Genomic DNA, 69952 nt, shown 5'->3' with positions numbered 1-69952 from the left:
AGCTCCTGCAAGGCGCATCCGGGAGGAGCAGTTGGCTGACACGTCGAGGCGTGGAGGAGGGAGTTCGCCGACGTCCAGGCGTCGAGGAGGAGGAGTTTGCCGACGTCCAGGCTTGGAGGAGGAGCGGTCGGCGGAGGCATGGAGAAGTGGGGGTCAGAGCGAGAGGAGCTGGTGGGGGAAAATGAGGAGAGAAAACGTGGGGGTGGAGGGTCTGTGGACGTGCGGGTGCCCGCTACAGTATTTTGCAGGTATGAGCTCAGCCTGGCTGAGTTGTGAAGCTTGATTTGAGCTTCTCAACTCAGCCTGGCTGAGAGCTCTTTTTTGTATCAGATCGGCAGTGCTGAGTTGGACCGAGTCAAGCTAACAAACAACAAATAGTTGGTTGATCTAGGTTGGGTTGAGAATATCTGGGTTGGACCGAGCTACCAAACACACCCTAACCCTGTGATGTCATCATGTTGGTTCTTGATCAATTTAACAAGCAACTTTATATCATTAGCCATCTCAAGAACAACCTTACTCAGGGTTTTGACTCTCCAATTGATGTCTTCGACCCTTTTCTCAAGGTCTTTACTCATCAGCCAATAAGATTCAACCCCCTCACTCATAGTTTCAACTACACCTGGGCATTCTTCGGGCCGGGTCGGGTTTCGGGCCAAGCCCGAAAAAGCCCGAACCTAATTTCCCAGGCCCGAGCCCGGCCCGGCCCGACATTCGAGCTTGCAAATCGGGCCCGAACCCGGCCCGAACTAACAAAATCCCGGCCCGACCCGACAAGCCCGGCCCGTACTAGGCTAAAATCATGTTTTCTTCAAGCCTGAACCCGGCCCGGCCCGACCTTCTGGCTCCAAATTCAGGCCCGAACCTGGCCCGACATGCAAGCCCGGCCCGGCCCGGCCCGGGATTTTCAGGCCGGGTCGGGTCGGGCCGTCCGGGCCGGGCTGCCCATGCCCAGCTGTAGTTCCAACACAAACCTTATAAACTTTTTCAAGGGAGGCTATCCTATCCTCAATTTCTTCACGCGGCACCCTCTCATATATAGGGGTAGCTGATACGTCTCAAACGTATCTATAATTTCTTATGTTCCATGCTAGTTTTATGATAATACTCACATGTTTTATATACACTTTATATCATTTATACGCATTTTCCGGCACTAACCTATTAACAAGATGCCGAAGCGCCAATTCCTGTTTTCTGCTGTTTTTGGTTTCAGAAATCTTACACGGGAAATATTCTCGGAATTGGACGAAACAAAAGCGCGGGGTCTTATTTTCCACGGAGCCTTCCAGAAGTCCGAAGAGGAAACGAAGAAGAGCCGAGGTGGCCCCACACCACCTGGCGGCGCGGCCAAGGAGGGGGGCGCGCCGCCCTAGCGTGTGGGCCCCTCGAGCCTCTCCTGACTCTGCCTATTCGCCTATTTATTCTCTCCGTCGTGAAAACCCTATTACCGAGAGCCATGATACGAGAAAAGTTCCAGAGACGCCACCGCCGCCAATCCCATCTCGGGGGATTCAGGAGATCGCCTCCGGCACCCTGCCGGAGAGGGGAATCATCACCCGGAGGACTCTACATCACCATGATCGCTTCCGGACTGATGTGTGAGTAGTTCATCCTTGGACTATGGGTCCATAGCAGTAGCTAGATGGTTATGTTCTCCTCTTGTGCTATCATGTTTAGATCTTGTGAGTTGCCTATCATGATCAAGATCATCTATTTGTAATGCTACATGTTGTGTTTGTTGGGATCTGATGAATATGGAATACTATGTCAAGTTGATTATTGATCTATCATATATGTGTTGTTTATGATCTTGCATGCTCTCCGTTGCTAGTAGAGGCTCTGGCCAAGTTGATACTTGTGACTCCAAGAGGGAGTATTTATGCTCGATAGTGGGTTCATGCCTCCATTGAATCTGGGACAGTGACAGAAAGTTCTAAGGTTATGGATGTGTTGTTGCCACTAGGGATAAAACAACAATGCTTTGTCTAAGGATATTTGTATTGTTTACATTACGCACCATACTTAATGCCTCTGTTGTTTGCAACTTAATACTGGAAGGGGTGCGGATGCTAACCCGTAGGTGGACTTTTTAGGCATAGATGCATGCTGGATAGCGGTCTATGTTATTTGTCGTAATGCCCTAAGTAAATCTCATATTAGTCATCATGATATGTATGTGCATTGTTATGCCCTCTCTATTTGTCAATTGCCCAACTGTAATTTGTTCACCCAACATGCTATTTCTTATTGGAGAGACACCACTAGTGAACTGTGGACCCCGGTCCATTCTGTTACATCTGAATACAATCTACTGCAATCATTGTTCTCTCCTGTTCTTTGCAAACAAACATCATTCTCCACACCATACGTTTAATCCTTTGTTTACAGAAAGCCGGTGAGATTGATAACCTCACTGTTAAGTTGGGGCAAAGTATTATGATTGTGTTGCGCAGGTTCCACGTTGGCGCCTGATGTCTACGGGAGCTTCTATTCTTGTAGACAGTGTTGGGCCTCCAAGAGCAGAGGTTTGTAGAACAGCAGCAAGTTTCCCTTAAGTGGATCACCCAAGGTTTATCGATCTCAGGGAGGAAGAGGTCAAAGATATCCCTCTCATGCAACCCTGCAACCACAAAGCAAGAAGTCTCTTGTGTCCCCAACACACCTAATAGGTGCACTAGTTCGGCGAAGAGATAGTGAAATACAGGTGGTATGAATATATATGAGCAGTAGCAACAACACCAGAAAAGTGCTTGCTGGCGTGTAGTTGATGGTGGTAATATTGCAGGCGATGAAACGCAAAGAAACAAGAAACAAGCACCGATAGCATTATATAGGAACAAGGCCTAGGGATCATACTTTCACTAGTGGACACTCTCAACATTGATCACATAACAGAATAAATAGATAGATGCTAGACTCTACACCCTCTTGTTGGATGATGAACACCACTAACTGTGTAGGATTACACGAACCCTCAATGCCGGAGTTAACAAGCTCCACAATATTCGATGTTCATATTTAAATAACCTTAGAGTGCATGACAGATCAACACAACCAAACCAAGTACTAACATAGCATGCACACTGTCACCTTCACGCTACGAAAGGAGGCATAGATCACATCAATACCATCATAGCAATAGTTAACTTCATAATCTACAAGAGATCACAATCATAGCCTACGCCAAGTACTAACACGATGCACACACTGTCACCATTACACCGTGCAGGAGGAATAAACTACTTTAATAACATCACTAGAGTAGCACATAGATGAATTGTGATACAAAACACATTGCAATCATAAAGAGATATAAATAAGCACTTCACTATGCCATCCATAACAGTGAATAAGTATTCTGTGAAATATAGCCTAAGAGACCCACACGGTGCACACACTGTCACCTTTACACACGTGGGACAAGGAGTCTCCGGAGATCACATAAGTAAAATCCACTTGACTAGCATAATGACATCTAGATTACAAGCATCATCATATGAATCTCAATCATGTAAGGCAGCTCATGAGATTATTGTATTGAAGTACATAGGAGAGAGATGAACCACATAGCTACCGGTACAGCCCCGAGCCTCGATGGAGAACTACTCCCTCCTCATGGGAGACAGCAGCGGTGATGAAGATGGCGGTGGTGTCGATGGAGGAGCCTTCCGGGGGCACTTCCCCGTCCCGGCGGCGTGCCGGAACAGAGACTCCTGTCCCCCAGATCTTGGCTTCGCGATGGCGGCGGCTCTGGAAGGTTTCTCGTACCGTGGCTTTTTCGTCTCGAGGTTTTAGGTCGAGGACCTTTATATAGGCGAAGAGGCGGAGTCGGAGGGTCAAAGAGGCGGTGAGAGGGTAAGGCGGCGCGGCCAGGGCCTGGGCCGCGCCGGCCTACCTCCTGGGCCCACCAGGGCTCCCCTCTGGCGTCTCTCGGGTGTTCTGGAAGCTTCGTGGAAAAATAGGATGCTGGGCGTTGATTTCGTCCGATTCCGAGAATATTTCCTTACTAGGATTTCTGAAACCAAAAACAGCAGAAAATAGGAACTGGCCCTTCGGCATCTCGTTAATAGGTTAGTTCCGGAAAACGCATAATAATGACATAAAGTATGCATAAAACATGTAGATATCATCAATAATGTGGCATGGAACATAAGAAATTATCGATACGTCGGAGACGTATCAGCATCCCCAAGCTTAGTTTCTGCTCGTCCCGAGCAGGTAAACGATAACAAAGATAATTTCTGGAGTGACATGCCATCATAAACTTGATCATACTATTGTAAGCATATGTAATGAATGCAGCGATCCAAACAATGTAAATAACATGAGTAAACAAATGAATCATAAAGCAAAGACTTTTCATGAATAGTACTTCAAGACAAGCATCAATAAGTCTTGCATAAGAGTTAACTCATAAAGCAATAATTTCATAGTAGAGGTATTGAAGCAACACAAAGGAAGATTAAGTTTCAGCAGTTGCTTTCAACTTGTAACATGTATATCTCATGGATAGTTGTCAATGCAAAGTAATATAACAAATGCAATATGCAAGTATGTAGGAATCAATGCACAGTTCACACAAGTGTTTGCTTCTTGAGATGGAGAGAAATAGGTGAACTGACTCAACAATAAAAGTAAAAGAAAGGCCCTTCGCAGAGGGAAGCATTGATTGCTATATTTGTGCTAGAGCTTTAGTTTTGAAAACATAGAGAGCATAAAAGTAAAATTTTGAGAGGTGTTTGTTGTTGTCAACGAATGGTAGCGGGTACTCTAACCCCCTTGCCAGACAAACCTTCAAAGAGCGGCTCCCATTTTATTTTATTTTTGAGTGGCACTCCTTCCAACCTTTCTTTCACAAACCATGGCTAACCGAATCCTCGGGTGCCTGCCAACAATCTCATACCATGAAGGAGTGCCTTTTTATTTTAGTTTTATTATGATGACACTCCTCCCCACCTTTGCTTTCTCAAGCCATGGCTAACCGAATCCTTCGGGTGCCGTCCAACAGTCACATACCATGGAGGAGTGTCTATTTTTGTTAACTAATTTGGGACTGGGAATCCCATTGCCAGCTCTTTTTGCAAAATTATTGGATAAGCGGATGAAGCCACTAGTCCATTGGTGAAAGTTGCCCAACAAGATTGAAAGATAAACACCACATACTTCCTCATGAGCTATAAAACATTGACACAAATCAGAGGTAATAAATTTTGAATTGTTTAAAGGTAGCACTCAAGCAATTTACTTTGGAATGGCGGAGAAATACCATGTAGTAGGTAGGTATGGTGGACACAAATGGCATAGTGGTTGGCTCAAGGATTTTGGATGCATGAGAAGTATTCCCTCTCGATACAAGGCTTAGGCTAGCAAGGTTATTTGAAACAAACACAAGGATGAACCGGTGCAGCAAAACTCACATAAAAGACATATTGTAAACATTATAAGACTCTACACCGTCTTCCTTGTTGTTCAAACTAAATACTAGAAATTATCTAGACCTTAGAGAGACCAAATATGCAAACCAAATTTTAGCATGCTCTATGTATTTCTTCATTAATAAGTGCAAAGTATATGATGCAAGAGCTTAAACATGAGCACAACAATTGCCAAGTATCACATTACCCAAGACATTATAGCAATTACTACATGTAGCATTTTCCAATTCCAACCATATAACATTTTAACGAAGAAGAAACTTCGCCATGAATATTATGAGTAGAGCCTAAGGACATATTTGTCCATATGCTACAGCGGAGCGTGTCTCTCTCCCACACAAAGAATGCTAGGATCCATTTTATTCAAACAAAACAAAAACAAAAACAAACCGACGCTCCAAGCAAAGCACATAATATGTGGCCGAATAAAAATATAGTTTCAAGAGAAGGAACCTGATAATTTGTCGATGAAGAAGGGGATGCCCATCCCCAAGCTTAGATGCTTGAGTCTTCTTGAAATATGCAGGGATGAACCACCGGGGCATCCCCAAGCTTAGAGCTTTCACTCTTCTTGATCATATTGTATCATCCTCCTCTCTTGACCCTTGAAAACTTCCTCCACACCAAACTCGAAACAACTCATTAGAGGGTTAGTGCATAATCAAAAACTCACATGTTCAGAGGTGACACAATCATTCTTAACACTTCTGGACATTGCCCAAAGCTACTGGAAGTTAATGGAACAAAGAAATCCATCCCACATAGCAAAAGAGGCAATGCGAAATGAAAGGCAGAATCTGTCAAAACAGAACAGTCCGTAAAGACGAATTTTATTGAGGCACCAGACTTGCTCAAATGAAAATTCTCAAATTGAATGCAAGTTGCGTACATATCTGAGGATCACTCACGTAAATTGGCATAATTTTCTGAGTTACCTACAGAGAATTTTGCTCAGATTCGTGATAGCAAAGAAATCTGTTTCAGCGCAGTAATCCAAATCTAGTATGAACCTTACTATCAAAGACTTTACTTAGCACAAAAATGCACAAAACTAAGATAAGGAGAGGTTGCTACAGTAGTAACAACTTCCAAGACACAAATATAAAATAAAATTACTGTAGCAAAATAATACATGGGTTATCTCCCAAGAAGTTCTTTCTTTATAGCCATTAAGATGGGCTCAGCAGTTTTAATGATGCACTCGCAAGAAATAGTATTTGAAGCAAAAGAGAGCATCAAGAGGCAAATTCAAAACACATTTAATTCTAACATGCTTCATATGAAAAGGAATCTTGTAAATAAACAAGTTCATGAAGAGCAAAGTGACAAGCATAGGAAGATAAAACAAGTATAGCTTCAAAAATTTCAGCACATAGAGAGGCATTTTAGTAACATGAAAATTTCTACAACCATATTTTCCTCTCTCATAATAATATCCAGTAGCATCATGAGCAAACTCAACAATATAACTATCACATAAAGCATTCTTATCATGAGTCTCATGCATAAAATTATTACTCTCCACATAAGCATAATCAATTTTATTAGTTGTAGTGGGAGCAAATTCAACAAAGTAGCTATCATCAAATATAGGAGGCATATTGTAATCATAATCAAATTCACTCTCCATAGTAGGTGGCACCAAAAGGCTACTATCATTATAATCATCATAAATAGGAGGCAAAGTATCATCAAAGTAAATTTTCTCCTCAATGCCCGGGGGACTAAAAAGATCATGCTCATCAAAACCAGCTTCCCCAAGCTTAGAATTTTCCATAGCATTAGCAACAATAGTGTTCAAAGCATTCATATTAATAACATTCCCATTAGCATGCATATAAAGTTCCATGGGTTTTTTAATTCTCTCTTCAAACACATCATGTCCTAATTCAAGATAAAGTTCATAAAGATCTCTCATATTTTTGTTGTTTTCCATTATGCCTAACTAGTGTAAACAAGAAACAAAAAGATGCAATTGCAGGATCTAAAGGAAATAGCTTCGAGCACACACACAATGGCGCCAGAAAAGTACTGTTACCTGGAATCGGAGTATGAGTGCCTTTTACCTTTCCTCCCCGGCAACGGCGCCAGAAAAGTGCTTAGTTGCCGGGGTCCGTTGTGTGTGTGCCGTTTACCTTTCCTCCCCGGCAACGGCGCCAGAAAAGTGCTTGATGTCTACGGGAGCTTCTATTCTTGTAGACAGTGTTGGGCCTCCAAGAGCAGAGGCTTGTAGAACAGCAGCAAGTTTCCCTTAAGTGGATCACCCAAGGTTTATCGATCTCAGGGAGGAAGAGGTCAAAGATATCCCTCTCATGCAACCCTGCAACCACAAAGCAAGAAGTCTCTTGTGTCCCCAACACACCTAATAGGTGCACTAGTTCGGCGAAGAGATAGTGAAATACAGGTGGTATGAATATATATGAGCAGTAGCAACAGCACCAGAAAAGTGCTTGCTGGCGTGTAGTTGATGGTGGTAATATTGCAGGCAGTAGAAACGCAGTAAAACAGTAAACAAGCAGCGATAGCAGTATTTAGGAACAAGGCCTAGGGATCATACTTTCACTAGTGGACACTCTCAACATTGATCACATAACAGAATAAATAGATAGATGCTAGACTCTACACCCTCTTGTTGGATGATGAACACCACTAACTGTGTAGGATTACACGAACCCTCAATGCCGGAGTTAACAAGCTCCACAATATTCGATGTTCATATTTAAATAACCTTAGAGTGCATGACAGATCAACACAACCAATCCAAGTACTAACATAGCATGCACACTGTCACCTTCACGCTACGAAAGGAGGCATAGATCACATCAATACCATCATAGCAATAGTTAACTTCATAATCTACAAGAGATTGAGATCACAATCATAGCCTACGCCAAGTACTAACACGATGCACACACTGTCACCATTACACCGTGCAGGAGGAATAAACTACTTTAATAACATCACTAGAGTAGCACATAGATGAATTGTGATACAAAACACATTGCAATCATAAAGAGATATAAATAAGAACTTCACTATGCCATCCATAATGCTGAATAAGTATTCATGAAATATAGCCTAAGAGACCCACACGGTGCACACACTGTCACCTTTACACACGTGGGACAAGGAGTCTCCGGAGATCACATAAGTAAAATCCACTTGACTAGCATAATGACATCTAGATTACAAGCATCATCATATGAATCTCAATCATGTAAGGCAGCTCATGAGATTATTGTATTGAAGTACATAGGAGAGAGATGAACCACATAGCTACCGGTACAGCCCCGAGCCTCGATGGAGAACTACTCCCTCCTCATGGGAGACAGCAGCGGTGATGAAGATGGCGGTGGTGTCGATGGAGGAGCCTTCCGGGGGCACTTCCCCGTCCCGGCGGCGTGCCGGAACAGAGACTCCTGTCCCCCAGATCTTGGCTTCGCGATGGCGGCGGCTCTGGAAGGTTTCTCGTACCGTGGCTTTTTCGTCTCGAGGTTTTAGGTCGAGGACCTTTATATAGGCGAAGAGGCGGAGTCGGAGGGTCGAAGAGGCGGTAAGAGGGTAAGGCGGCGTGGCCAGGGCCTGGGCCGCACCGGCCTACCTCCTGGGCCCACCAGGGCTCCCCTCTGGCGACTCTCGGGTGTTCTGGAAGCTTCGTCGAAAAATAGGATGCTGGGCGTTGATTTCGTCCGATTCCGAGAATATTTCCTTACTAGGATTTCTGAAACCAAAAACAGCAGAAAACAGGAACTGGCCCTTCGGCATCTCGTTAATAGGTTAGTTCTGGAAAACGCATAATAATGACATAAAGTATGCATAAAACATGTAGATATCATCAATAATGTGGCATGGAACATAAGAAATTATCGATACGTCGAAGATGTATCAGCGCCGGAATCCTTGGTGTTGCGCCGCACTACACTCCTTAACCAACAACCTTCGCGTGGCCTTCATCTCCTACTGGTTCGGTAACCTTGGTTTCTTACTGAGGGAAACTTGCTGTTGTACGCATCACACCTTCCACTTGGGGTTCCCAACGAACGTGTGCTTCACGCGTCATCAAGCTAAATTTCTGGCGCCGTTGCCGGGGAGATCAAGACACGCTACAAGGGGAGTCTCTCACATCCAATCTCTTTACTTTGTTATTGTCTTGCTTTACTTTATTTTATTTTCTGTTTTGTTTGCTTTCTTTATATCAAAAACACACAAAAATTAGTTAGTTGTTTTACTTTATTTTATTTTAGTTTGTTTTACTTATTTACTATTGTTAAAATGAATACTCCTGAGAACACTAAGGTGTGTGACTTCACTAGCACAAATAATAATGGTTTCATATGCACACCTATTGCTCCACCTGCTGCTACAGCAGAATTTTCTGAAATTAAACCTGCTTTACTAAATCTTGTTATGAGGGAGCAATTTTCTGGTGTTAGTTATGATGATGCTGCTGCCCATCTTAATAATTTTGTTGAACTTTGTGAAATGCAAAAGTATAAGGATGTAGATGGGGACATTATAAAACTGAAATTGTTTCCTTTCTCCTTAAGAGGAAGAGCTAAAGATTGGTTGCTATCTTTGCCTAAAAATAGTATTGATTCATGGACTAAATGTAAAGATGCTTTCATTGGTAGATATTATCCTCCTGCTAAAATTATATCTTTGAGAAGTAGCATAATGAATTTTTGGATAATGAACATGTTGCCCAAGCATGGGAAAGAATGAAATCTTTGGTAAAGAATTGCCCTACCCATGGACTAACTACTTGGATGATCATCCAAACCTTTTATGCATGATTGAATTTTTCTTCGAGGAACCTATTGGATTCAGCTGCTGGAGGTACTTTTATGTCCATCACTTTGGGCGCCGCAACAAAGCTTCTTGATAATATGATGATCAACTACTCTGAATGGCACACTGAAAGGACTCCACAAGGTAAGAAGGTAAATTCTGTTGAAGAAACCTCCTCCTTGAGTGATAAGATTGATGTTATTATGTCTATGCTTGGTAATGGTAGATCTAATGTTGATCCTAATATTGTTCCTTTAGCTTCATTGGTTGCTCAAGAAGAGCATGTTGATGTGAACTTCATTAAAAATAATAATTTCAACAACAATGCTTATAGGAATAATTCTGGTAACAACTATAGGCCATATCCTTCTAATAATAGTAATAGTTATGGTAATTCTTATGGTAATTCTTACAACAATAGTAGGAGTGTACCCTCTGGTCTTGAAGCCATGCTTAAAGAATTTATTAGTACACAAACTGCTTTTAACAAATCTGTTGAAGAAAAACTTGGTAAAATTGATGTTCTTTCTTGTAAGGTTGATAGTCTTGCTGCTGATGGTGATCTTTTAAAATTGAAAGTTATGCCTGATACGTCTCAAACGTATCTATAATTTATTATGTTCCATGCTAGTTTTATGATAATACTCACATGTTTTATACACACTTTACATCATTTATATGCATTTTCCGGCACTAACCTATTAACGAGATGCCGAACCGCCAGTTCCTGTTTTCTGCTGTTTTTGGTTTCAGAAATCCTACAGAGGAAATATTCTCGGAATTGGACGAAATCAACGCCCAGGGTCTTATTTTTCCACGGAGCTTCCAGAAGACCGAAGAGCATACGAAGTGGTGCCACGAGGTGGCCAGACCACAGGGCGGCGCGGCCAAGGAGGGGCCCGCGCCGGCCTATGGTGTGGGCCCCTCGTCAGCCCTCCGACTCTGCCCTTCCGCCTACTTATACTCTCCATCGCGAAAACCCTATCACCGAGAGCCACGATACGGAAAAAGTTCCAGAGACGCCGCCGCCAATCCCATCTCGGGGGATTCAGGAGATCGCCTCCGGCACACTGCCGGAGAGGGGAATCATCTCTCGGAGGACTCTACATCACCATGATCGCCTCCGGACTGATGTGTGAGTAGTTCATACTTGGACTATGGGTCCATAGCAGTAGTTAGATGGTTGTCTTCTCCTCATTGTGCTATCATGTTAGATCTTGTGAGCTGCCTATCATGATCAAGATCATCTATTTGTAATGCTACATGTTCTGTTTGTTAGGATCCGATGAATATGGAATACTATGTCAAGTTGATTATCAATCTATCATATGTGTTGTTTATGATCTTGCATGCTCTCCGTTGCTAGTAGAGGCTCTGGCCAAGTTGATACTTGTAACTCCAAGAGGGAGTATTTATGCTCGATAGTGGGTTCATGCCTCCATTGAATCTGGGACAGTGACAGAAAGTTCTAAAGTTGTGGATGTGTTGTTGCCACTAGGGATAAAACATCGATGCTTTGTCTAAGGATATTTGTGTTGATTACATTACACACCATACTTAATGCAATTGTCTGTTGTTTGCAACTTAATACTGGAAGGGGTGGGGATGCTAACCTGAAGGTGGATTTTTAGGCATAGATGCATGCTGGATAGCGGTCTATGTACTTTGTCGTAATTCCCTAAGTAAATCTCATATTACTCATCATGATATGTATGTCAACACCCGGATTTTTAAGTCCAGATGCCTATTATGCCGTACATCGCAATCCCAGGAATATTGTTTTTGCGAGACATAATAGTAAGTAGCATAGAGTCATCATTTATTACAACACATACTTGTCTTACAACCATAGATCACATGATCCAATATTACACAAATATATTGTTCAACAACACAAATAGTAGCGGAAGCGAAGTAGTAGTGGACTATCTATTCCACAGGCAACGCTTGACGTTAGAAGACGATCCTAGTTATCGTAGACGTCCTGCTGTCCGTCATCCTGATACTGTTGCTCTCCTTCAAAGTCTGGCATTTGAATAGCCAGGGCAAAGCCATGAGTACTTTAACGTACTCGCAAACTAATACTAAAGTAATTACTTATTGAGTGTAGTAAGGGGGTGCTAAGCTCTAGGTTTATTTGCATAAAGCCAAGTTTTAGTTTGATAAACATTTAGTAAAGCCTTATCATGTGCTAGACTAACTAAGTGGGAACATTAGTGTCATTCCCACAAATCATTGTGATTCAAGTCCACATCACCTTTCAATTCATCATTCCTTTTTAAGATAAAAATTCTGATAACGGAGACAGTAATGGCCTTTCCAATCGTCCGTAACCGTGGACACGGCTATTCGAATAGGTTAACACTTTGCAGAGGTTGTACTCTTGTGCCACAACTTTTGATTACATCCGTCGAGGATAACCCCGAATCATCGTAACTCAGTACGCGGATCATCAGCCATAACATTTCACTTATATATTCTAGTATAGGCACCTCTCCCCATGAGCTTGGCCTCCCGGTGAAAACCAACTGTTAACCCGGGAACTGCACAGGGCTTGGGTCATACATTCACCTCATATTCACATCATTTCACACTTAACGGAGGCAGCCTCGGCGTAACCCCTATGATGCTTGTTTAGAGGTAACCCATACTAAAATTCACAAGTTTCTAGTTAAGCCCTACCCATAATCAGGTATTGTGGGGGTACTTGTATAATTGGAAGGGTATCGCATTCAAACCCTATCATCAGTTTTTATTTAAATTCACCAAGTCAACCATGTCACCTTCACTTCACGTTCTTTCAAAGTCATTTCACTTCACCATGTTCCCATCTAGAGTAGTCAATTTTATTTGATTAGCACTAGCAACTATTTCATGAGGGGTGCTATCTAGCTTTGATTTGTTCTAAGCTAACTTCAAAAATTGTTCTACTCTAGACTAAGTGAATCATAAATCAAAAAGTACTTTGAAATAAATGAGCAAAAGAAAATGTAAGGTAAAAACATGGGATAGGTAAGACATAAAATAAAGTGTGATGGTGCCTTGCTCTTGTAGAGCTATGAACTTGGTCTTTAGCAAGGGTTAGCTTGCCTTGAGCAGGGTAGTTGTCAAAGTTCTCCTCCTCTTTCGGGGAGTAGGCTTCCTCCTCTTGATACTCCTCGTTACTAGCGTCTATATACGAATACGAGGTATAAATACTAAACCAAGCTTACATACTAAACTAAAACACACCAAAGATTCACACACTAATCCTAGCATCATATCAATCATGGCATGGTGGATTACTTGGTTGGTTCTTATTTAAGAGAAAAATAATTTTCTTTCATTATTCTTATTTCTTTAATTTGCTATTTAGATCTTTAGAGAAAATAATTTCCTCTCATTAAATCTTATTAAGATTTAATCTCCTCAAATAATAATCAGGTATGAAATATAAGTTGACCAAGGTCAACATTCCATATCTATTATATGGGAGTATAATTTAAATGAAGTGCTACACTTCACACAATTTAAGACAAACATTTAAATGATTTAAAATCTCTAAGTAATAAAATCAGAGGTTCATTAGCCTAAGGTCATTTCCTCTGGTTGTATTGCTTAGGATCAAAATTTAAAAGAGAGAGTAGCTCTCATACTATTTATAGAATTTGAATTCCAAGATTTAATTGCACTAGAGATGACTACATAGCCATTATTTTGATCCAGTCCATGATCATACAAACAACCTGTCTATATTATTGCATAATCAATTAGAGGACATCAATTGTGATTTATTAGAATTGGAAACAATTCAAAATCAATTATGGTTGAATTTTAAATAAAGTTTCAATTTGCAAAAGTCCCTGTCTTGTTATTTTTATCAGTTTAATTCTACTTTGAATTGGAGATGGGACCAGTGGCATTGGATAGATAATTGCATTAGCTTTCCAACGGTATAAAGTTTGCTAGTTTTGGAATTGTAGATTTCAAACTATTCAAAATTTACTAAAGCATCAGCAGGGTATTTGAATAATTATTAAATTCGGATTTGAATGTTTGGGCTAGGCGGGAAACGTAAACGGGCTGAAACAGATTTAAATAACACAGCGCAGCCCAACAAGCAACTGGTGCACTTGGGCCGCCCTGACGAGGTGGGGGCCACCCGTCAGTGGCTATTTAACCAGCGAAACGGTACGTGAGATGTGAACCGTAGGATTAGAAAGGGATCGAGCGGTCGGTGATCGTCGTCGTCTCCGACGAGATCCCGACGCGCTGGCGGCGTGACCAGGGGGTCGGAGGGAGTACCAGGCCGCCGGCGAGGGAGGACAAGCTGCTCGGTGAAGTGGAAGTAGATGAGGAAGTCCCTGGTACAGCGGCGGAGTTCGGCGAGGCTCCAGGCGATGTAGATGTTCCGTGCACTCCGGCGGCGACGAGCTTGCGATTGGAGCGGCTCCGGCGATGTGGTGTGGAATTGATGGGTGGAGAATAGGCAGAGATGAGAGGGGAGCAGATGGTGTGAAGAAATGGAGCTCAAAGCTCCTCTGTTTATAGCAGATGAAGGGTGCCGTGGGGTGTTGTGAAGGGGCGGCCATGGCGCGGCGTCTACGGTGGTCGAACGGGCAAGGCGAGGACGGCTAGGCGTAGGCGTCGTCCTGGCGATGCTCAACATGCAGCGGGCGCAGAGAAAAGACGACGGGATCGATCGAGAGCTTGAATGGAGTGCGGCAGTACGTGCGGGATGATTTCGGCGAGGACGACGGCGACGGTGCAGGGGCAAGCTATGGAGCTTGTCTAGCGCGTAGAGGGTGGCGTGTAGATGCTCGACGCAGTGCTAGCTGGTGCAGGGGAGGACGGGGGCGCTCGAGCGCGCGACGTACTGGCGCGGCCAGAGCGCGCTCACCGCGTGCCCAGGCGTGCACTGGCAACGTTTTGGACGCGCGCGTTCTGGCCAATGCCGTGCCTTGGCGAGGCTCGGCCGTGCATGGTGGGGTTCCTCGTGCAGCAGAGATGCTCCAGGACAAGGAGATGGGTTGAGAGGGAGGCCAGAGAGATGTTGGCCAAAGGTGGTCGGCATGGTACGGTGTGGTGCTTCTCTCCTCCATTTTCCACTTTAAACGACGATGGCAAAGGCTAGGCTCGATGCAGGGGATGCAGAGGAGGGTCATCATCAAGAAATATAGTTGGTTTAGGCAAGAATCCATCGTGTAATAGGGTGTAACCAGATTCTGGAATAATGCCTGCAATGTGTTCGGAGAAATGGCCGCAAGAATATTTTGGTGGAATTTTGGATTTCTTTTTGGTACAACTCAATCATATAATTAATGTGAAAGATTGGTGGTGGTGGTATTCATTTTGGAGTTGAATTGCAAAGTTTCAAATTTGGGGTCATCTTCACTTTGTTTCAACATCACCACTTGTCAAAATCATTCTGGTCAACCTGGTCAATGTTAGCCATGGTGGTCAACATGAAAGTTGTTCACCTTGACAAGGTCTTGGATGACATGGAAATGGTTGACCAAGTTTAGTTTAAGAAAAGATAAAACCAGAGGGGTAAAGTAAGGAACATTTTATAAAAGTCACTTTTGACCATTATCACATGTATGTAGGTTTTGAGATTTGCTTTGGTTTGATTCTTGTTTCTTTGATGAAATTGTGTTTGTTTATCATATATAAACATTCTACAAGCAAGAGATCAAGCAATGGTGGCCTTTGATGAAGATTTGCAAAGTTGGCCTAAGTTGTATGTGAGTGAGAATTGAGTTACTTTCCATTTCTTCTTTTCTTCTCAAATTAGGGTTGGGTGATCTTAGTTTAGGGTTTAATAGTAAGTGATCAACATACTAACACTCATCATGGAAATTGCACACAAAAAAACACTCATATGCATGAAACTATATGTGGCACTATATGCATAGAAAAAGTTTTTGTTTGTTGCAAATTTTGAGTTTGGGAAATTCTCTTTCTTGATTTATTATTGTTGAAACTTGGGATGTTACAATGTATGTGCATTGTTATGCCCTCTCTATTTGTCAAATGTCCAACTGTAATTTGTTCACCCAACATGCTATTTCTTATTGGAGAGACACCACTAGTGAATTGTGGACCCCGGACCATTCTTTTACATCTGAATACAATCTACTGCAATCATTGTTCTCTACTGTTCTTCACAAACAAACATCATTCTACACACCATACGTTTAATCCTTTGTTTACAGCAAGCCGGTGAGATTGGCAACCTCACTGTTAAGTTGGGGCAAAGTATTTTGATTGTGTTGTGCAGGTTCCACATTGGCGCCGGAATCCCTGGTGTTGCGCCGCACTACACTCCGTCACCAACAACCTTCACGTGGCCCTTGACTCCTACTGGTTCGATAAAACTTGGTTTCTTACTGAGGGAAACTTGCTGTTGTACGCATCACACCTTCCACTTGGGGTTCCCAACGGGCGTGTGCTTTACGCGTCAACAAGCTAAATTTCTGGCGCCGTTGCCGGGGAGATCAAGACACGCTGCAAGGGGAGTCTCCCACATCCAATCTCTTTACTTTGTTTTTGTCTTGCTTTACTTTACTTTATTTACTGCTTTGTTTGCTTTGTTATATCAAAATACAAAAAAATTAGTTACTTGCTTTACTTTATTTACTGTCTTGTTTGCGTTCTCTATATTAAAAACACAAAAAAAATAGTTGCTTGCATTTATTTTATCTAGTTTGCTTTATTTACTACTGCTAAAATGGGTACTCCCGAGAATACTAAGTTGTGTGACTTCACAAGCACAAATAATAATGATTTCCTATGCACACCTATTGTTCCACCTGCTGCTACAGCAGAATTTTATGAAATTAAACCTGCTTTACTAAATCTTGTTATGAGAGAGCAATTTTCTGATGTTAGTTCTGATGATGCTGCTGCCGATCTTAATAATTTTGTTGAACTTTGTGAAATGCAAAAGTATAAGGATGTAGATGGTGACATTATAAAATTGAAATTGTTTCCTTTCTCCTTAAGAGGAAGAGCTAAAGATTGGTTGCTATCTTTGCCTAAGAATAGTATTGATTCATGGACTAAATGTAAGGATGCTTTCATTGGTAGATATTATCCTCCCGCTAAAATTATATCTTTGAGAAGTAGCATAATGAATTTTAAGCAATTGGATAATGATCATGTTGCTCAAGCATGGGAAAGAATGAAATCTTTGGTCAAGAATTGCCCTACCCATGGACTGACTACTTGGATGATCATCCAAACCTTTTATGCAAGATTGAATTTTTCTTCGCGAAACCTATTGGATTCAGCTGCTGGAGGTACTTTTATGTCCATCACCCTAGGCGCCGCAACAAAGCTTCTTGATGATATGATGATCAACTACTCTGAATGGCACACTGAAAGGACTCCACAAGGTAAGAAGGTAAATTCTGTTGAAGAAACCTCTTCCTTGAGTGATAAGATTGATGTTATTATGTCTATGCTTGTGAATGGTAGATCTAATGTTGATCCTAATAATGTTCCTTTAGCTTCATTGGTTGCTCAAGAAGAGCATGTTGATGTGAACTTCATTAAAAATAATAATTTCAACAACAATGTTTATAGGAATAATTCTGGTAACAACTATAGGCCATATCCTTATAATAATGGTAATGGTTATGGTAATTCTTATGGTAATTCTTACAATAATAATAGGAGTGTACCCCTGGCCTTGAAGCCATGCTTAAAAAATTTATTAGTACACAAACTGCTTTTAACAAATCTGTTGAAGAAAAGCTTGGTAAAATTGATATTCTTGCTTCTAAAGTTCATAGTCTTGCTGCTGATGTTGATCTTTTAAAATTGAAAGCTATGCCTAATGAAACTAAAGATATTAAGTCATTTGCTACAGCAAACGCTATCCAAGTTCGAATTAATGAAAATATTAGATTGATGGCTGAATTGCATGCTAGGTGGGAAAGAGAAGAAAAATTTGATAAAGAGAATAATGTAGCTAAAGTTTGGACTATTACCACCATTAGTAATGTTGATGCTTCAAATGTTGCTAAACCTCCTACTATCAATGGTAAAATAATTGGTGTTAGCAATGTTTCTACTCCTAATGAAAAGCGTGCAAAACTGCCTAAAACTGCTAAAACTGCTGAAACTACTTGTGATAAAACTGCTGAAATTTTTCAAAACATTGGGGACAATGATCCCATTGATTTAGATCATAATGGTTTATATTTTGATAATTGTCATATCTCTGAAGTTATTAAGTTCTTGCAAAAACATGCTAGAAGTCCTAATGCTAGTGCTATAAATTTGGCCTTTACAAAACATATTACAAATGCTCTCATAAAAGCTAGAGAAGAGAAATTAAAACTTGAAACTTCTATTTCTAGGAAGTTGGAAGATGGTTGGGAGCCCATCATTAAAATGAAGGTCAATGATTTTGATTGTAATGCTTTATGTGATCTTGGTGCAAGTATTTCTGCTATGCCTAAGAAACTTTATGATATGCTTGACTTGCCACCATTGAAATATTGTTATTTGGATGTTAATCTTGCTGATAATTCTATAAAGAAACCTTTGGGGAGGATTGATAATGTTCACATTACGGTTAACAATAACCTTGTCCCCGTTGATTTTGTTGTTTTGGATATTGAATGCAATGCATCTTGTCCTATTATTTTGGGAAGACCCTTTCTTCGAACTGTTGGTGCTATTGTTCATATGAAGGAAGGGAATATTAAGTATCAATTTCCTCTCAAGAAAGGTATGGAACACTTCCCTAGAAAGAGAATGAAGTTACCTTTTGATTCTATTATTAGAACAAATTATGATGTTGATGCTTGCTTGTGACGGTAAAGCACACGTCCGTTGGGAACCCCAAGAGGAAGGTGTGATGCGTACAACGGCGAGTTTTCCCTCAGAAAGAAACCAAGGTTATCGAACCAGTAGGAGTCAAAAAGCACGTTGAAGGTTGATGGTGGCGGAGTGTAGTGCGGCGCAACACCAGGGATTCCGGCGCCAACGTGGAACCTGCACAACACAACCAAAATACTTTGCCCCAACTTAACAGTGAGGTTGTCAATCTCACCGGCTTGCTGTAACAAAGGATTAGATGTATAGTGTGGATGATGATGTCTGCAGAGAACAGTAAGAACGAGTATTGCAGTAGATTGTATTCGATATAAAGAATGGACCGGGGTCCACAGTTCACTAGTGGTGTCTCTCTGATAAGAAATAGCATGTTGGGTGAACAAATTACAGTTGGGCAATTGACAAATAAAGATGGCATGACAATGCACATACATATTATGATGAGTAGTGTGAGATTTAATTGGGCATTACGACAAAGTACATAGACCGCTATCCAGCATGCATCTATGCCTAAAAAGTCCACCTTCAGGTTAGCATCCGCACCCCTTCCAGTATTAAGTTGCAAACAACAAACAATTGCATTAAGTACGGTGCGTAATGTAATCAACACAAATATCCTTAGACAAAGCATTGATGTTTTATCCCTAGTGGCAACATCACATCCACAACCTTAGAACTTTCTGTCACTGTCCCAAATTTAATGGAGGCATGAACCCACTATCGAGCATAAATACTCCCTCTTGGAGTTACAAGTAACGACTTGGCCAGAGCCTCTACTAATAACGGAGAGCATGCAAGATCTTAAACAACACATATATGATAGATTGATAATCAACATAACATAGTATTCCATATTCATCGGATCCCAACAAACGCAACATGTAGCATTACAGATAGATGATCTTGATCATGTTAGGCAGCTCACAAGATCCAACAATGATAGCACAATGAGGAGAAGACGACCATCTAGCTACTGCTATGGACCCATAGTCCAGGGGTGAACTACTCACACATCACTCCGGAGGCGATCATGGCGATGAAGAATCCTCCGGGAGATGATTACCCTCTCCGGCAGGGTGCCGGAGGCGATCTCCTGAATCCCCCGAGATGGGATTGGCGGCGGCGGCGTCTCTGGAAGGTTTTCCGTATCGTGGCTCTCGGTACTGGGGTTTTCTCGACGAATGCTATATGTAGGCAGAAGGGTAGGTCAGGGGGCGTCACGAGGGACCCACACGCTAGGGCGGCGCGGCCCAGGCCCTGGCCGCGCGGCCCTGGCGTGTCATCGCCTCGTGGCCCCACTTCGTATCTCCTCCGGTCTTCTGGAAGCTTCGTGGAAAAATAAGACCCTGGGCGTTGATTCCGTCCGATTCCGAGAATATTTCCTTACTAGGATTTCTGAAACCAAAAAACAGCAGAAAACAGGAACTGGCTCTTCGGCATCTTGTTAATAGGTTAGTGCCGGAAAATGCATAAATATGACATAAAGTGTGTATAAAACATGTGTGTATCATCATAAAAGTAGCATGGAACATAAGAAATTATCGATACGTTGGAGACGTATCAGCATCCCCAAGTTTAGTTCCTACTCGTCCCCGAGTAGGTAAACGATAACAAAGATAATTTCTGAAGTGACATGCTATCATAATCTTGATCAATACTATTGTAAGCGTATGTAATGAATGCAGCGATTCGAAGCAATGGTAAAGACAATGAGTAAAGAACTGAACCATATAGCAAAGACTTTTCATGAATAGTACTTTTGAGACAAGCATCAATAAGTCTTGCATAAGAGTTAACTCATAAAGCAATAAATTCAAAGTAAAGGCATTGAAGCAACACAAAGGAAGATTAAGTTTCAGCAGTTGCTTTCAACTTGTAACATGTATATCTCATGGATAGTTGTCAATATAAAGTAATATGTTGAATGCAAATATGCAAGCATGTAAGAATCAATGCACAGTTAACACAAGTGTTTGCTTCTAAGATAGAAGGAAGTGGGTAAACTGACTCAACATAAAAGTAAAAGAATGGCCCTTCGCAGAGGGAAGCATGGATTGTTATTTTTGTGCTAGAGCTTTTATTTTGAAAACATAGAAAGAGAATAAAAGTAAAGTTTTGAGTGGTGTTTGTTGTTGTCAATGAATGGTAGTGGGCACTCTAACCCCCTTGCCAGACAGACTTTCAAAGAGCGGCTCCCATGAAATTTTTATTTTTGGGTGGCACTCCTTCCAACCTTTGCTTTCACAAACCATGGCTAACCGAATCCACGGGTGCCTGCCAACAATCTCATACCATGAAGGAGTGCCTTTTTATTTAGTTTTATTTAGATGACACTCCTCCCCACCTTTGCTTTCTCAAGCCATGGCTAACCGAATCCTCGGGTGCCGTCCAACCTTTCACATACCATGGAGGAGTGTCTATTTTTTTGTAAAATTATGAAGGTTAATTAGTTGGGGCTGGGAACCCCATTGCCAGCTCTTTTTGCAAAATTATTGGATAAGCGGATGAAGCCACTAGTCCATTGGTGAAAGTTGTCCAACAAGATTGAAAGATAAACACCACATACTTCCTCATGAGCTATAAAACATTGACACAAATAAGGGATGATAAATTTTGAATTGTTTAAAGGTAGCACTCAAGCAATTTACTTTGGAATGGCAGAAAATACCATGTAGTAGGTAGGTATGGTGGACACAAATGGCATAGTTTTTGGCTCAAGGATTTTGGATGCACGAGAAGTATTCCCTCTCAATACAAGGCTTAGGCTGGCAAGGTTGTTTGAAGCAAACACAAGTATGAACCGGTACAGCAAAAATCACATAAGAACATATTGCAAGCATTATAAGACTCTACACCGTCCTCCTTGTTGCTCAAACCCTTACCAGAAAATATCTAGACTTTAGAGAGACCAATCATGCAAACCAAATTTTAGCAAGCTATATGTATTTCTTCACTAATAGGTGCAAAGTATATGATGCAAGAGCTTAAACATGATCTATATGAGCACAACAATTGCCAAGTATCAAAATATTCAAGACTTTATACCAATTACCACATGTAGCATTTTCTGTTTCCAACCATATAACAATTAACGGAGCAGTTTCAACCTTCGCTGTGAACATTAAGAATAAAGCTAAGAACATATGTGTTCATATGCAACAGCGGAGCGTGTCTCTCTCCCACACAATGAATGATAGGATCCAATTTATTCAAACAAAACAAAAACAAAAACATACTGACGCTCCAAGTAAAGCACATAAGATGTGACGGAATAAAAATATAGTTTCACTAGAGGAACCTGATAATTTGTCGATGAAGAAGGGGATGCCTTGGGCATCCCCAAGCTTAGATGCTTGAGTCTTCTTGAAATATGCAGGGATGAACCACCGGGGTATCCCCAAGCTTAGACTTTTCACTCTTCTTGATCGTAGTATATTATCCTCCTCTCTTGACCCTTGAAAACTTCCTCCACACCAAACTCAAAACAAACTCATTAGAGGGTTAGTACATAATCAAAAATTCACATGTTCAGAGGTGAAATAATCATTCTTAACACTTCTGGACATTGCACAAAGCTACTGAAAGTTAATGGAATAAAGAAAATCCATCAAACATAGCAAAACAGGCAATGCAAAATAAAAGGCAGAATCTGTCAAAACAGAACAGTACGTAAAGACGAATTTTTTAGGTGCACCAGACTTGCTCAAATGAAAATTCTCAAATTTAATGAAAGTTGCGTACATATCTGAGGATTACTCACGTAAATTGGCAGATTTTTCAGAGTTACCAATAGAGAATACTACTCAAATTCGTGACAGCAAGAAATCTGTTTCTGCGCAGTAATCCAAATCTAGTATGAACCTTACTATCAAAGACTTTACTTGGCACAACAATGCAACAAAATAAAGATAAGGAGAGGTTGATACAGTAGTAACAACTTCCAAGACTCAAATATAAAACAAAAGTGCAGAAGTAAAATCATGGGTTGTCTCCCATAAGCGCTTTTTCTTTAACGCCTTTCAGCTAGGCGCAGAAAGTGTGTATCAAGTATTATCAAGAGATGAAGCATCAACATCAGGGGTTGGAGTTTTCTCAACTATACATTGTATCTTATCTATGTAAGTTTCAGAGGCTCCTTTTTTATTACGCTTAGGCTTGCTACTCTCATCAAACAAATTTTCAGTAACAATCTAGTCAAAATTCTTTTCTAGTGCTTCGCACATTCCTAAGAGTTTGCAAGGTGTTGCTGTTTTAATATCCCCCTCATAATTAACTTTATTAGTGTACTTTTTTCTATCTTTTTCCATCTTTTCAAGGGTGCTAGCAAAGTTGGTATAAGAGCCAAGCATATTATATTTAGTAAAGACTTTTCTAGCTTCTCTTGCTACATCACCAAATTCTTTAAGAAGGGTTTCTAAGATAAAATCTTTCTTTTCTCCTTCTTCCATATCACCTAGTGTAAGAAACATATGTTGTATTACGGGATTGAGATTAACAAATCTAGCTTCTAACATGTATACTAGAGAAGCAGTAGCAATTTCATAAGTAGGAGCAAGTTCTACCAAGTGTCTATCTTCAAAATCTTCAACCGTACTAATATGAGTGAAAAAAGCGTCTATATTATCTTTTCCAATGATAGACCCGCGTCCTACCGATACATCCTTAAGAGTAAACTTAGGAGGAAACATGATGAAATAAGTAAAGTAAACGCAAGTAACTAATTTTTGTGTGTTTTTAATATTGAGAACGCAAACAAGATAGTAAATAAAATAAAGCAAGACAATAAACAAAGTAAAGAGATTGGAAGTGGAGACTCCCCTTGCAGCGTGTCTTGATCTCCCCGGCAACGGCGCCAGAAAAAGCGCTGCTTGTGACGGTAAAGCACACGTCCATTGGGAACCCCAAGAGGAAGGTGTGATGCGTACGTGCGAGTTTTCCTCGAAAGAAACCAAGGTTATCGAACCAGTAGGAGTCAAGAAGCACGTTGAAGGTTGATGGTGGCGGAGTGTAGTGCGGCGCAACACCAGGGATTCCGGCGCCAACGTGGAACCTGCACAACACAACCAAAATACTTTGCCCCAACTTAACAGTGAGGTTGTCAATCTCACCGGCTTGCTGTAACAAAGGATTAGATGTATAGTGTGGATGTTGATGTTTGCAGAGAACAGTAAGAACGAGTATTGCAGTAGATTGTATTCGATGTAAAGAATGGACCGGGGTCCACAGTTCACTAGTGGTGTCTCACCGATAAGAAATAGCATGTTGGGTGAACAAATTACAGTTGGGCAATTGACAAATAATAAAGATGGCATGACAATGCACATACATATTATGATGAGTAGTGTGAGATTTAATTGGGCATTACGACAAAGTACATAGACCGCTATCCAGCATGCATCTATGCCTAAAAAGTCCACCTTCGGGTTAGCGTCTGCACCCCTTCCAGTATTAAGTTGCAAACAACAGACAATTGCATTAAGTATGGTGCGTAATGTAATCAACACAAATATCCTTAGACATAGCATTGATGTTTTATCCCTAGTGTCAACATCACATCCACAACCTTAGAACTTTCTGTCACTGTCCCAGATTTAATGGAGGCATGAACCCACTATCGAGCATAAATACTCCCTCTTGGATTTACAAGTAACGACTTGGCCAGAGCCTCTACTAATAACGGAGAGCATGCAAGATCTTAAACAACACATATATGATAGATTGATAATCAACATAACATAGTATTCCATATTCATCGGATCCCAACAAACGCAACATGTAGCATTACAAATAGATGATCTTGATCATGTTAGGCAGCTCACAAGATCCAACAATGATAGCACAATGAGGAGAAGACGACCATCTAGCTACTGCTATGGACCCATAGTCCAGGGGTGAACTACTCACACATCACTCCGGAGGCGATCATGGCGATGAAGAATCCTCCGGGAGATGTTTCCCCTCTCCGGCAGGGTGCCGGAGGTGATCTCCTGAATCCCCCGAGATGGGATTGGCGGCGGCGGCGTCTCTGGAAGGTTTTCCGTATCGTGGCTCTCGGTACTGGGGTATTCTCGACGAAGGCTATATGTAGGCGGAAGGGTAGGTCAGGGGGCGTCACGAGGGGCCCACACGCTAGGGCCGCGCGGCTAGGGCTTGGGCTGCGCCACCCTGTTGTGTGGCCGCCTCGTCGCCCCACTTCGTTTCCCTTTCGGACTTTGACACGCGTACAACACGCGACCGCTGGGAACCCCAAGTGGAAGGTGTGATGCGTACAGCAGTAAGTTTCCCTCAGTTAGAAACCAAGGTTTATCGAACCAGTAGGATTCAAGAAGCACGTTGAAGGTTGATGGCGGCGAGATGTAGTGCGGCGCAACACCAGGGATTCCGGCGCCAACGTGGAACCTGCACAACACAACCAAAGTACTTTGCCCCAACGAAACAGTGAGGTTGTCAATCTCACCGGCTTGCTGTAACAAAGGATTAGATGTATAGTGTGGATGATGATTGTTTGCAGAAAACAGTAGAACAAGTATTGCAGTATATTGTATTCGATGTAAAAGAATAGGACCGGGGTCCACAGTTCACTAGAGGTGTCTCTCCCATAAGATAAATAGCATGTTGGGTGAACAAATTACAGTTGGGCAATTGACAAATAGAGAGGGCATGACAATGCACATACATGATATGATGAGTATTGTGAGATTTAATTGGGCATTACGACAAAGTACATAGACCGCTATCCAGCATGCATCTATGCCTAAAAAGTCCACCTTTAGGTTATCATCCGAACCCCTTCCAGTATTAAGTTGAAAACAACAGACAATTGCATTAAGTATGTGCGTAATGTAATCAATAACTACATCCTCGGACATAGCATCAATGTTTTATCCCTAGTGGCAACAGCACATCCACAACCTTAGGGGTTTCTGTCACTCCTCCAGATTCAATAGAGGCATGAACCCACTATCGAGCATAAATACTCCCTCTTGGAGTTACAAGTATCAACTTGGCCAAAGCCTCTACTAGTAACGGAGAGCATGCAAGATCATAAACAACACATAGATAATAGATTGATAATCAACATAACATAGTATTCTCTATCCATCGGATCCCAACAAACATAACATATAGTATTACAGATAGATGATCTTGATCATGTTAGGCAGCTCACAAGACCCGACAATGAAGCATAATGAGGAGAAGACAACCATCTAGCTACTGCTATGGACCCATAGTCCAGGGGTGAACTACTCACTCATCACTCCGGAGGTGACCATGGCGGTGAAGAGTCCTCCGGGAGATGATTCCCCTCTCCGGCAGGGTGCCGGAGGCGATCTCCTGAATCCCCCGAGATGGGATTGGCGGCGGCGGTATCTCTGGAAGGTTTTCCGTATCGTGGCTCTCGGTACTGGGGGTTTTGCGACGAAGACTATATGTAGGCGGAAGGGCAGGTCATGGGGCCTGACAGGGGGCCCACACACTAGGCCGGCGCGGCCAAGGGCCAGGCCGCCCTAGCGTCTGGCCACCTCGTGGCCCCACTTCGTGACTCCTTCGGTCTTCTGGAAGCTTCGTGTGAAAATAGGCCCCTGGGCGTTGATTTCGTCCAATTCCGAGAATATTTCCTTACTAGGATTTCTGAAACCAAAAACAGCAGAAAACAAGAATCGGCTCTTCGGCATCTCGTTAATAGGTTAGTGCCGGAAAATGCATAAATATGACATAAAGTATGCATAAAACATGTAGATATCATCAATAATGTGGCATGGAACATAAGAAATTATCGATACGTCGGAGACGTATCAGCATCCCCAAGCTTAGTTTCTGCTCGTCCCGAGCAGGTAAACGATAACAAAGATAATTTCTGGAGTGACATGCCATCATAACCTTGATCATACTATTGTAAGCATATGTAATGAATGTAGCGATCAAAACAATGTAAATGACATGAGTAAACAAATGAATCATAAAGCAAAGACTTTTCACGAATAGTACTTCAAGACAAGCATCAATAAGTCTTGCATAAGAGTTAACTCATAAAGCAATAATTCAAAGTAAAGGCATTGAAGCAACACAAAGGAAGATTAAGTTTCAGCGGTTGTTTTCAACTTGTAACATGTATATCTCATGGATATTGTCAATGTAAAGTAATATAACAAGTGCAATATGCAAGTATGTAGGAATCAATGCACAGTTCACACAAGTGTTTGCTTCTTGAGGTGGAGAGAGATAGGTGAACTGACTCAACAATAAAAGTAAAAGAATGGTCCTTCAAAGAGGAAAGCATCGATTGCTATATTTGTGCTAGAGCTTTGATTTTGAAAACAAGAAACAATTTTGTCAACGGTAGTAATAAAGCATATGTGTTATGTAAATTATATCCTACCAGTTGCAAGCCTCATGCATAGTATACTAATAGTGCCCGCACCTTGTCCTAATTAGCTCGGATTACCTGGATTATCATCGCAATGCATATGTTTTAACCAAGTGTCACAAAGGGGTACCTCTATGCCGCCTGTACAAAGGTCTAAGGAGAAAGCTCGCATTGGATTTCTCGCTATTGATTATTCTCAACTTAGACATCCATACCGGGATAACATAGACAACAGATAATGGACTCCTCTTTTATGCATACGCATTCAACAATAAATAATTTTCTCAAATGAGATTGAGGATATTTGTCCAAAACTGAAACTTCCACCATGGATCATGGCTTTAGTTAGCGGCCCAATGTTCTTCTCTAACATTATGCATGCTCTAACCATTCTAGCGGTAAATCTCCCTTACTTCAGACAAGACGAACATGCATAGCAACTCACATGATATTCAACAAAGAGTAGTTGATGGCGTCCCCAGGAACATGGTTATCGCACAACAAGCAACTTAATAAGAGATAAAGTGCATAAGTACATATTCAATACCACAATAGTTTTTAGGCTATTTGTCCCATGAGCTATATATTGTAAAGGTAAAGAATAGAAATTTAAAGGTAGCACTCAAGCAATTTACTTTGGAATGGCGGAGAAATACCATGTAGTAGGTAGGTATGGTGGACACAAATGGCATAATGGTTGGCTCAAGGATTTTGGATGCATGAGAAGTATTCCCTCTCGATACAAGGTTTAGGCTAGCAAGGTTATTTGAAACAAACACAAGGATGAAGCGGTGCAGCAAAACTCACATAAAAGACATATTGTAAACATTATAAGACTCTACACCGTCTTCCTTGTTGTTCAAATTCAATACTAGAAATTATCTAGACCTTAGAGAGACCAATTATGCAAACCAAATTTTAGCAAGCTCTATGTATTTCTTCATTAATGGGTGCAAAGTATATGATGCAAGAGCTTAAACATGAGCACAACAATTGCCAAGTATCACATTATCCAAGACATTTTAGAAATTACTACATGTAGCATTTTCTGATTCCAACCATATAACAATTTAACGAAGAAGATTCAACCTTCGCCATGAATACTATGAGTAAAGCCTAAGGACATATTTGTCCATATGCAACAGCGGAGCGTGTCTCTCTCCCACACAATGAATGCTAGGATCCATTATATTCAAACAAAACAAAAACAAAAACAAGCCGACGCTCCAAGCAAAGTGCATAAGATGTGATGGAATAAAAATATAGTTTCACTAGAGGAACCTGATAATGTTGTCGATGAAGAAGGGGATGCCTTGGGCATCCCCAAGCTTAGACGCTTGAGTCTTCTTGAAATATGCAGGGGTGAACCACCGGGGCATCCCCAAGCTTAGAGCTTTCACTCTCCTTGATCATATTGTATCATCTCCCTCTCTTGATCCTTGAAAACTTCCTCCACACCAAACTCAAAACAACTCATTAGAGGGTTAGTGCACAATCAAAATTTACATGTTCAGAGGTGACATAATCATTCTTAACACTTCTGGACATTGCACAAAGCTACTGAAAGTTAATGGAATCGAAAAAACCATCAAGCATAGCAAAACAGGCAATGCGAAATAAAAGGCAGAATCTGTCAAAACAGAACAGTTCGTAAAGACGAATTTTATTTAGGCACCAGACTTGCTCAAATGAAAATGCTCAAATTTAATGAAAGTTGCGTACATATCTGAGGATCACTCACGTAAATTGGCATAATTTTCTGAGTTACCTACAGAGAATTAGGCCCAGATTCGTGACAGCAAAGAAATCTGTTTCTGCGCAGTAATCCAAATCTAGTATGAACCTTACTATCAACGACTTTACTTGGCACAACAATGCACAAAACTAAGATAAGGAGAGGTTTCTACAGTAGTAACAACTTCCAAGACTCAAATATAAAATAAAAGTACTGTAGTAAAAACATGGGTTGTCTCCCATAAGCGCTTTTCTTTAACGCCTTTCAGCTAGGCGCAGAAAGTGTGTATCAAGTGTTATCAAGAGACGAAGCATCAACATCATAATTTGTTCTAATGATAGAATCAAAAGGTAACTTCATTATCTTTCTAGGGAAGTGTTCCATACCTTTCTTGAGAGGAAATTGATATTTAATATTACCTTCCTTCATATCAATGATAGCACCAACAGTTCGAAGAAAAGGTCTTCCCAATATAATGGGACAAGATGCATTGCATTCAATATCCAAGACAACAAAATCAACGGGGACTAGGTTATTGTTAACGGTAATGCGAACATTATCAACTCTCCCCAAAGGTTTCTTTGTAGAGTTATCAGCAAGATTAACATCCAAATAACAATTTTTCAATGGTGGCAAGTCAAGCATATTATAGATCTTTCTAGGCATAACGGAAATACTTGCACCAAGATCACATAAAGCATTACAATCAAAGTCATTGACCTTCATCTTAATGATGGGCTCCCAACCATCCTCTAGCGTCCTAGGAATAGAAGTTTCACGTTCTAGTTTCTCTTCTCTAGCTTTTATGAGAGCATTTGTAATATGTTTCGTGAAAGCCAAATTTATAGCACTAGCATTAGGACTCTTAGCAAGTTTTTGTAAGAACTTTATAACTTCAGAGATGTGGCAATCATCAAAATCCAAACCATTATAATCTAAAGCAATGGGATCATTGTCCCCAATGTTAAAAAAAATTTCAGCAGTTTTATCACAAGCAGTTTCAGCAGTTTTAGCAGTTTCAGGCAGTTTTTCGCGCTTTGCATTAGAAGTGGAAACATTGCCAACACCAATTCTTTTACCATTATTAGTAGGAGGTGCAGCAACATGTGGAGCTTTAGCATTGCTAGTAGTGGTAATAGTCCAAACTTTAGCTATATTATCTTCTTTTTCATTTTCTTCTCTTTCCCACCTAGCACGCAATTCGGCCATCAATCTTATATTCTCATTAATTCTAACTTGGATGGAATTTGTTGTAGTAACAATCTTATTATTATGATTCTCATTAGGCATAACTTTCGATTTCAACAGATCAATATCATCAGCAAGACTATCGACTTTAGAAGCAAGTATATCAATTTTCCCAAGCTTTTCTTCAACAGTTTTGTTAAAAGCAGTTTGTGTACTAAAAAATTCTTTAAGCATAGCTTCAAGTCCAGGGGTGAATTCGTATTATTGTTGTAAGAATTCCCATAATAATTACCATAGCCGTTGCCATTATTATAAGGATATGGCCTATAGTTGTTACTAGAATTGTTCCGGTAAGCATTGTTGTTGAAATTGTTATTTTTGATGAAGTTCACATCAACATGTTCTTCTTGAGCAACCAATGAAGCTAACGGAACATTATTAGGATCAACATTAGTCCTATCATTCACAAACATAGACATAATAGCATCAATTTTATCACTCAAGGAAGAGGTTTCTTCGACAGAATTTACCTTCTTACCTCGTGGAGCTCTTTCCGTGTGCCATTCAGAGTAATTAATCATCATATTATCAAGGAGCTTTGTTGCTTCACCAAGAGTGATGGACATAAAGGTACCTCCAGCAGCTGAATCCAATAGGTTCCGCGAAGAAAAATTCAGTCCTGCATAAAAGGTTTGGATGATCATCCAAGTAGTCAGTCCATGGGTTGGGCAATTTTTAACCAAAGATTTCATTCTTTCCCATGCTTGTACAACATGCTCATTATCCAATTGTTTAAAATTCATTATGCTACTCCTCAAAGATATAATTTTAGCAGGGGGATAATATCTACCAATAAAAGCATCCTTGCATTTAGTCCATGAATCAATACTATTCTTAGGCAGAGATAGCAACCAATCTTTAGCTCTTCCTCTTAGTGAGAAAGGAAACAATTTTAATTTTATTATGTCACCATCTACATCCTTATACTTTTGCATTTCACATAGTTCAACAAAATTATTAAGATGGGCAGCAGCATCATCAAAACTAACACCAGAAAATTGCTCTCGCATAACAAGATTCAGTAAAGCAGGTTTAATTTCAAAGAATTCTGCTGTAGTAGCAGGTGGAGCAATAGGTGTGCATAAGAAATCATTATTATTTGTGGTTGTGAAGTCACACAACTTAGTATTTTCAGGAGTACCCATTTTAGCAATAGTAAATAAAGCAAACTAGATAAAGTAAATGCAAGTAACTAATTTTTTTTTGTGTTTTTAATATAGCAAACAAGATAGCAAGTAAAGTAAAACTAGCAACTAATTTTTTTGTGTTTTGTTTTAGTGAAGCAAACAAAGTAGTAAATAAAATAAAGCAAGACAAAAACAAAGTAAAGAGATTGGATTGTGGAGACTCCCCTTGCAGCGTGTCTTGATCTCCCCGGCAACGGCGCCAGAAATTTAGCTTGACACGCGTACAACACGCGACCGTTGGGAACCCCAAGTGGAAGGTGTGATGCGTACAGCAGTAAGTTTCCCTCAGTTAGAAACCAAGGTTTATCGAACCAGTAGGAGTCAAGAAGCACGTTGAAGGTTGATGGCGGCGAGATGTAGTGCGGCGCAACACCAGGGATTCCGGCGCCAACGTGGAACCTGCACAACACAACCAAAGTACTTTGCCCCAACGAAACAGTGAGGTTGTCAATCTCACCGGCTTGCTGTAACAAAGGATTAGATGTATAGTGTGGATGATGATTGTTTGCAGAAAACAGTAGAACAAGTATTGCAGTATATTGTATTCGATGTAAAAGAATAGGACCGGGGTCCACAGTTCACTAGAGGTGTCTCTCCCATAAGATAAATAGCATGTTGGGTGAACAAATTACAGTTGGACAATTGACAAATAGAGAGGGCATGACAATGCATATACATGATATGATGAGTATTGTGAGATTTAATTGGGCATTACGACAAAGTACATAGACCGCTATCCAGCATGCATCTATGCCTAAAAAGTCCACCTTCAGGTTATCATCCGAACCCCTTCCAGTATTAAGTTGAAAACAACAGACAATTGCATTAAGTATGGTGCGTAATATAATCAATAACTACATCCTCGGACATAGCATCAATGTTTTATCCCTAGTGGCAACATCACATCCACAACCTTAGGGGTTTCTGTCACTCCCCCAGATTCAATAGAGGCATGAACCCACTATCGAGCATAAATACTCCCTCTTGGAGTTACAAGTATCAACTTGGCCAAAGCCTCTACTAGTAACGGAGAGCATGCAAGATCATAAACAACACATAGATAATAGATTGATAATCAACATAACATAGTATTCTCTATCCATCGGATCCCAACAAACACAACATATAGTATTACAGATAGATGATCTTGATCATGTTAGGCAGCTCACAAGACCCGACAATGAAGCATAATGAGGAGAAGACAACCATCTAGCTACTGCTATGGACCCATAGTCCAGGGGTGAACTACTCACTCATCACTCCGGAGGTGACCATGGCGGTGAAGAGTCCTCCGGGAGATGATTCCCCTCTCCGGCAGGGTGCCGGAGGCGATCTCCTGAATCCCCCGAGATGGGATTGGCGGCGGTGGCGTCTCTGAAAGGTTTTCCGTATCGTGGCTCTCGGTACTGGGGGTTTCGCGACGAAGACTATATGTAGGCGGAAGGGCAGGTCAGGGGGACTGACAGGGGGCCCACACACTAGGCCGGCGCGACCAAGGGCCAGGCCGCGCCGCCCTAGCGTCTGGCCACCTCGTGGCCCCACTTAGTGACTCCTTCGGTCTTCTGGAAGCTTCGTGTGAAAATAGGCCCCTGGGCGTTGATTTCGTCCAATTCCGAGAATATTTCCTTACTAGGATTTCTGAAACCAAAAACAGCAGAAAACAGCAACTGGCTCTTCGGCATCTCGTTAATAGGTTAGTGCCGGAAAATGCATAAATATGACATAAAGTATGCATAAAACATGTAGATATCATCAATAATGTGGCATGGAACATAAGAAATTATCGATACGTCGGAGACGTATCAGACTTCTGGAAGCTTCGTGGAAAAATAAGACCCTGGGCGTTGATTTCGTCCAATTCCGAGAATATTTCCTTACTAGGATTTCTGAAACCAAAAACAGCAGAAAACAACAACTGGCTCTTCGGTATCTTGTTAATAGGTTAGTGCCGGAAAATGCATAAATATGACATAAAGTGTGTATAAAACATGTGTGTATCATCATAAAAGTAGCACGGAACATAAGAAATTATCGATACGTTGGAGACGTATCAAGCGGTAACCATGTTTCTGGGGACGCCATCAACTATTACACTTTTGTTGAATATCATGTGAGTTGCTATGCATGTTCGTCTTGTCTGAAGTAAGGGTGATTTATCATGATTAAATGGTTTGAGTATGCATATTGTTAGAGAAGAACATTGGGCCGCCAACCAAAGCCATGTATCATGGTGGAAGTTTTAGTTTGGACATTAATCCTCAATCTCTTATGAGAATATTATCTGTTGTTGAATGCTTAAAGCATTAAAGATGAGTCCATTATCTGTTTTCTATGTTGTCCAGGTATGGATGTCCTCGAGTTGAGATCTATCAAAAACGAGAAATCAAATGCGATCTATCTCCTTGGACCTTTGTACAGGCGGCATAGAGGTACCCCTTTGTGACACTTGGTTGAAACATATGTAATGCAATGATAATCCATGGAAATCCGAGCTAATTAGGACAAGGTGCGAGCACTATTGGTATTCAATACATGAGGCTTGCAACTTATAGGATGTTTTATGCATAACACATATGAATTATTACTACCGTTGACAAAATTGTTTCTATGTTTTCAAAATAAAAAGCTCTAGCACAAAGAGTAATCCCTGCTTCCCTCTGCGAAGGGCCTTTCTTTTACTTTATGTTGAGTCAGTTTACCTATTTCTTTCTATCTTAGAAGCAAACACTTGTGTCAACAGTGTGCATTGATTCCTACATACTTGCTTGTTTGCATTCATCATATTACTTTGTGTTGACAATTATCCATGAGATATACATGTTGAAGTTGAAAGCAACTGCTGAAACTTATATCTTCCTTTGTATTGCTTCAAAACCTTCTATTAAGAATTTATTTTTATGAGTTAACTCCTATGCAAGACTTATTGATGCTTGTCTTGAAAGTACTATTCATGAAAAGTCTTTGCTATATGATTCAGTTGTTTAGTCATTGTCTTTACCATTGCTTCGAATCACTTCATTCATCTCATATGCTTTACAATAGTATTGATCAAGATTATGATAGTAGCATGTCACTTCAGAAATTATCCTTGTTATCGTTTACCTACTCGAGGGCGAGTAGGAACTAAGCTTGGGGATGCTTGATACGTCTCAAACGTATCTGTAATTTCTTATGTTACATGCTAGTTTTATGACAATACTCAGATGTTTTATATACACTTTATATCATTTATACGCATTTTCCGGCACTAACCTATTAACAAGATGACGAAGCGCCAGTTCCTGTTTTCTGCTGTTTTTGGTTTGAGAAGTCTTACACAGGAAATATTCTCGGAATTGGACGAAACAAAAGCTCAGGGTCTTATTTTCCACGGAGCCTTCCAGAAGTCCGAAGAGGAAACGAAGAAGAGCCGAGGTGGCCCCACACCACCTGGCGGCACGGCCAAGGAGGGGGCGCGCCGCCCTAGGGTGTGGGCCCCTCGAGCCTCTCCCGACTCTGCCTCTTCGCCTATTTATTCTCTCCGTCGCGAAAACCCTATTACCGAGAGCCACGATACGAGAAAAGTTCCAGAGACGCCGCCGCCGCCAATCCCATCTCGGGGGATTCAGGAGATCGCCTCCGGCACCCTGCCGGAGAGGGGAATCATCACCCGGAGGACTCTACATCACCATGATCGCCTCCGGACTGATGTGTGAGTAGTTCATCCTTGGACTATGGGTCCATAGCAGTAGCTAGATGGTTGTCTTCTCCTCTTGTGCTATCATGTTTAGATCTTGTGAGCTGCCTATCATGATCAAGATCATCTATTTGTAATGCTACATGTTGTGTTTGTTGGGATCCGATGAATATGGAATACTATGTCAAGTTGATTATTGATCTATCATATATGTGTTGTTTATGATCTTGCATGCTCTCCGTTGCTAGTAGAGGCTCTGGCCAAGTTGATACTTGTGACTCCAAGAGGGAGTATTTATGCTCGATAGTGGGTTCATGCCTCCATTGAATGCAGGACGATGTGAGAAAGTTCTAAGGTTATGGATGTTCTGTTGCCACTAGGGATAAAACAACAATGCTTTGTCTAAGGATATTTGTATTGTTTACATTACGCACCGTACTTAATGCAATTTTCTGTTGTTTGCAACTTAATACTGGAAGGGGTGCGGATGCTAACCCGAAGGTGGACTTTTTAGGCATAGATGCATGCTGGATAGCGGTCTATGTTATTTGTCGTAATGCCCTAAGTAAATCTCATATTAGTCATCATGATATGTATGTGCATTATTATGCCCTCTCTATTTGTCAATTGCCCAACTGTAATTTGTTCACCCAACATGATATTTCTTATTAGAGAGACACCACTAGTAAACTGTGGACCCCAGTCCATTCTGTTACATCTGAATACAATCTACTGCAATCATTGTTCTCTGCTGTTCTTTGCAAACAAATATCATTCTCCACAACATACGTTTAATCCTTTGTTTACAGCAAGCCGGTGAGATTGACAACCTCACTTTTAAGTTGGGGCAAAGTATTTTGATTGTGTTGTGCAGGTTCCACGTTGGCGCCGGAATCCCTAGTGTTGCGCCGCACTACACTCCTTCACCAACAACCTTCACGTGGCCTTCATCTCCTACTGGTTCGATAACCTTGGTTTCTTACTGAGGGAAACTTGCTGCTGTACGCATCACACCTTCCACTTGGGGTTCCCAACGAACGTGTGCTTCACGCGTCATCAGTAGCCTAGAAGGAAATTGGAGAGAAGATCCATGAAGATCATACCTGTAAGGGTTCGGAGGAAAACCCTCCCTCTTCACCTATTTTTGAGACCCTTCCTCCTTTTTTCACCCAAATTTGCTTGATGTGAAAGGGTTGCATGTATTTTGTGGGAGTAGACTAAAAATTATCAAGAAATCCGAGTGGGAAGAATTGAATCTCAGCAGAACCCTATAATTATTGAAGAGAGAATAGATTGAAAAAGGGAAACTGAGAAAAGAAAAATCAAAAAGAAGGGTAAATAGAAAGCCCCTGCGTCGGCACCGACATCTGGTACTGGTGAGTTGGCCCCGTACCATCCGCCCGTACCGGTGCAGGCGGCAAAATTTTCCTTTTTTAGCATTGCTCAAACGAAAACTGCAAAGTACTGTAAGCTTAACAACCATCCGTACGGTTATATGCGCTCGTACCACCCGGTCGTACCAAAATGACGGAAAAACGAAGAAACGTTGAAAACTTACTTTAAATTTTATGACCATCGGTACGGTAACAATGACCGTACCACCCAGTCGTACCAGAAAGAAGCGAAAAACAAAGAGAACATGAAGGTTTCCAGTAAGTTTAACGACCATCGGTACGGGCCGGTACGACCATACCATCCGCCCGTACCGTTGTCGAAAACACCCCAACGAGTACGTTTGGAAAGAACAAGTAAGAAAAATCCAAATAGAATCCCAGACCTGAGTCTTTAAGATACACAATAATCAACGAAAGACTCTTCATCATAAGTACTAACATAAGTGTCTTCAATAAATTTCTCAGCTGAAACCATTCAAACTTCAACAACATTATTTACCTCATATGCTCTGTGATGCTTGAGGCACTGGCCGTTGACAATCCATGAACTGGAGGCAGACTGCCCTTTCAGTTTTATAGCACCTAAAGTGTAGGCTTCCTCCACATCATATGGTCTTAGCCTTCCCATTTCGATCTCAATTTTCCTGCAAAAAGCTTAAGACGGGAGTTGAATAGCAAAACTTTATCCTCTTGTTTGAACTCCTTATTTTGAAGCTTTTTATCATGCCACCTTTTGACTTTCTCTTTAAAAAGTTTAGCACTTTCATAAGCTTGACTTCTTAGTTCATCTAGAGCTTGTATATCTAATAATTTTTTTCTCCGGCGGCCTTAAAATCATAATTCAATTTCTTAATTGCCCAAAAAGCTCCATGTTCTAATTCTAAAGGTAAATGACAAGCCTTACCATAAACCATTTTATAAGGCGTATTTTCCATAGGATTTTTGAACGCAATACGATATGCCCAAAGAGAATCATTAAGCCTCATAGACAAATCCTTCCTAGTGGTGTTAACAGTTTTCTGCAGTATTTTTTTGATTTCCCTACTAGATAATTCAACTTGCCCACTAGTCTGTGGATGATAAGGTGTCACCAAATGATGATTAACTCCATATTTATAAAGGATTCTTCAAAAAGTTCCTTCCATAAAGTGAGCCACCATCCGTGATTAACACTCTAGGAACTCCAAATCTGGGGACAATTATATCTTTAATCATTTTGATAGAAGTTGATGCATTGCCTCTACCCATTTAGTAATATAATCAACATCAACTAAAGTATGAGTATAACCATTCAATGGAGGAAAAGGCCCCATGAAATCCATTCCCCAAACATCGAAAGGTTCAATTATGAGATTATAGTTCATGGTCATTTCGTGTCTCTTACTTATGTTACTCATACGTTGACAAGCATCACAGTTCTTAACAAGTTCATTAGCATCTTTGAATAAAGTTGGATAGTAGAAACCTGATTGTAAAACCTTTGCAGTGGTGCGAGGTCCAGCGTGATGCCCACCGTAAGGAGCTGCATGACAAGCCTTCAAATTAGGGAGCATCTCAATTTCAGGTACACACCGTCTAGTCATGCCATCCACTCCATGTTTGTATAAGTAAGGTTCATGCCAAAAGTAATGTCTTATATCATGAAAGAATTTTCTTCTCCTATGTAAGCCCATGTCCTTTGGTAGAAACCTTCCTACAATAAAAATAGCATAATCCGCAAACCAAGGGCCATTAGAATTAACAACTGCAAAGCATTCCCTTGGTAATGACTCGCTAATTGGAACTAGATCATATTATATGCCTTCCATGCGGGATAAGTGATCAGCAACAGGGTTATCCTTACCTCGTATGTCCACTATTTCCAATTCATATTCGTGAAGTAATAATACCCACCTAATCAAACGCAGCTTTGCATCTTTCTTCACCACGAGGTGCCACAAAGCTTGATGATCAGTGTGTATTTTTACCTTAGAGTTAATGATATAAGAACTAAACTTATCACATGCAAAGAAAATTGCGAGAAATTCTTTTTCAATTGTGGCATATTTCTTTTGATCATTATTAAAAATTTGACTAGCATACTGAATAACATTTAGGTTCTTACCATCTCGTTGCCCTAAGGCGGCACCTATTGCATAATCGCTAGCATTGCACATTATTTCAAATGATTCTTTCCAATTAGGAGGTTGTATAATGGGTGTTGTCACTAATGCTGCTTTTAACTGTTCAAAAAGCAGTGATACATTCATTATCAAAAATAAAAGGGACATCCTTTTGGAGTGAATGAGTTAATGCGGCACCTAGATTAGCAAAGTAATAAAACATCGATAGAACCTAGAATGTCCAACAAAGTTTTGTAATCCTTTAACGTCTCGTGGTCTAGGTGATTCCCTCAGTGTTTCAAGTCCTAACTTATCTATTTCAATCCCTTTCTCAGAAATTTTATGTCCAAATACCTTACCTTCTTTTACCATGAAACAACATCGTTGCCAGTTAAGAACTAACTTTCCTTTTTTACATTCCTGCAAAACTTGATCAAGATTGTAGAGGTATTTATCAAAAGTATTATTATAAACAACAAAATCATCCATAAGTACTTCCACAGTGTTTTCAACAATTTTTTCAAAGATTTTTAAAACACATTCTTGAAAGGTTGCAACAACATTACAAAGGCCAAAAGGTAGTAACCTATAAGCATAAGCACCATATGGGCAAGTAAAAGTTGTTTCTCTTGGTTTTCAGGCTGGATAGGGATTTGGGTATACCCTGAATAACCATCAAGAAAGCAAAAATAAGAGTTATTTGAAAGCCTTTCTAAGACCTGCTCCACCAAGGGTGGTGGCTTATGAACTTTCTTAGTACATTATCTTTATTCAACTTCCAGAAATCTATGCACATACTATAGCCGGTTATAATTATTGTGAGAATAAGGCTATTCTCATCACCATTTACTAATGATAGTTATTTCTCCATCCTTCGGGATACAATGGGTAGGACTTACCCATTTACTGTCCGAAATTTGGTAAATTATACCAGCATCAAGTAAAAAAATGACTTCTTTCCTTATTACTTCTTTTATTTTGGGGTTCATTCTCTTTTGTGTATCTACGAAAGGTTTAGCATCATCTTCCATGATTATCTTATGGGTTATTATTGAAGGATATATGCCTTTAATATCATTAAGATAATACATGAAAACTTTATCATGCTCAATAAGAACATCTAGCAAAGATCTAACCTCAATGGAAGAAAATCTACTATTTATTATTACCGGACATTTCTTCTCTTCATCAAGAAATTCATATCTTAAGTCCTCAGGAAGGGTTTTTAGTTCTAAAGATGGTGGATCTTCATCTCCCTTCCTCACCAATTCTTCATATTCAGAGTATCGAAGGTCTTCTGCTTCTGCTGAATTGTTCAAAATATCATCTAGTTTTTTCTTACCTTCGTCATTTGGGATTGACTCATCGTTGGTCAGACTTCTTTTTGGATCATTCTGAGGAATATTAAAGTAAATAGCAGCCGGTTCCTCAATAGTCTTTCGCTCCTTAACTTCAGCTTTCTTTTCATAAGGTAATTTTCTTTAATTCTTTGAATTTGATGCTTACTTCCTCTTCTGCAATCTGCAGAGACATAACCTTATTTTTGCTATCAATATTTAGTTTTGTTAGAACACAAAAGGGTGCTCCTAATATGATTGGACAAAAAGGGTCTAGCAATATATCAATAACGTAAAAGTCTATTGGGTAAACAAAATCTTCAACCGTAATGTAAGTATTGCGAAGAACCCATGGCATTTGTGTTAGGTCCTATCTGAGAGTACAAGAGTTATACCTGAGGGTTCTAATTCATGATCATCCAGGTATTAACGACATGATGTATAAGAATGTTTATATTTGAGCTTTCATCTCTCACACCCTTAAAATCAATTTATCCTAGACGAAATTTAATACTTTTATACCTTTCATTCTTACCTCCTGGCCTTCTTCCTATAAGTTGAGAGGACTTCCGATTAATCCTTACTTCCTCGCCTTCAACACCTTCAGGTTCAAGGAGCTCCTTTACTATGTCTATGTTTGTGCTGATTGCCCCTAGGTTTCTAGTCAACTTCTTAGGCTTCATGTTCCACACTTCCTCTTTCTGCTTTATCTTGAGTGGGCATGGTAACTCTTCTGTTTTATACACCTTCTCTTCAACCTGCTTACATGTTGAGATTTTCTTAAGAGATTATTTAATTTAAGAAGGTTCATAATGTTCCCAATCATTTGGGAGTTGCAGATGTTTAGCATAGTTCTTAACAATTTGAATTGTATTTTAGGCTGAAGCTTGTTATTAACAAATAATTCAACAACATTTCTAAACTGCATAAAATTGTTAATATATTCTAGCTCTACTAGAGACTTTGAATCAGGTTCTTCACTTTCTTTCAAAATATTATCTTTGTGTATGGTTTCTAATAAGTCCCAAGCCTTAACGATTCCATACTCAGTAAAAGATCCATCGGTAAGTAAATCTAATAAATCTCTATTCTCCAAATTAACTCCTGCATAGAAAGTATGTATGATTAACCAAGGTAGAAAATCATGATAAGGACAATTTCTAAGAATCTCCCTGAATCTTGAGTAGCTTTCATACAAGCCCTCTTGCGGTAATCTTTTAAAGTTTGTAATCATCCGCCTTGCTCCAAGAGACCTGGTTTCTGGAAAAAATGTCTGAAGGAATTTAGTAGACAATGTTCTCCATTCAGAAAAATATAAATTAGGATAATCATTATACCAAGTTCGAGCTTTATCAGTAAGAGTTTATCCAAAGAGTGTAAACTTAACCTCATCTTCTAAAAAGATGTTTAAATTGAAAGTTGCACAAACATCTTCAAAATATTAAATATGTCCATACGGATCTTCAGTTTCGTCTCCTGCAAATATCTTGGATTGCAGTAAGTCTAATAGTGTGGGGTGTATTTCATACCCTCTCGTATTGATGAGTATGTCTGATTTAATAAAAGCCTCCATTGGAGGGCCAGAGCTCCTTACAGCTTGGAGCTGTATCTCACGTTGGTAATCCTCCATGGGTTTTCACCTGTAACTCAAAAACAACTAAAGTAGGAAAACAAATAAATTAGCATCTAAAAGCAAAGACCAAAAGCGCTGAGCTCCCCGGCAACGGCTGATACATTGCAAACATATCTATAATTTTTGATGCTTCATGCTTTTTACACCAATTTCTATATGTTTTGTTTAAACTTCGTATTTTAGAAACTAACCTATTGACAAGATGCCATAGTGTCAGTTCCTGTTTTCTGCTGTTCTTGTATTTCAGAAAAGTTGTACAGGAAATATTCTCGGAATTGGACGAAACGAAAGCCGAAGTTCCTATTTTACTGTAACGAAGACAGAGTCCAGAGGAGGGACGGAGGCGAGCCAAGAGGGTGGCCACACCACCCCTAGCCGCGCCTAGGTATGGCGTGGGCCCCTCGGGTGCCCACCGACCTCGCCCTTCCGTCTATATATTCATTTGTTTGGAAAAAACCTAAATACCCGAGCCTCCATCCACGAAAAGTTCCGTCGCCGCCGCCATCATCGACTCTAGCTCGGGAGGGTTCTGAAACTCTTCTCGGCACCCTGCTTGATAGGGAGATCATCACCGGAGGCCTCCACATCACCATGCCCGCCTCCGAAGTGATGCGCGAGTAGTTCATCTCTGGACTACGGGTCCATAGCAGTAGCTAGATGGTTGTCTTATCCACTTTATGCTTCATGTTTAGGTCTTGTGAGCTGCCTATCATGATCAAAATCCTCTTTATGTAATGCTACATGTTGTGTTTGCTAGGATCCGATGAATATTGAATACTGTGGTTGAGATTGATTATATACTTGTCATATGTTATTTGTGATCTTGCATGCTCTCCGTTGCTAGTAGATGCTCTGGCCAAGTATGTGCTTGTGACTCCAAGTGGGAGTATTTATGCTCGATAGTGGGTTCATGCCTCTAGTAATCTGGGAGAGTGACAATAACTTCTAAGGTTGTAGATGTGTTGTTGCTACTAGGAAGAAAACAACAATGCTCTATCCAAGGATAATTCAATTGTTTACTTTACACACTTTACTTAATGCAATAATCTATTGCTTGCAACTTAATACTGAAAGGGGTGCGGATGCTAACCGGAAGGTGGATTATTAGTCATAGACGCAGTTGGATTACGGTCTATGAATCTTGTTGTAATGCCCAAATGAATCTCATAGTAATCATCTTCTCATGTATGGTCTTTATTCTATCAATTGCCCATCTGTAATTTGTTTACCCAACATATTATTTATCTTTATGGAGAGACACCTGTAGTGAATTGTGGACCCCAGTCCTTTCTTTTACACTGCAAATACATGTTATTTTTATTGCCAACTCCCACAACAACAACTCTTTTTCTGGCATCCACACATTGTTCTCTTTGTTTCACTGCAAATAAACATCTCTTTCTATATTATACGTCTAATCCTTTGTTTTCAGCAAAACCGGTGAGATTGAGAACCTCATTGTAAGTTGCGACAAAGTATTTTGGTTGTGTTGTGGGCAGGTTCCACGTTGTTGCTGACACCGGTAGTGCACCCTGCCAAAGTCAGATAGCAACACCTTCAGAAGTGATTTCTTTCTCCTACTGGTCGATTAAACATTGGTTTCTTACTGAGGGAAAATTTGTTGCTGTGCTCATCATACCTTCCTCTTGGGGTTTCCCAACTGCGTGCTTTGCACAACATCAACAACGCCAGAAAATAGCTTGATAACTGCAAGAACACACATCAAATGTAGCTAGTTTCGAAATAAGAGTATCAAACCACGAGGAGCTACTAGTAGTGATCTTAATGCCCCTTTTTAACTAATTATCTAAAATTACTTAAAGTTATCTCAAATCTCAAGGGAAGGATTTAATATAAAAGGAGTGTTGTAGAGTGCTTTTGTAGAGCAAATGACTGGAATTGAAGAATGGAAATGCAACTAAAGAGTATGTTTGGACCGCAATAATACTAATATGTTCTCGAGGGTTGTTGGTTTCACCTCTAGTATTAACTAAAGACACAAACTAGATAACTCATATATTAGCCCTCGTTGTATGTGGAAAAGGCTCGAAGTTGGAATATGTATCTCATAACACATCACAACCTTCGGCAAGCCACCTATTGGTCCATCACAATTAAAGGATTACACCGTGGTTATTTGTTAAGCATTGCAAGTCCCTTCTTATCCCCCTCTTCCGTACAATAATGCACCACACACAGAATGTCACTTCCCGCCGTATACACTACCGAACTTTCGACGGTAGTTCCCTCCTGTGACCCTTAGGCAAATATCACATGGTCGACATCATGCAACATCACAGGAGAAAACTAACATACAATCATAGTGCAAAGCTATAAATTATCTTAATTCATATAATAATACTACTAGCTAGGGTTTCTCCATCTCCCCAAGAACGGGATGAACTACTCACACATGGAGACAATCAAGAACATCATCATAAACTTGCGTATGTAATAGGAATAACGGTGTGAATCCAAGTACACATCCACAATGGGAATGGAGATTACAATCTAATGAGATGGAGGGAATGGAGATGATGATTCGTTGTGGTTGATGATGAAGGTGATGATGCCTTGTGCTCCAATGATCCAGGTAGCAGCTTGGATGAGGCCCCTTCTTGATCTTCCTTCAGATCTCTTCTGGGACTGTGTTCTGGTGTTTCTGGCCGCGTACTCGCTTGGATCTCAGATCCGTCTGGGGGAGGTGAAAATATTTGACGAGGCAGTGCTTCCGGTAGTTGGTACGGGCGGATGGTACGGGCGGGCCTTGCCCGTACCGATGCCCATTAAAATTACATGAGGTTGTCCTCGCATTGTCCTTTAGCCTAGGTGCATAGTTAAGTGCGAAAATGATTTCTATCACGTCAAAATTTCAGAAAATGACAGTTTTCATTGATATTCATCATTGACTTATTATTTGGAGATCCTTTGTAGACAAGCATAAAAGGGCGCGGTAGCGCGGTGAAATACAAAATTCCTACTACTACTCAACGATAACTTAATGAAATAAAGATATGAAAACATGCTAAAAATGCACTCATCAGTACACAAGAATACCTATGTGAAATAAAGGAGTAAAACACTCCAAAAATACACTCATTAGCAACTGCTTGGAGGCCCGGGGAAGAAGGCCATTTTGAAACCCGCCCGCCCTGGGCTTTTGCTTGGCCGGGTGGGCTGCTGGCTGGGCTGCAGCTGGACTGCCTTGGGCTACGCGCAAAGAGAAGAGGGAGGAAGAGAAATAGGCTTCGAACCCAAGGAGGGGAGGGTTTCTCTCCTTTTCTTTTTCTAGCTTTCAAATTTGAAATTCTATTTTGAGAATAGTTTGAAGATTCAATTTTTTCTAAAAAAATATAAAACATTCATGGCCCTGTTAACAACAGAAATGCCATGTGAATTTAGTTTGAAAAAACTTGAGAGATTTTGAAGGCATTTCAATTATAGGAGTATTCACATATTAGTTTTTTTTTTTCATTTTGATGCAAATTTTTCTCAAGTTCAAATTAAATGCATGGTATGCTCATGAACATACATTTATTTATTAAACAAGGTTGAGATGTTACAACAATGCGGTTCATGTGCTTGCTAGGGAGGCGGTGGTGAATCCCCAAGGTGTTTGGATGGATGACCCCCCCCCCCCCCCAATGATTTTCTTGTCGATGTAATTGCAAACGATGTATATGTTTTTCCTAAATTAATATAACCCGCCTTGGTGGCTTTCCCTAAAAAAAACGAGGGACTTGAGTGGGATTTTACTTATATTTATAATATTGGCAACAGAAATAAACTGGAGTTGTGAAAAATACATTGGCAAAATAAGTTAATAAAATAAACTAGTGTCGGTTTTATAACACTCAAAACAAATCCTTATTCCTAGACAAACATACCACATGCATGCTTAAGTCTTCAATGATATCTTCACTGGGAGGATTACAACCTGAACGCTCTACTAACACTTTTTTATGTCCCGTCTAATGAGCCTTTTATTCTCACCTCTTCACACTTCGCAGACAGACGTGTTGATCATTTTTGCCACAACGTATGGGCATCAGAGCGGCCACCACAATTAATATCAAGTTCCCTCCACCATAAAGTCCATAGAGGCGGTCGTGTGAGCTCTTTTGACTTTAAAATATGGCTAACGCTAGGCGTCGGTCGGCTGAAAAACGATTCAGAAATCGGTTGTCTTCCGCGCCCTCCGATCGCGATCCAACGCCCACAATCAACCGAGTGCATGTTTTGTGTTTAACCCCCTAGTTTTTTGGAACTCAACCCGCACTCCTTGCCTTACCCAGTTAAAGCCAAAAGGTATATTTCTTTAGTCCCGACGTTCTCACTATTTACAACAAAAGTGCCACTATATGACAGATTCTAGTCATACATATTACAACAATATCTCTTATTCTGTTTACAATATATAAATATAATTACAACAAAATCTTCACAACAAAATTTTAAAAAGTAATGTTATAAAACATGGTTAAATAACAAATATCTTGCGACTGGTTGGTTTACAACAAAACATGACAACAAATTACAACAAAAATAAAAATCTATTACGATAAAAAACACATGTGTTTGTGGATATGAAAAAATTAATTAAGCAATAACGAATTTGCACATATTTAGTTACAACAAAAATCACCAATTATTTTAATACAAATATATAGACAATTACAACAAAAATTGTAAACCTGAGTCAAACTCCCACATAAACATTACAACATCTCTGACGTGCTTTCTTTATAAAATTTATATAAAATTGTTACAAAATTTATATGAATTTTTTTACAAAAAATTATATGTAATAGTTCGCACTGTATATCTTTCATCAGTTACACCATCCCCATAGTCGATGGTATTGATTTACAACAAAAGTCGCCAACAAATTCACCAAAAACCATAGACTATTACAACAACAAAAATTCCATATGCTTGCAAAAATAGTTTGAAATGGCCAAGAAATAATTAATTTTCTATAGATTGAATTACAACAAAAATCACTAACTATTTTTACAAAAAGCCGCGAACGATTACAACAAAAAATCCACTTGATTATTAGCACCAAAGAAATCTAACAAAAAGTGTTGGCTGTTTACAACAATAATGAACAACAAATCTAATAAAAAAATGATCTAAAAATTACAATAGTTAACAACAAAAATTCCATCTAATTCTTACGTAGAAGCTAACTAGACGCTGATACGACCCATGTGCTAAACCGGCCTGTGCATTCGGCTGAAGTTTTCAGCCCATCACGTGGTGGCTCCCGCGCGGAAGGATTCTAGGCCCACGAGGCCACGACCGATCTTCCTGCCACGATCGGCCGACCGAAACGAAGCGTTTTCCTTAAAATATTGCTACTACTGTACTAGATGATTATATGCACCTAACAGGTGAATCAATTTGGTCAGAAGGAACAAAACACAAAAGATATATCACAAAACAGTACTCGATCCAAGATATTCTATGCAGATTTTGTTTTCATGTCATCAGCAAACAGAGCATGACGAGTATCCTTATGTAAGAGTCTTCCATCAAGGAATAATAGTCAAGTGAGGAAGCCCCAAAGGCAGGCAAACACTGGGCACTTTAACACAACGCTCTCGTTCCCCTCTCTACACAGTAAAAGGCGACCGGGAGGCGACCCTCGTTCCGCCGGCGATTCCGCCGCCCTCCTCCTTCTCGTCGGCCTTGGGGCCGTCGGAAGGGGGTGGGGGGTTGAATCGCCGGGCGGATCTGTGTGCTCGTAGTCTAGGTCAGGCTAGGTAGCTAAGTTTCCGCCTGTGGCGTTGGTGGCGCCGGCGGCGAATAAAGTGTCTTGGCGAGGTCGTCGGCGCGGCGGCGACCTTGCTATGGACTTTTGTTCCCCCTTCTCGTCCGCGTCTCGGCGCCGTCGTCTCCACCGTCGTCGGGAAGAAGGGGGAAGGTGTGCAGGAGCTTCGCCGGCCCAGTCTGCTGCGGTGGCGGTGGCCGGAGGATGCCGTGGTCCGTGCTTTGGGGTGTGGTCCGTCGGCGGCGGATCTGGTGCTGCTCCTCGCCTCCTGCGGCGGGAGGGGCCGGATCTGGAGGTTGAAGGTGAGCTCGGGGTAGATCCCCGACCCGCGTGCCACAGCGATATGTGGGCACCTTCGGTGCTTCTTCTCGTGGTTCACAAAGCCAGATGGCGATGGAGCTTCTTCAACCTCGGGTGTGGTGGTCTCCGTCTCTTGCTCTCGCGGTGCTTCGGTGTCGCCGGCGAGCGGCGGGTTCGGTCCGGTGGTGCAGAGTTCCCCAAGGGCTTCGTTGTTGTTTTGTTTTTCTTCAGGGGTCTGTCTGCAATTTGTACGGGTCTACGTGTCCTTCTAGACCGTATCTGTTCTCTGTGTACGTATTCTGTACTCCGTATGTCTTCGACTTAATATATACGTATGCGTCTCAAAAAAAAAAAAAAAAAAAGGAATAATAGTCAAGTGTGGACTTTTCTGCCGTCATCAGACCAAGGTACCACACACATACACACACGAAAGTAATTAAAAACACATTGGAAAGCATGCATTAGTAAAGAAAAGAGATGAAATTGCTCAAAACTTACGGCTGCCAAACCGAAAGAAAAGAAAGAGCTTTGATTTGAATTGAATTGTGGGCGTATAGGAAACTGCTTGGAAACAAACAAGGCGCGTGTGGCGATCCGGTGCTCCGCTGGTGAGTTGGAGCCGGAATTGATACGCGTGCGCTGCGCTGGCCTCCGTCGTCGCCGTCCACGTTCAACCAAACGCACCGCCCCGTTAACCTCACCGCCCGCTAACCTCACAGATTCCAATCTACCCCGGTCGCCATCGGGAACCATTGGCCGGTCGCCGCCCCTCGTCGCCGTTCACGACCGCTTCACCCTCTCAAGTCGCCGGGGGCTGGCGGCCACTAATACTCCCGCTCCCGCCGCCTCCCGCCAGCCGCGTGCAAGGGAGCGAGGATGGTGAGGCTCCCGTACCTGACCGCGCTCACCACGCTCTTCAGCTACGGCCTCCTCTTCGCCTTCGGCCACTTCCGCGACTTCTTCCGCAGGATCCTCGACGCCGGCAAATCCAGCAACCTCAAGGTTCCCTTCCTCTACCCTGCCCGGCCGGCCGGCCGGCCAGAAAGAGTCTGATTTGTGTTTTCCTAATATCTTTCCGGGCCCTGACGCTGTTCCTCTTGCTGATTCGGTAGGGTTACGCGCCCATTTGCTTGGGGTACGAGGATTTCTACACGCGCCGCCTCTACCTCCGCATCCAGGTGAGGGATCTCCTCCCCACTGCAACGATTCGTAAAAAAAAAACATTTTTTTTTTACTTGGATCATGTAATTCTGAGCCAGTTGCTCGAGTTCCCTGCTAAATCTAGTGCCTGCTTAGGTAGATCATATGATGGAAAGTGAGTATATTCCCAAGTGAGAGCTCCAGACGTTCATCAATTGCTGCGATGTCTGAAAGCACCCCAACCTCATCTACTGCTGCACTAGAATTATGAGATCCCAAGTGAAACACCTTACTTCATATGTCCAATCACTGGTTGAGTGAAGCAAAATGAAGGGAAAAAATAGCGTGCGCTAAGTGATTTAGTGGCGCCCTCCTTCAGACGCTATGATGGATGCTATAGCAGCTACAAGATCAAATAGTGTTTTGCAAAATGAAATGAAAGATATAACCAATAAATAAAGGATTCCAGCAGCTATTCAATTGAAACATAATATAAAAGCTTCTTTTTTTTTTCCAGGAGAACAGTACAGGCATAAATCTTTTCACTGCAGCCTTGTTTCAATCCTAAGAATATCACACTATCAATTGAAATGTCGCTGTCAAGGTTCAAGCAACAAAAAGTGGGGAATTTCGACCTCGTTGGGGTGGGGATTGGCGAACCACGAGGTGATTAGGTTAAGCCGGGAGGGGTTTTGGGCCTAAAGCTGATTGGGCTTCACCTTTGTGGAGGGAAACAATAGCAGTGGTATATGCTACGACATTTAGCGTGCTATTTCGCTCGTAGTGGCGAGTAAAATGGCTTAAACACAGCGAGAACTTCTCCCAAACTTTGTAGCGGAGAAATAGTGAGCTAGTTTGTTTACCTAAAGTAAAATATTGCTTGTTTTGAGTGATCTTGAACTTTCTGTTCATTTTGCAACATTTGTTTTTTTACTATTCCACTTGTTATCCCAGGCAAAAAATAATTATCAGGAAGAACTAATCGTTAATCTGAGTAAACCATACTTCTACAATGTATTCAATGATTTTTGTGGAACTTACTTTTGTTTGCCTTTCCTTATCGGGTGGGCAGGACTGTTTTAACCGGCCTATTGCTAGTGCGCCGGATGCTTGGTTCGATGTAGTTGAGCGAACCTCAAATGATGGTAACAAGACACTCAAGTATGTATTCCAGACATTCAACTCCACACCTAATTAGCATAAGCTATTGCTGCGGATGTTATCCCAGGATGAATGGAGGTCTCTAATTCAGTGCATCTTCAATGCAGATGTACCACTAATACATCCAAGTGTCTTAATTTGGGTTCCTACAACTACCTTGGTTTTGCTGCAGCAGATGAGTACTGCACTCCTCGTGTTATTGAGTCACTCAAGAAATACTCTGTGAGTACTTGCAGTTCCCGAGTTGATGGAGGTAGGTGTTTAATGTCCATGTTGTAGTTTGCCTCCATATAGTACTTTAATAATATACTGAAAAGAAGGTTAATTTATTTCTATGATCTTAGGAAATACTAAGCTCCACACAGAGCTTGAGGAGCTGGTTGCACGATTTGTTGGCAAACCTGCAGCTATTCTTTTTGGCATGGGTTATGTGACAAACTCGGCGATCATTCCTATCTTGATTGGGAAGGTATGTGGTGAGGAGATAGTCATTTCCTTCTTCTGCTCTTCCGATACACGATGGAGCTAATGAATAGCAATGATTGCAGGGAGGATTGATAGTTAGTGATTCATTGAACCATATTTCTATAGTGAATGGAGCTAGAGGTTCAGGGGCTACGGTCCAGGTTTTCCAACATAACAGTAAGCTCCATAACAGCTGCATCTCAAGTAATTAGCTCAATGATGAGTCATGTAGTTTAATGCTTTCCTTTATTTTCTTCCAGACCCTGCACATTTGGAAGACGTACTGAGGGAGCAGATTGCAGGGGGCCAGCCTCGTACACACAGACCATGGAAGAAGATAATTGTGATTATTGAGGGAATTTATAGCATGGAAGGGGAGCTGTGCAACCTCCCTGAGATTATGGCTGTCTGCAAGAAATATAAGGTTTGAGAATTGTGCATACTGACTTCTGCTATTTTGTAGGAACACTGCATCATATAGTAATGAAAAATATAGTTCCTTGCATAATGAGCATATTACTAATGGCATATATAGTACTGGTGTTCACCAGCTATGCTTATGCAAAACTTCAAACTGGTAGTGATTTATTCGAGTATTGACTGGAGTTCTTAAACTTCTTAATAGGCTTACACATATTTAGATGAGGCACACAGTATTGGAGCTGTTGGGAAAACAGGGAGAGGTGTATGTGAACTACTGGGAGTGGATCCTGCTGATGTTGATATTATGATGGGAACATTTACAAAATCATTTGGATCGTGTGGAGGTTACATTGCAGCATCAAAAGTATGAAGAATATTCTTACCAATTCTTGACTGAACATGTACAGATTTGATAAATCTGATCAGTAGGCCATTCAATGTTTTTCAGGAGATAATTGACCATCTCAAGCATGCATGCCCAGCCCATATATATGCAACATCCATGTCACCTCCAGCAGTCCAGCAGGTCATCTCCGCGATAAAAGTTGTCCTTGGGGAAGATGGATCTAACAGAGGTATATCAGAATGAGGATTGAAAGATTTTATCACTTCTGTATGTCTCTTGTCTTGACGAAATTCCTAATCTAGTCATTGCTCTAAATAGGGGCCAAGAAACTTGCTCAGATTCGGGAGAACAGCAATTTTTTCCGTTCAGAGCTTCAGAAAATGGGGTTTGAGGTGCTAGGAGATAATGACTCACCTGTCATGCCCATCATGCTTTACAACCCTGCTAAAATTCCTGCATTCTCAAGGGAGTGCCTGAAGCAAAATGTGAGTTTTCGTATCGTGTTGCAGCACACATTAGATTCATATAATAGTTATGTATTGTTCATTTATTTAGATTTGTAAGAGAAATTACGCAATTCATGCTTATGTTTCTAATTGGTGAAGTTTGAGTTCATCTTTACTAATGTGGCATGTTCTGTAATTCTAGGTTGCTGTTGTTACTGTTGCATTTCCTGCTACGCCGCTACTACTTGCCAGAGCTAGGATATGTATCTCAGCTTCCCAAACCAGGGAAGATCTTATTAAAGGCTTGCAGGTAAAATCCACTCTCCCATTGATGTGCCTAGGTGGTTTGGTGCCACATGTTTGCAGTAAATCCATGTAGTGTACTTGATCTGAATACATGAATAATATGAATGCATTTATGGATTGTGAGATGTACACAATACATCACTGATTATATATTAAATTGAATGCAAATTGTTCAGGTTATCAGCAAAGTTGGTGATCTTGTGGGAATCAAGTACTTTCCAGTTGAGCAAGAGAAGCCTGCATCCGTTGACAAACTTAAGAAGCTCCAGTGAGCAGTGAGAACAGACAAGCGGGAGCAGTTTGCTGCTTATATGCAAGATCTACTCAGTCGTCTTGGCATAGTCATCATGCTTGGTTTGGCTCTTTTGTGCACCTCAGGACCCTTCACTCTTCTTCTTTTCAGGAAGCAGTTTCGAATTTTGTACAGCTTGTATAATCATCCATTATAGTTCGAAACATAACACGACTTATCTTATGTAGACACTGTTTTGTCGTATTCAAGAAAACAGAATCTCTGTAAGTGACTAAAATCTTGTAGATACTAATTCCCTTCTTTTTATTAACTTCTTTTCAAGGCTCAACATTAGCTGCATTGACCATGTCCAAAACCAGCTTGACTGTCAAATATTGCTTAGACTTAAGACTATGGTGGGTTTAGTTTCATAAACCCAGTGTAAGAACAGGATTTCAGTCAAGTGCTCCGCGTGTGTGGTTATACACTCTTTTAGTGATCAGTGAAGTATTGTTGATTGATCGTATTGAATTATCTCAATAGGGCTCCCTAACAGGTGCAGCTCTGTAGATTTCACAGATCTGTTGCTAGGACATGAAGATGTTGATGAGCTGTTATGGTAGGCCAAAAAAAGAAGTTAGCCTTTTGCCAATAAGAAACTAGCTGGGCCTTGAGCCCTTGGTTAATAATGGATGTGAGCAATGTGCATATCAAGAGAGTAGAGGACAGTCACTCAAAGTGTTGCTATCATCAGAAGGCAGGAAAGAGAAATGCTGTGCCATGCTGCTGTGATTGCACAAGCATGTGATTCAATTCAACTGGAACAACACTGTCTTTCTGTTTCAATGTGCCTCAGCTCAGCTGTTTGTCTTGTTATGTTTGGTTGCTAGTGAGATCAAGGAGGAGAAGAGAAAAGAGATATGTTGAGGCTGTAGCATGCATGCCTAGGGGCTGGAGGATGTAGGAGATGAGAGCTCGGTCATGCCTGCTATGATACAAATGCCTAGTGCCTAGTGGTCTGATTTGCCTTGCATGGCACAAAAGGGCTAATCACACACTTTGTCTGGTCAAACAGCAACCTGCAGCTGTACGAAACAATATGCAGGCTTATATTTGCACTTTGTCTTGACAAGGATGAGAGGTAGGAGTATGTGGTGTGGTTCTTTTAATAAAGCTTACTGGATTCTCTTTTTCTTTTGAAGTAAAAGTGCTTGCTGGGATTCTCTTTTGGGTGATTCAGACTATATGGTGTACTATTTTTCAGGCTGATATGGTGTACTATAGGCAGTATATGGGAAACTGAATTCAGAAGGAAATATTTTGCAGCATGAGAACAGTGGTAGGTATGGCATGAGACAAAAAGAGAGCTCCTACCTGGCTAGCTAGCGCTGCAAAGCACCAACATCTACTGCTGCAAATATCCATGTACATGGAATAACTGTCAAATGTTGGAATATTTGAGCAGTCTGATTTTGGGACTTTGACAAGATGGGCTAGGTATTTCTGGTGGAGCCAGCACAGGTGAGATTATTCCTGGTCATCTGTACTGTCAACCTCATTTCTTTTCTGGTACTCCTATTCTGGAGTGCTAGAACTATGTATGCAATACAACTATACAAGTGCGTTCCGGAGCCGAATTTGTCCTTGACTTTAGGTGCATTTTCTGCTCTGTAGTAGTGGAGTAACTTAAGATTAACCTTTTCCCTGTCTCCTGGCCTGCAAACAAGGGAGCAAAAAACTGTGTAGGAACATAGCATGACTAATTCGTTGCACATAGCTAGGTGCTGTGCACAAACGTGTGCGTGCATGATCTGCATATGCTTTTTTTTACATGCATGCTGGTTTAATGCATGTTTCTTTTCAGAGACGTGCATGCATAGATTTGTACTACTGGTTGTCTTTTTTGTGAGTAGGAGTGAAAACCCTGCCCCCTCCCCTAGGCTATCAAAGAAGGATACAAAAACAGTAAAAGGAGACAGCACATGAACAGGGAAGATGCCCTCCTAGGAGTATAAGCCTGAAGGAAGGCTGTTCCTGCAATAATAAGCTGGCAAGTGAAGCAGCTAGGCTGCAGTGAGCACTAGCTACACCTACAAGGCTTTTTTCAGAGACAGCTAGAGACAAAAGAAAGCAGAGAACAAGATTAATGGGAACGCTGAAACACATAGGAGGACCCTTGTGTGGGTTTTGAGCTGGTTCACACAGATTCAGTGATGTGTCTTTCCATGGCATGATCAGTGTGTGCATGGCTGCAGCAAATGCAAAGATTGCAGCATGCAGCCAATCTTGCATGCATGCACGCATGGTTGGTCCACAAGATCTTCCTTGGCATGTCACAGGGAAACCATGATCAAAACTCTGACCTCCTCCAATCCAAACATCTTGTCATGCACAATCTTTTCCTCCTCCCCTGCCACATTGGAGATATGAGAGAGAAAGATACACAGCTTTCAGTCTCTCTCTCTCTATGCTTGTGTGTTTGTGTGTGTGCACACTTTATAGGCATGCAGAAGTGAGGCCAGGCCAAAACACTGCAGCACAAGGCAAAGTGAAATCCATATCTATTCTATGGCTATATATATCTATGCAACATTTCAACATTTCAGAGTGCCAATCTGCAGGGAGCCAAACAGTACCTGGCTATCGAGTGCACGCATCGATGGCTCTATATGCTCAAGTGCTCTTGGCTTGGCTGCCATCATGAGACGTGTGTCTGTGTGTGTGGCACATTTGTTTCAAGAAGGTGAGCCAAATAAAGGAAATGTGTCACAAACTCAAAAAGAAATGGGTGCATGTGTCTTCTAGAATTGATGGATGTATTGATCACCACACACACATACGGACACACCTTGAGCAATTCAGCAGGAAAGACATGCCACTCCTATCATTCTCAGCTTTTACAAATTGGAATCCATATTTGTTTGTATCTACATGTACATACATGTGCGCTGGGTTGCTGGGCTGCTGTGTATGTGTTTTCTGCTGACAATAGATTGAGGAAAAAAACGAAGGTGGGCAGAAAAGAAATAAAATAAAATGCTTGATGTTAATATTTTCAGAGACATTTGAACTGCCTTGGCTGTGCTCTCAACATGTCTCTGGTGAGTGTCATCATGTGAGCATTTTTTTTTTGAAACGGGGACAAAACTTTTGCCCCAATCTATTGATTAAAAAGAAGTTTTACATGAAAGAACATGCTAAGGTCCGAATAAAAACAAGGCCTACTCTCTCGGCATGATATCTCCCAACCTTTAATTTGGCGCCTGCAATGATCCAAAGCCGTGCCTCCCTCTTAATCCTATCTAGCATTACATGCAAGGGTGCACTCTTACTATGGAAGACCCTATCATTACGCTCATTCCAAATTTCCCACGTGACAAGAAGGATGATGGAGACCATGGCCTTGCGGTTTCTTGCATGATCTCCTGCCATAAGCTCCCACCACTCGGGGACGGTGAGGTTGGTGCCATGGTGATGATGATGTCCCACATTGATTGCCAACCATTGTTTGATGGAGTTCCAAAGGCGGGTTGTGTAGCGGCAATTGACGAAGAGGTGGTCAACGGTCTCCGTGCATTGCTTGCAAAGCGGGCAAAGGCCGCAATTTGGCCAACCGTGCTTTGCCAAGAGATCGGCCGTCCAAATTCTATTTTGGTTCACAAGCCATGCAAAGAATTTGGTCTTCGGCGGCGCCCAAGCTTTTCAAACCATCTTGTCCAAAGGGGAATAGATGAGACTGAACCATTGCATCTCATAGGCCGATTTGGTGGTGTAGTTCCCATCTTGTGTGAGCTTCCAAGTGATCTCATCGTTGCTATCGGGGTTAAGAAGGATGGTACCAAGAAGCTCAACGAATTGCAAGAAGTGGTCCATGGTGAGATCACTTGGAAGCTCACTTGGCCCGGCGGTGGTGTCCTTGGCGGACCAAAGGAAAGCCCGCTCCAATTTATTAATGAACTTCATAGTGCCCGATGGAATGGCAAGCGGGGTAAAGGTAGTAGATGGCTTATGACACAATAACCGATTTGACTAATGCGGTCCTTCCAGCGGTGGTGATGAGGTTTCTGTTCCAAGTTGGTAGCTTTCCGGCGCACTTGTCTTCTAGGTGTTGCAAATCTCTCCTTCTCAAGTGACAAAACGAAAGCGGAAGCCCAAGGTAACGAATGGGGAAGGTGACACGGTTTGCCGGAATCCCCTCAAGGACGTAGTCAAGGTCCACGGCCCCACAATGAATCGGTGCGACGACGCTTTTTTGGAAGTTGGTGCAAAGGGCAGTTGTGTTCCCAAAGTTTTGAAGGACGGATGCCAAATTTTGGATATCTTCTTTGAAAGGAGCCACAAAAACCGCCACGTCATCCGCATATAGAGACGTCCTCAAAATAGCCCTCCTTACACGAATCTTGTGTAAGAGGCCGATCATCGTCGCATTCTCAAGGATTTGTGCAACTGGATCTATTGCAAGCACAAAAAGGAGCGATGATAGAGGGTCGCCTTGTCGCACAAAAAGGAGACGAGATTGTCCATGAAAGGCCCAAGTCTAGTGGCAAGCATTTTGGCGATGATCTTGGCAATGGCATGGATCAAGCTAATCGGCCGTTAGTCAACAATCTCCTCGGCCCCTTCCTTCTTGGGAATGAGCACAATGTTTGCGGAGTTTAGCCAATGGAAATTTTCCGTGTGAAGGCTCCCAAACAGGTGTACCACATTCATGACGTCGACCTTGATATGTCCAAACACCTTTTGAAGAAAGCACTGGTGAAGCCATCCGGACCCGGAGCCTTGTCACTAGGCATGAGGTTTATGGTGTTGCACACCTCCTCTTCCGAGAACGGGTCGCCAAGGCTTTGTAACCCCGGATCCTTAAAGTGGAGGTCATCCCAATTAAAGTCGCAAGTTCTAGGACCTCCCTCACCGACTCAAGCATAACAATGGTTGGGTTATCGAGCATGACATCAAAGATGAGATTGCACTCATGTGAGCATTCATTTCATGGCTGCTCAGAAGTGTGCATCTGTGAGTTTCCTGTAAGTATCATGACAATCATCCTCTGCTTATTAACCTACTCTGTGTTCAGACTTAAGAGCACAAACAGTGGTGCATGTTATCACAAATAAATGCTGATTGCTGAAGGGCAAAAGGCGACACCTGATTATGTCTTTGCTTTCCAAGGGTATATCAGAAACACAAGTTAGTCAATAAGGTGTAGAATTTATAAAGGATATACAGATCGTTGCAGCTACTAATGGTATTCAGCTACGTAAAGGTAAACCTCTAGGCTCCAGCTTGTTTGTTAATACAACATGACAATGCAGTTTGGCGGGAGGTTTATCAAAATAAATTGCATGCAAAATGTATGGTTAAATAGGAGAATTAAATTCCATGGCTGCTCAGAAGTGTGCATCTGTGAGTTTCCTGTAAGTATCATAGCAATCATCCTCTTATTAACCTACTCTATGTTCAGACTTGAGAAGCACACATAATTGTGCATGTTGTCATGAATAAATGCTAATTGTTGAAGGGCGAAAGGCGACACCTGATTATGTCTTGCTTTCCAAGTGCATATCAGAAACACAAGTTAGTCAATAAGGAGCAAAATTATAAAGAATATACAGATCGTTGGGAGCCACTAATGATATTCAGCTACGTAAAGGTAAACCTCTAGGCTCTAGCTTGTTTGTTAATACAACATGAAAATGCAGTTTGGTGGGGAGGTTTATATCAAAAATAAATTGCATGCAAAATGTATAGTTAAATACTAGGAGAATCAAACACACAGCTTTCTGTCATAATTAGCTTAGCTATTAGCATGTTCATAAAATATCTTTCTCCTTTGTCAGAAATTTTCTTCTTACAGAAAGTCAACACAACTACGTATAGATGATAAGAGACTAATCTGATGCTGATAATGAGTAGTGACTGGCACGTACGTACACAGTCTATACTTTTGTGCATACTTTAATTAAGCAAAACAACAACTGAAATGATAAAATCTTTATACGATAATCCATGTCAACTAGCAGTATTATTACATTGTAAAATTGCATTTAGAAACCGTGTGTATGCAACGTGAAGGCACTATCCACCGCTGGATCTTTTATTTTAGTTTGATAAAATTGTCAATTGTGCTGCATGATTGCATAATGATTTTGTGCATAACAGATTGGTGAAATGTGCAACTGCCGCAACATACGCGGCTGTAGTTGTAGGCTAGGTAATGCAATTGTTTTTGTTCATATGCCAATTAAATTAATATGCTTGTGCAGCTACGTTACCTAATTTATAGAAGTAGGTTAACTAATTATTATATTGCAGAGCCACAGAGTGCTCCTGCATGCAATCCCTTAATTAATCTCTATTACGTGATGGCCTCACCTGCGGACAACTGATAAGGACTAACCAAACATATATCCAGCTGCTCTGATAATTATGATACTGAAGATCCATATAGTTGTATTAATCTCAAGTGGATACATGTCAATTATACACATGAATAGTATAATGCTCAGTTACAATATCATCATCCAATTTTCAATGTAACCATGGATCGATTGATCCATGTACATGCACGAATGCCCTTGATTAAGGATATGCTCCATCAAGAAACAGAGTAAGCTGATGTAGCTAGCTGCCAGATTACTGTCAGGAGTGCATTACATGCTTTGCTACAAATGACAGGTCTTGGCATATAAAATATACCAATAATGACATGTATGCTAGTTTATTCGGTTAATATTTATTTATAAATAGTTGCTATAGTGAGTTACCTGCTCATATTTTTAAACTACACGAATACGTGCATGATCATTAGTGCTTAACACACATGTTGCTGTTGCCATATAGCTCCTTGTGTGTGTACTATCTACTATGATTATATGATTACATGATTATTATAAAGACCTGTTCGGTCCTCCGGAGGAAAGCTCTTTTTCTCTTAACGAGGACTTAACGGATGACATACCCCAAGTTTCTATGGAAGAAAATGGCCTACTAACCGCACCTTATTCTGAGGATGAGGTTCAGAAGGCAATTTTCCAAATGGAATGTAATAAAGCACCGGCTCCAGATGGTTTTCCAGCGGAGTTTTATCAAACTTTTTGGGATACTATTAAATCGGACCTTCTAGATTTGTTCAGTGATCTCCACACAGGACAACTAGAATTATTTCGTCTAAATTTTGGTGAAGTAATTTTGTTACCGAAGGTTAATGAGGCAGAAAGGATTCAACAATATAGACCTATTTGCCTATTAAACGTCAGTTTCAAGATTTTCACGAAAGTGGCCACCATTAGACTTAATACGGTTGCGGATCATGTCGTTCAACCATCACATACCGCTTTTATGCAAGGAAGGAATATCCTTGATGGAGTGGCAGTGTTGCACGAGACGGTACATGAGATGCATTCTAAGAAATTAAATGGGGTCATTTTAAAATTAGATTTTGAAAAGGCGTATGATAAGGTCAAGTGGTCTTTTCTGCAGCAGACACTTAGGATGAAAGGTTTTTCTTCAGAGTGGCGCGCTATAATTTATGATTTTGTGTATGGAGGTAGTGTGGCAATCCGGGTTAATGATGACACCAGCCACTATTTCCAAACACGAAAAGGTTTACGCCAAGGGGATCCGTTATCACCGATGTTGTTTAACATTGTAGCGGATATGTTGGCGATACTCATAGAGCGGGCCAAGTCTGATGGTCAGATTGAAGGTGTGATCCCACATTTGGTTGATGGGGGTTTATCTATCCTTCAATATGCCGACGATACAATTCTTTTTATGGATCATGATCTCGAAAAAGCTCGCAATCTGAAATTAATTTTGGCGGCTTTTGAGCAGTTGTCGGGATTGAAAATCAATTTCCATAAAAGTGAAGTGTTCTGTTTCGGTGATGCCCAAAACGATATGACTCTATATACTGAGTTGTTTGGTTGTGGGCAAGGCCAATTTCCTATTCGCTATTTGGGTATTCCGATTTATTATCGGAGACTTACAATTGTTGAATGGAAAATTGTGGAAGAAAGATTACAAAAACGCCTTAGTAGTTGGAAGGGTAAATTGTTGTCCCTCGGAGGAAGATTGGTTCTTATTAATTCAGTACTGACAAATATGGTACTGTATATGTTATCATTCTTCCTGCTGCCAAAAGGAATTCTGCACAAACTCGATTATTATCGATCCAGATTCTTTTGGCAAGGGGACAGCGAGAAAAAGAAATATCGACTAGTTAAATGGAGTGTAGTTTGTAGTCCCAAAGATCAAGGCGGACTGGGAGTTCATGACCTGGAGGTCAAGAACTCAGCTCTGCTGGGTAAATGGCTTTTTAAGCTTCTTACTGAGGATGGGATTTGACAAACTATTCTTCGTAGAAAGTATATTGGCTCGAAGGCGTTATCCCAAGTGGTTTGGAAACCTGGGGATTCTCACTTCTGGGCTGCTCTCATGGCGACAAAGAATGTATTCTTTCGCCATGGTACTTTCTCTATTAAGAATGGAGAACAGATACGATTCTGGGAAGATGTCTGGTTAGACAATGCTTCCTTGAGTGATCAGTATCCCGCCTTGTATAGTATTGTTCGTCGCAAAGGTGATACCATTGCCAAAGTAATGGCTACCTCACCTCCGAATGTGACGTTCAGACGGGTTTTACTTGGACAAAGGCTTTTGGCATGGAATGCTTTAATTCAACGGTTGGGAGATATTCAACTATCACCTGAACCGGATGAATTTAGATGGAATCTTCATGTAGATGGCACTTTCTCAGTCAAATCTTTATACAATGCGATTCTTCATTCTGATTTACCGGTTGATAATAATAAGAAAATCTGGAAGATGAAAATACCATTAAAAATAATTTTTTTTGGATGGTATCTTCGTCGCGGAGTTATTCTTACCAAAGATAATCTTGTCAAGCGGAATTGGCATGGAAGTGCTAGGTGTGTTTTTTGTCACCAAGACGAAACTATTAAACACCTTTTTTTCCAGTGCCATTTTGCGAGATCTATTTGGTCAGTCATCCAAGTCGCATCTACCCTGTATCCCCCGACTAGTGTAGCCAATGTCTTTGGCAACTGGCTTCACGGTATCGATTGAAGGTTTAAGTTGCTTCTTAGGGTGGGGGCGCTAGCAGTTATCTGGGCACTCTGGCTAAGTAGAAATGACAAGATTTTTAACGATAAAAATTGTTCTTTGTTGCAGGTCATCTACAGATGTACATGTATTCTCCGTTCGTGGTTACCTATTCAGCGGATGGAGAACCGAGACATATTTACGGAGGTCTGTACACGGTTGGAGGCTACGGCAAGGGATACTTTTTTCCTACATGGGTGACAACATAGTCTACGGATTGCAGCACCACCCACACCATAGGCGTTATATGATTCATCGTTCCGATATGTATTCCGCCTAGTTTTATATTTTTTGTTTCCAGACATTTTGAACGGCTGTGTGCATCCTGATTATGCAGAGGCTGAATGTAATTGCTTTCCCAAAAGTAATAAAGCATCCTTTATCGAAAAAAAAATCTCACCAGACAGAAGTATCACGACTCCTGCACCAATCAAAGCATCAAACCTCCATATATCCAGATGTACTCATATTAAGCCTCTGAAGGAAAAAAAAATGCGACACCATGTTTTGTTTGTTTATGGGTACTTAATTTATCAAAGGTACCAGTTCTATATACGCTTCCTAGAAAGTGGCACTCCTTAACTAGGAACTTTATAGACTTGTTTATGCATGTAATCATCATTCATAGATGCATGTATCGTCAATTGTCCAGATCCACGATCATCTGTTACATTTACCATTAACATTTTTCTATAATGCTAACGAGTAGCTAGGGGATCAGCAGAACATATAGGAGTATATCATCTGTGCGTGACATGACTTGGCATGAGAAAATTAAGGTTTTGGTGACTAAGGAATCTGGCTGAATGATCCTGCAACAGGAAAACATGACAGCGTGTTAACTTAAACAGGACCATAACAAGATATCCTCCAGGGAAAGATACCTCACGCCTCATCACGTGTGTGTGTTTATTCCTCTTGAACATAATGATTAAGCATATCTATCCTGTGTTGGACGATGGATGTGTGTGTTCACTCCTCTTGAACAGAATGATTATGCATTTTGCGCCAGAGTTCAGAATCTCGCCGTAGCTGACACAAAAGAGATGGATAACGAGCTGTGTGTGTGCATGTGTATGGTAGATTTATGAGAAATGTTATTCTACCGTGCACGGGACCTCTCATGTACGGTTTCATTCAATTAAGTTGTATTTCATTCGGTTTAAACGTACTGCAAGTCAACGAAACTTGATCAAATATTGTGGCATGATTCTTAAATGGGTGTGACTATTTGAACTAACTTTGTTCTCAGTTAGAGACGATGTTATCAAATTTTAGTTGCAACATGACATATTGCAACTCATGAATAGCATGAATCATGATGCAAATCAAATGATATAAGATTTGACTGAGCACGAAGTTAATCCCTTCTTAAATCACCATATTGATGGCTAAAACATGCATGGGAGAATCGCTGCTCTTGTAGATTCTATTTTGTTCTTATGTTTACTTTACAACTTAGTTAAGTTATTGATGCGCCACAAGGGATCCGGCCGGTTTCTATGTTAGTTGGTGTGATTTTGGACCAGTCTCTTCCGATCTACAATTGTCATCATAGTTGATGGTTGCTGCTCCGGTGGCTAGTCCTTTGGAGGCTTATCACGATAACTTTCCGTATGTCTACTACAACAAGTTTTACTACGACAAGCTTTGCCTGGCTCCGGTGATGAAGGGGCGAGAACGACGGCGCGCCTTCGGCTCGCGCTAGTGTTTGTAGTCGCCGCAAGGTGGTCCAATGATATTTTTGTAATTTATTTTTATTACTTTTAGGGCTCTTTATACCGCTATTGATGAATATTAATAGATCGGTGGAATGTTTGCAAAAAAATAACGCACCCCCCCTTGACAACTAGCTCCTTTTCTACTACAGTTTACAAGATAATTTAATTTTAATGTACCTGAGAATTTCCGCCCCATCTCCCTCCAAAACTGTTGCCTCAAGATCCATTCTAAATGTCTCACCCTTCGTCTCCGAAAGCTCATTCCCTGCCTTGTGCACCCTGACCAGACCGGCTTCATCTCGGGGCGCTCTATTGCAGAAAACTTTGTCTATGCTGTTGACATTGTTCAGGCCTGCCATAGACGCTCTGCACCTGCCGCTGTCTTCAAACTAGACTTCCGCAAAGCTTTTGACTCCATCAGCTGGGATGCCCTCGACCGCATCATGCGGGCCAAGGGCCTCCCTGATCTTTGGTGCTCTTGGATCGATCTCCTTAACCACTCCAGCCAGACGGCGGTTCTCCTTAATGGCATCCCTGGACGCTGGATCCAATGCCGCCGGGGGCTTCGGCAAGGAGACCCTCTCTCCCCCTTCCTGTTTAACATCGTTGCTGACGTCCTTCAGCAGATGCTTCGCATCGCCTCCCTCTCTGGTCTTCTCCTTCACCCCCTGGTGGATGACCTCCCCTGCCCCGTCCTCCAGTATGCCGATGACACCCTCATTATCATTCGCGCCATCCCTGACCATGTTGCCAATCTTAAGAAGGTGCTTGATGATTTCTCTGCCGCTACCGGCCTGGCCATCAATTTCCACAAAAGCACCTTTGTCCCCATCAAAACTGATGCCTACATTGCCACTTCCATGGCTGTCACCTTTGGGTGTGAGGTCTCCTCCTTCCCTCAAACCTATCTTGGCCTCCCGCTCTCCCCTTACAAGCTGCGCTTTGGTGACTGATACGTCTCCGACGTATCGATAATTTCTTATGTTCCATGCCACATTATTGATGATATCTACATGTTTTATGCATACTTTATGTCATATTTATGCATTTTCCGGCACTAACCTATTAACGAGATGCCGAAGAGCCAGTTGCTATTTTCTGCTGTTTTTGGTTTCAGAAATCCTAGTAAGGAAATATTCTCGGAATTGGACGAAATCAACGCCCAGGGGCCTATTTTGCCACGAAGCTTCCAGAAGACCGAAGGGAAGACGAAGTGGGGCCACGGGGCGCCGCCACACTAGGGCGGCGTGGCCCAGGGGGGCCCGCGCGGCCCTAGCGTGTGGGGCCTCCGTGTGGCCCCCTGACCTGCCCTTCCGCCTACATATAGTCTTCGTCGCGAAACCCCCAGTACCGAGAGCCACGATACGGAAAACCTTCCAGAGACGCCGCCGCCGCCAATCCCATCTCGGGGGATTTAGGAGATCGCCTCCGGCACCCTGCCGGAGAGGGGATTCATCTCCCGGAGGACTCTTCACCGCCATGGTCGCCTCCGGAGTGATGAGTGAGTAGTTCACCCCTGGACTATGGGTCCATAGCAGTAGCTAGATGGTCGTCTTCTCCTTATGTGCTTCATTGTCGGATCTTGTGAGCTGCCTAACATGATCAAGATCATCTATCTGTAATGCTATATGTTGTGTTTGTTGGGATTCGATGGATAGAGAATACTATGTTATGTTGATTATCAATCTATCTATGTGTTGTTTATGATCTTGCATGCTCTCCGTTATTAGTAGAGGCTCTGGCCAAGTTTTTACTCTTAACTCCAAGAGGGAGTATTTATGCTCGATAGTGGGTTCATGCCTCCATTAAATCTGGGACAGTGACAGAAAGTTCTAAGATTGTGGATGTGCTGTTGCCACTAGGGATAAAACATTGATGCTATGTCCGAGGATGTAGTTATTGATTACATTACGCACCATACTTAATGCAATTGTCTGTTGTTTTCAACTTAATACTGGAAGGGATTCGGATGATAACCTGAAGGTGGACTTTTTAGGCATAGATGCATGCTGGATAGCGGTCTATGTACTTTGTCGTAACACCCAATTAAATCTCACAATACTCATCATATCATGTATGTGCATTGTCATGTCCTCTCTATTTGTCAATTGCCCAACTGTAATTTGTTCACCCAACATGCTATTTATCTTATGGGAGAGACACCACTAGTGAACTGTGGACCCCGGTCCATTCTTTTAATCGAATACAATCTACTGCAATACTTGTTCTACTGTTTTCTGCAAACAATCATCATCCACACTATACATCTAATCCTTTGTTACAGCAAGCCGGTGAGATTGACAACCTCACTGTTTCGTTGGGGCAAAGTACTTTGGTTGTGTTGTGCAGGTTCCACGTTGGCGCCGGAATCCCTGGTGTTGCGCCGCACTATATCTCGCCGCCATCAACCTTCAACGTGCTTCTTGGCTCCTACTGGTTCGATAAACCTTGGTTTCTTACTGAGGGAAAACTTGCCGCTGTACGCATCACACCTTCCTCTTGGGGTTCCCAACGGACGCGTGCTGTACGCGTATCAAGCTCTTTTTCTGGCGCCGTTGCCGGAGAGATCAAGACACGCTGCAAGGGGAGTCTCCACAATCCAATCTCTTTACTTTATTTTTGTCTTGCTTTATTTTATTTACTACTTTGTTTGCTGCACTAAATCAAAATACAAAAAAAATTAGTTGCTAGTTTTACTTTATTTACTGTCTTGTTTGCATTCTCCATATTAAAAACACAAAAAAATTAGTTACTTGCATTTACTTATTTAATCATGTTTCCTTTTAATTTTACTGTAAAAGATATACCTGTGGGACAAGGGTCTATAATTGGAAGAGATAATATAGAAGAATTTTTCACCCATGTTAGTATGCAAGAAGATCTTAAAGATATACCCTTGGCAAAAGCTGTCCCTACTTATGAAGATGCCTCTGTTTGTTTGGTACGCATGATGGAAGCTAGATTTATTAGTCTCAACCCCATGATACAACACATGTTTCTTACACTTTCTGATATGGAGAGGGGAGAGAAGAGAGATTTTGTTCTAAAAGTCCTAGTGCGAGAATTTGAGGATATAGCTAAAGAAGCTAGAAAAGTTTTTAGTAAGCATGATAGACTTGGCATGATCACCGATTTAAAAAGAACACTTGAAAAGATGGATATGGATAGAATTAAGTATACTAATGATGTTAATGATGGTGGGGAGATTAAAGCACCAATACCATGTAAGCTCCTAGCAATGCATGAGGCACTAGAAAATAACTATGCTTGGCTTGTTCCTGAAAATTTGTTTGACGAGAGTAGAAAGCCCAAGACTAATGAAAAGGGAGCCGCTGAAACTTATGTATCCAAAATACTATGCATGGTTGAGAAAACTCCACACCCCGCTGTAGATGCACCATCTTTTGACAATACTTGATACACACTTTCTGCGCCTAGCTGAAAGGCGTTAAAGAAAAGCGCTTATGGGAGACAACCCATGTTTTTACTACAGTACCTTTATTTTATATTTGAGTCTTGGAAGTTGTTACTACTGTAGCAACCTCTCCTTATCTTAGTTTTGTGCATTGTTGTGCCAAGTAAAGTCGTTGATAGTAAGGTTCATACTAGATTTGGATTACTGCGCAGAAACAGATTTCTTTGCTGTCACGAATCTGGGACTAATTCTCTGTAGGTAACTCAGAAAATTATGCCAATTTACGTGAGTGATCCCCAGATATGTACGCAACTTTCATTCAATTTGAGCATTTTCATTTGAGCAAGTCTGTGCCTCAATAAAATTCGTCTTTACGAACTGTTCTGTTTTGACAGATTCTGCCTTTTATTTCGCATTGCCTGTTTTGCTATGCTCGATAGATTTTTCGATTCCATTGACTTTCAGTAGCTTTGTGCAATGTCCAGAAGTGTTAAGAATGATCATGTCACCTCGGAACATGTAAATTTTAATTGTGCACTAACCCTCTAATGAGTTGTTTTGAGTTTGGTGTGGAGGAAGTTTTCAAGGATCAAAAGAGGGAGATGATACAATATGATCAAGGAGAGTGAAAGCTCTAAGCTTGGGGATGCCCCGGTGGTTCACCCCTGCATATATCAAGAAGACTCAAGCGTCTAAGCTTGGGGATGCCCAAGGCATCCCCTTCTTCATCGACAACATTATCAGGTTCCTCTAGTGAAACTATATTTTTATTCCATCACATCTTATGTACTTTGCTTGGAGCGTCGGTTTGTTTTTGTTTTTGTTTTGTTTGAATAAAATGGATCCTAGCATTCTTTGTGTGGGAGAGAGACACGCTCCGCTGTTGCATATGGACAAATATGTCCTTAGGCTTTACTCATAATATTCATGGCGAAGGTTGAATCTTCTTCGTTAAATTGTTATATGGTTGGAATCGGAAAATGATACATGTAGTAATTGCTATAATGTCTTGGATAATGTGATACTTGGCAATTGTTGTGCTCATGTTTAAGCTCTTGCATCATATACTTTGCACCTATTAATGAAGAAATACATAGAGCTTGCTAAAATTTGGTTTGCATAATTGGTCTCTCTAAGGTCTAGATAATTTCTAGTATTGAATTTGAACAACAAGGAAGGCGGTGTAGAGTCTTATAATGTTTACAATATGTCTTTTATGTGAGTTTTGCTGCACCGGTTCATCCTTGTGTTTGTTTCAAATAACCTTGCTAGCCTAAACCTTGTATCGAGAGGGAATACTTCTCATGCATCCAAAATCCTTGAGCCAACCACTATGCCATTTGTGTCCACCATACCTACCTACTACATGGTATTTCTCCGCCATTCCAAAGTAAATTGCTTGAGTGCTACCTTTAAATTTCTATCCTCTACCTTTACAATATATAGCTCATGGGACAAATAGCCTAAAAACTATTGTGGTATTGAATATGTACTTATGCACTTTATCTCTTATTAAGTTGCTTGTTGTGCGATAACCATGTTCCTGGGACGCCATTGATACGTCTCCGACGTATCGATAATTTCTTATGTTCCATGCCACATTATTTATAATATCTACATGTTTTATATACATTTTATGTCATATTTATGCGTTTTCCGGAACTAACCTATTGACGAGATGCCGAAGGGCCAGTTGCTGTTTTCTGCTGTTTTTGGTTTCAGAAATCCTAGTAAAGAAATATTCTCGGAATCGGACGAAATCAACGCCCAGGTTCCTATTTTGCCCGGAAGCATCCAGAACACACGAGAACCGCCAGAGAGGGGGCACAGGCCCACCAAACCCTAGGCCGGCGCGGCCAAGGGGGGGCCCGCGCCCCCCTATAGTGTGGTCGCCCCTTCGACCTCCTGACGCCGCCTCTTCGCCTATATAAAGCCCCTGGAACTAAAACCTCGATACGAAAAAGCCACGGTACGAGAAACCATCCAGAGCCGCCGCCATCGCGAAGCCAAGATCTGGGGGACAGGACTCTCTGTTCCGGCACGCCGCCGGGACGGGGAAGTGCCCCCGGAAGGCTTCTCCATCATCACCACCGCCATCTTCATCACCGCTGCTGTCTCCCATGAGGAGGGAGTAGTTCTCCATCGAGGCTCGGGGCTGTACCAGTAGCTATGTGGTTCATCTCTCTCCTATGTACTTCAATACAATAATCTCATGAGCTGCCTTACATGATTGAGATTCATATGATGATGCTTGTAATCTAGATGTCGTTATGCTAGTCAAGTGAATTTTACTTATGTGATCTCCGGAGACTCCTTGTCCCACGTGTGTAAAGGTGACAGTGTGTGCACCGTGTGGGTCTCTTAGGCTATATTTCACAGAATACTTATTCACTGTTATGAATGGCATAGTGAAGTGCTTATTTATATCTCTTTATGATTGCAATGTGTTTTGTATCACTATTCATCTATGTGCTACTCTAGTGATGTTATTAAAGTAGTTTTATTCCTCCTGCACGGTGTAATGGTGACCGTGTGTGCATCCGTGTTAGTACTTGGCGTAGGCTATGATTATGATCTCTTGTAGATTATGAAGTTAACTATTGCTATGATGGTATTGATGTGATCTATTCCTCCTACATAGTGTGAAGGTGACAGTGTGCATGCTATGTTAGTACTTGGTTTAGTCGTGTTGATCTTTCATGCACTCTAAGGTTATTTAAATATGAACATTAAATTGTGGAGCTTGTTAACTCCGGCATTGAGGGTTCGTGTAATCCTACGCAATTGTGTTCATCATCCAACAAGAGTGTAGAGTATGCATTTATTTATTCTGTTATGTGATCAATGTTGAGAGTGTCCACTAGTGAAAGTATGATCCCTAGGCCTTGTTCCTAAATACTGCTATCGCTGCTTGTTTCTTGTTTCTTTGCGTTACTACTGCTGCGTTACTACTGCTTGTTTACTGTCCTGGGCAAAGCACTTTTTTGGTGCCGTTGCTACTGCTCATATATATTCATACCACCTGTATTTCACTATCTCTTCGCCGAACTAGTGCACCTATTAGGTGTGTTGGGGACACAAGAGACTTCTTGCTTTGTGGTTGCAGGGTTGCATGAGAGGGATATCTTTGACCTCTTCCTCCCTGAGTTCGATAAACCTTGGGTGATCCACTTAAGGGAAAACTTGCTGCTGTTCTACAAACCTCTGCTCTTGGAGGCCCAACACTGTCTACAGGAAAAGGAGGGGGGCGTAGACATCAAGCTATTTTCTGGCGCCGTTGCCGGGGAGGAAAGGTAAAAGGCACTCATACTCTGGTTCCAGGTAACAGTACTTTTTTGGCGCCGTTGTATTTGTGCTCGAAGCTAT

General features: G+C 41.3%; 1 protein-coding gene across 1 annotated transcript; it reads left to right on the top strand.

Annotated features, from left to right (window-relative positions):
* The first annotated feature begins 48420 nt into the window (after positions 1-48420).
* Positions 48421-52676, top strand: LOC127345493 (long chain base biosynthesis protein 2d). The gene is made up of 12 exons (XM_051371970.1): positions 48421-48810; positions 48921-48986; positions 50021-50109; positions 50217-50362; positions 50454-50578; positions 50658-50751; positions 50835-50998; positions 51200-51361; positions 51446-51572; positions 51662-51828; positions 51992-52099; positions 52272-52676. Exons 1-12 carry the CDS (start codon positions 48685-48687, stop codon positions 52365-52367), a joined length of 1470 nt encoding a protein of 489 aa, XP_051227930.1. The 5' UTR covers positions 48421-48684; the 3' UTR covers positions 52368-52676.
* The last annotated feature ends 17276 nt before the right edge of the window (positions 52677-69952 follow it).

The sequence above is a fragment of the Lolium perenne genome, chromosome 3 (assembly GCF_019359855.2).
Source record: "Lolium perenne isolate Kyuss_39 chromosome 3, Kyuss_2.0, whole genome shotgun sequence".
Lineage (NCBI taxonomy): Eukaryota > Viridiplantae > Streptophyta > Magnoliopsida > Poales > Poaceae > Lolium > Lolium perenne.
The sequence above is the reverse complement of the archived record's forward strand: the minus strand, read 5'-3'. Positions and strand labels throughout refer to the sequence as shown.

What these genes read in the sequence shown, in the direction of transcription:
- LOC127345493 (XM_051371970.1), top strand. Translation starts at nt 48,685, where the DNA reads ATGGTGAGGCTCCCGTACCTGACCGCGCTCACCACGCTCTTCAGCTAC. An exon ending in GCAAATCCAGCAACCTCAAG is followed by an intron (nt 48,811 to 48,920) that starts GTTCCCTTCCTC and finishes CTGATTCGGTAG; the next exon opens with GGTTACGCGCCCATTTGCTT. An exon ending in GGAAGATGGATCTAACAGAG is followed by an intron (nt 51,573 to 51,661) that starts GTATATCAGAAT and finishes TGCTCTAAATAG; the next exon opens with GGGCCAAGAAACTTGCTCAG.